The sequence below is a fragment of the Pelobates fuscus genome, chromosome 5 (assembly GCF_036172605.1).
Source record: "Pelobates fuscus isolate aPelFus1 chromosome 5, aPelFus1.pri, whole genome shotgun sequence".
NCBI lineage: Eukaryota > Metazoa > Chordata > Amphibia > Anura > Pelobatidae > Pelobates > Pelobates fuscus.
In genome coordinates, this window is record NC_086321.1 from 327,606,784 (window position 1) to 327,678,872 (window position 72,089).

Sequence of the window (72,089 nt, forward strand, 5' to 3'; positions counted from 1 at the left end):
CTGAATTCTAATGCGTAATTCACCACAGTATTGGTTCCTTGCCTGAGACGTAGCAACGCTTTAGCGGCGTTAGCCCTTCTTCCTGGAGGATCGAAAGTTCTCCTAAATGCTTTCACGAATGCATTATAGTTATACACTAGTGGGTTATCATTTTCCCATAATGGATTAGCCCATCTAAGCGCCCTATCTATCAGTAAGGTTATGACAAACCCGACCTTAGCTCTGTCAGTAGGATAGGCCCGTGGTTGTAATTCGAAATGAATGCTAATCTGGTTCAAAAAACCCCGACAAGTCTCTGGTGAACCTCCATAAAGTAGTGGTGAAGTAACCCGGGAGGAAGCCCCTACCGTAGCTACTTCTAGGCCTATGTTAACCGGAGCAATAAAAGAAGTACGAGTCTCCTCAGGCTGCAGATTTGGCCGAGATAATAGTGACTGTAAAGCCATAGCCATTTGGTCCATTCTATGGTCCATGGCTTCAAATCTAGAGTCCTGAGAGGAGCCCTGGGAATTAGTACCTGCAGGATCCATGGCCCTGTCGTAATGTCAGGATCAAGACAGATCAGATCCAACACGCAGTGTACTAAAACTATAAAGACGTATACCGGACCTTAGAGTGGCCGGACTAACGTCAAGCAAACAAGGAATGGTTAGGGACAAGCCGAGGTCGAGGGAACGAGAAGACAGGTAAGCGTAAGCCGGGCCGAGTAAGGATAGGAGAGGTAAGCAAAGTCAAGAAACATGCCAGAAACAAGTCAAAACCGTAGAACAATAGGAGAATATAAACGCACTGAAGGGACAGGCAAGCTGAAACCACGACAGGGCAATGACTCACAGTAAGTGAGTACCTTTTATACCCTGTCTCTTTAATTAATATCCACGCCCCCAGAACATCCTGGTTTGAGGTTTCCCGCGGGTCGTGACGTCATTGACGTCATGACGTCGGCAGAGTTGCGCCGCGTCATAAAAGGGGGTGGGGCTATCGCGGCCGGCGTCCAAAGTGCCGAAATTGCTGGAGGAGAAGGAGGTGTGAGTGGCAGGTACCATGACAATGTGTCCATGACGCTCCACATTTGAACATGTTTTCATGTTGCACAATGAGAAATTTCTGCCTTATGTCTCTTAAAAAGGTAAGAGCTTGCAGAATTTGCAAAAGCTAACAGTATCACCATTATCGCATGAAGATGTGTTTTATTTATGAATTTTGGGTATAGCCTTAAAATAGCTCACTCTGGTGGGTCATCTTTGTTAATTTCTTTACTAGTTCAAATGTCGCTTCCCATACCCCAGTTAGTTTTGGACAGCTCCACCATATATAAAGGTAAGAGCCCTCCAACAGAGCCTTGACATACCCACATACATATGGCTCAATTTGACCTAGGTTAAATGCTATCTATATAACACTTTCTGAAGTAATTCTGAACGATTAGTGCTCCTAGTAAGGACCTTTGTGTGTAGGACGATCTCATTCCACTTTGTGTCCTTTAGCGTCCTACCCAATTCTTTTTCCCATCCAGTCTGAAAGTTTAATCGACCACTAAGTCTGTAGTCAATAATATTTAGAAATGTATCCAAAGGTACCTGAAGTTGCTGGCGCTAATGCGTCACCAGGGATAAGGTTGATCGTATTTTTGCGGTCTTGTCAGAATATTTAACTTTTTTAGGATGAAGTTTTCACTTTGATAAAAATAATATTGTCTGCTTGACTTCTATTTGTCTAACTTTTTTCCCTGAACAAATTAACTGACATACATACATACATACAGAAATACATACATACATACATACATACATTCTGACATACAGAAATACATACATACATACTGACATGCATACATACAGACATATATACATACTGACAAACATACAAACATATATACATACTGACTGACACACATACTGACTGACACACATACTGACATACATACACACATAGCTAATTTTGCGTACCTTTTTTTGCAGGAGGGTGGCTGTGCTGATGGGAGTTGGCGTGGCTCCCGCGGCCTGGATCTCTTCCCTCCCACGCGGAGGTAGCTGGGAAGTGACCACCGGCCATCACTTCCCCTCAGCACTACTTGCGACTGCAATTTTTTTAAAGGGGCCCAGTCGCGCTATTGCATGGCCGCAGCGCTGACCTGGCCCCTGAAGATATAGGGCCCATCGGGTGACCCTGAGTGCTTCGGCTGGGTTCAGGACCCTGGCGGGCCGAATCCGGCCTGGGGTATATAGTTTGAGGACCCCTGCTTTAAAGCATACATTTTGCATGTATACTTATCATGCCAGAATGAATTTGCTTTACATTGGAGTTATCTTTGTAAAAGTAATTAGCCTCTTCCAATGTGGGTGCTACTTGGATCTAATGATTTCCCCTCCTATTTAGGAGACAAAGAAGAGTCGTTTTCTAGTTACACTTCCAATGTGCATAACAGTCTCCATTGGAATGAAACAGAAGTTAAAGGCCAGCATGATGGAGAATGTCCATCATATGTTCTTAAGAGGTTAATTACAGTGACTTGTTCTGCGCTGCTGTTTGCTTTGCTCTCTTAAACATTTAAACGCACACTAAAGGCACCCAATAAGTCTCTGCACTGCAGAAAGGTAATTCAAACTTTTTAAAAATACGTTTTCATTTAATTGTGAGGGCTGCATCTAATTAGTGAGGATAGCCAACCTTCGGCAATCCAGATTTTGTGAACTACATCCCCCATAATGCTGGCAAAGCATCATGGGAGGTGTAGTCCAAAACATCTGGAGTGCCGAGGGTTGCCTATGCCTGCTATAGTGTATGGATTACATGTTTGTATCCATAAACCTACTTTTGCTTTTGCTTTTTTTTTTTTTTTTTTTTTTTAAATAGTGCAAACGCGAGACAAGCAACGTCCTTTTTAATTATGCTATGGTTTGGTTTTAATTCACTTTGACTGATACCCAAATGGAGGTTGGTTGTTTTGTGCTGCAATACTACATTTGCTGCAACCATGTTTGCACATGTCCTCAGGGGAGGGCTGGCAGCCTTAGACCTGGGGGGCAAAACCAGTCAAGTGGCCCATTGCACCACCAAATCAGTTCACCATCCATGCCCACCTTTTCCTGGTTTTATAACGGATATTGATGTTATGCTAATCAGTAGCTCTTTGCCATGCCCGCTCCTTCACGGCTCTGACTTTCAATGTTGTCAGAGCGCTGTCTGAGAATCTCTGAATCACCAGTGGACCACCAGCGAATCGTTTAAATTGAATATGCTGGTGTCCCCAACTTGTGAGCTGTGTTGGCTACCGGGCAACTCTGTTGTCATGGCACCCTGCATGACCGCACAGCGTGCACACCCCAACGGGTGGCCCTGCTGACACACACTGACGTTACTACTTAGACATCCTTCAATATTAATACAGACATCAGAGTAAACACCAATTAACTGTGGAAACAGAGCTGATCCCCCCCAAATTTATAAAGATTTGCTTAGAGGATTTATTGTAAGATTAAATCATGCCTCCTCCTCTCTCTCTCCCATGCGCTGCTCTGTAGGCTGGGAGGAAGTGAAGAGTAATCACATTCTCCCAGCACAGCGCCACCTGTGGCCTGCATGGGGAACAGCTGTTTAATGTAATGCTTGCAGGACGGCCAGCTGCCGCAGAACCTCTTTGTTCCCGTCTCTGCAAAGGGCTCCAGGCACTGCTTGCTGTGAGTGTGAGCCACTGTAAATTAGGGGCAGAGGGCACTTGTACTGCGGTAAAAACGGATCTGGGCAGGAGGAGAGTGCTGTGCAATAAGTGCACTCCCCTCCTGTGGGTCACCAGTAGACTGATGCACCTGCCCAGGATCAGAGCTGGTGCAAGGATTTTTGCCACCCTAGGCAAAAGAAAAATTTTCCGCCCTTCCCCCCCCCCCATGTGACATCACAATGCCCCACCCATATGATCTGCCATATGAACTAATGCCAATGCTGCACACAGTGTGTGTTTACATTAAAAAGCCTGCAGGGACAGGCTATAGACACCAGAACCACTTCATTAAGCTGAAGTGGTTCTGAGGACTATAGTGTCCCTTTAATGTGTGGTAAATTATAGATTAGTGTCACTAATAATATCCTGGATTGCCTACTTACAATCAGATGAGGATGGTGATGGGCTGCAGTTTGGCTCCACTGGTCTGGTGTAGAACAGGATCTCTGGTGGCTGCTTGTAACTGTGGTCACAAAATTCAAAGTTCTAGTAGAATGGGAAGCAGCTCCATTTTTGGGGGGGCCCCTTACACAGCTCAAGGTCTGGACCCCAGGGCCTGACGGTGAGTATGCCCATAAGGCCCACCTAAAAGTCCACCTACATGTTCCACCCATGAGTTCGCTCACAGTGGAGTGGAGTGTGTAGGGGATGTGTTATTGTAGATGATCTAATGTGTGTGCTTATGGTAGGTAGTGTATAGGGATACCAGTTTGTGTAGGTAATGCAGTGTATTTGTTTGTAGTGGAAGCAGTGTGTGTTTGTGTATAAGGGATGTATTGTGTGAATCTGTGTTTGTATGCATAAGGGATGCAAGGTGTGTGTCTGTAAGTGTGTGCATTGAGTGTGTGTAAGAAATGCATTGTGTTTCTGTGTATATGTAAGAGAAGCAGTGTGTGTGTTTGCATGTGTGTGTAAGGGTTTGCATTGTGTGTTTCTGTGTATGTGTGCAAAGGATGCATTGTCTTTGTGTGTAATGGATGCATTGTGTGTTTCTCTGTGTGTAAGGGAAGCATGTTGTGTTTCTGTGTGTGTAGGGATGCATTGTGTGTTTCTGTGTATCAAACAAAATATACACAAGGTGTATAGTTGTGTAGGCGCTTCCAACTTAAAATAGACAATAAAAGTAAGTGTGACAGAAAGGTGTAATCCCTTAACACCTAATGGTAAAGTGAAACAATTAAAATAATTCACACCCACTTAGAAAAATATACAGAGTAAAAAGGATATACCACCTATTGCAGATATAAATATGGTGGTTACATCTGTAAAACAAATGAGACATACATAGTGTTTTCCATATAGGTAAAAACAAACAATTGTATCATATGAGGATTGAACTCACAAGGATGGAGCCTCTTAGGCTCTATGTACTTCGCTCTCGGGTGCCTATTCAGGCTTTCGATAATTTTCAGTTGAAGACCCAGACTCCACGAATTCAAGAGTAAATAAGGGTTTATTAATTGATAAAATATTATATTAAAATATTAATAATATAGGACAAAAATAGGCAGATATATGTATAAAATACAGCGTGGTATGGTACTGCAATAATGGCCAAAATTAAAAGCAGCAAAGCACCACAGCATATACACAAAATAACAATACCGCCAAATGAAAGTCCCAGTAAAAAGTCCAGTAAAGTGCAAACGCGTTTCAGCCCTAGATAGGGCCTTCCTCAGGCACTGAGGAAGGCCCTATCTAGGGCTGAAACGCGTTTGCACTTTACTGGACTTTTTACTGGGACTTTCATTTGGCGGTATTGTTATTTTGTGTATATGCTGTGGTGCTTTGCTGCTTTTAATTTTGGCCATTATTGCAGTACCATACCACGCTGTATTTTATACATATATCTGCCTATTTTTGTCCTATATTATTAATATTTTAATATAATATTTTATCAATTAATAAACCCTTATTTACTCTTGAATTCGTGGAGTCTGGGTCTTCAACTGAAAATTATCGAAAGCCTGAATAGGCACCCGAGAGCGAAGTACATAGAGCCTAAGAGGCTCCATCCTTGTGAGTTCAATCCTCATATGATACAATTGTTTGTTTTTACCTATATGGAAAACACTATGTATGTCTCATTTGTTTTACAGATGTAACCACCATATTTATATCTGCAATAGGTGGTATATCCTTTTTACTCTGTATATTTTTCTAAGTGGGTGTGAATTATTTTAATTGTTTCTGTGTATGTATAGGGATGCATTGTGTGTGTGTGTGCGCGTAGTGTGAAAGAGCTCCCTGTCCTGCCCCCTGTCCTATAGAGGTCTCCCCTGCCCCTTAGTGGTCTCTCCTCCCCCCCCCTCCTCTAGCAGTCACTTCTCACACCCACCCACCCTCCCTGTGCTCTTCTCATCCCCCTTCCCCCAAACTTCTGGTGTTCTTTTCACCCCCTCCCTCCCTGTGTTCTTCTCACTCCCCCCCTGCATGTGTTCTCCTCACTCCCCTCCCGTTCTCCCACTCCCCTCCGGTTCTCCTCACCTCCCCCCATGTGATCTCACTCACTCCCCCCCAGTTTTCTACTCACTCCCCCCACCCTCCCTGTGTTCTTCTCACTCCCCCACCCTCCCTGTGCTCCCTCCTACTCCCCCACCCTCCCTGTGTTCTTCTCACTCCCCCACCCTCCCTGTGTTCTTCTTACTCCCCCCCGTTCTTCTTAATCCCCCCGTTCTTCTTAATCCCCCCTTTTCTTCTTAACCCCCCACCCCCTGTTCTTCTTAATCCCCCACCCACTGTTCTTATTAATCTCCCCACTCCCCCGTTCTTCTTAATTCCCCCCTGTTCTTCTTAATCTCCCCACTCCCCCGTTCTTCTTAATCCCCCCCGTTCTTCTTAATTCCCCCCCTGTTCTTCTTAATCCCCCACCCCCTGTTCTTATTAAACTCCCCACTCCCCCGTTCTTCTTAATTCCCCCCTGTTCTTCTTAATCCCCCCACCCTCCCTGTGTTCTTCTTACTCTCCCCCCTCCTCTCTGTGTTCTTCTTACCCCCGTGTTCTTCTTACTCACCCCCGTTCTTCTTAATTCCCCCCTGTTCTTCTTAATCCCCCCACCCCCTGTTCTTCTTAATCCCCCACCCCGTGTTCTTCTTAATATCCCCACTACCCCTATTCTTCTTAATCTCCCACTCCCCCTGTTCTTCTTAATCACCCCTCCCTGTTCTTCTTAATCACCCCCCGTTCTTCTTGATCCCCCACCCCCATTCTTCTTAATCCCCCCACCCTCCTTCTTAATCCCACCCACCCCTCCTTCTTCTTAATCCCACCCACCACTCCTTCTTAATCACCCCTCTTCTTATTAATCTCCCACCCCTCCCCCTTCTTCTTAATTCCCCCCTTCTTCTTAATCCCCCACCCTCCCCCTTCTTCTTAATCCCTCACCTCTCCCCCTTCTTCTTAATTCCCTCCTCTTTGTATTAATGCCCCACCCTCCCCCTTCTTCTTAATCCCCCTTCTTCTTAATCCCCCACCCCTCCCCCTTCTTCTTAATTCCCCCCTTCTTCTTAATCCCCCACCCCTCCCCCTTCTTCTTAATTCCCCCCTCTTCTTATTAATCCCCCACCCTCCCTCCTTCTTCTTAATATCCCCACCTCTCCCCCCTTTCTTCTTAATCCCCCACCCTCCCCCTTTCTTCTTAATCCCCCACCCTCCCCCTTTCTTCTTAATCCCCCACCCCTCCCCCTTCTTCTTAATCCCCCACCCTCCCCCCTTCTTCTTAATCCCCCACCCCTCCCCCTTCTTCTTAATCCCCCACCCCTCCCCCCTTCTTCTTAATCCCCCACCCCTCCCCCCTTCTTCTTAATCCCCCACCCCTCCCCCTTCTTCTTAATCCCCCACCCTCCCCCCTTTCTTCTTAATCCCCCACCCCTCCCCCTTCTTCTTAATCCCCCACCCTCCCCCCTTCTTCTTAATCCCCCACCCCTCCCCCCTTCTTCTTAATCCCCCACCCCTCCCCCCTTCTTCTTAATCCCCCACCCCTCCCCCTTCTTCTTAATCCCCCACCCCTCCCCCTTCTTCTTAATCCCCCTTCTTCTTAATCCCCCACCCCTCCCCCTTCTTCTTAATTCCCCCCCTTCTTCTTAATCCCCCACCCCTCCCCCTTCTTCTTAATCCCCCTTCTTCTTAATCCCCCACCCCTCCCCCTTCTTCTTAATTCCCCCCCTTCTTCTTAATCCCCCACCCCTCCCCCTTCTTCTTAATCCCCCTTCTTCTTAATCCCCCACCCCTCCCCCTTCTTCTTAATCCCCCTTCTTCTTAATCCCCCACCCCTCCCCCTTCTTCTTAATTCCCCCCCTTCTTCTTAATCCCCCACCCCTCCCCCTTCTTCTTAATCCCCCTTCTTCTTAATCCCCCACCCCTCCCCCTTCTTCTTAATTCCCCCCCTTCTTCTTAATCCCCCACCCCTCCCCCTTCTTCTTAATTCCCCCCTCTTCTTATTAATCCCCCACCCTCCCTCCTTCTTCTTAATATCCCCACCTCTCCCCCCTTTCTTCTTAATCCCCCACCCTCCCCCCTTTCTTCTTAATCCCCCACCCTCCCCCCTTTCTTCTTAATCCCCCACCCTCCCCCTTTCTTCTTAATCCCCCACCCCTCCCCCTTCTTCTTAATCCCCCACCCCTCCCCCCTTCTTCTTAATCCCCCACCCCTCCCCCTTCTTCTTAATCCCCCACCCCTCCCCCTTCTTCTTAATCCCCCACCCCTCCCCCTTTCTTCTTAATCCCCCACCCCTCCCCCTTCTTCTTAATCCCCCACCCTCCCCCCTTCTTCTTAATCCCCCACCCTCCCCCCTTCTTCTTAATCCCCCACCCCTCCCCCCTTCTTCTTAATCCCCCACCCCTCCCCCCTTCTTCTTAATCCCCCACCCCTCCCCCTTCTTCTTAATCCCCCACCCCTCCCCCTTCTTCTTAATCCCCCACCCCTCCCCCCTTCTTCTTAATCCCCCACCCCTCCCCCCTTCTTCTTAATCCCCCACCCCTCCCCCTTCTTCTTAATCCCCCACCCCTCCCCCTTCTTCTTAATCCCCCACCCCTCCCCCCTTCTTCTTAATCCCCCACCCCTCCCCCCTTCTTCTTAATCCCCCACCCCTCCCCCCTTCTTCTTAATCCCCCACCCCTCCCCCTTCTACTTAATCTCTCCCCCTTCTTCTTATCCCCCCCTCACCTCTCCTCTCCTCCCCTGTAGCGTGGTCGAGCTCCTCTCCGGTCCGCGGTGGCTGGCCGGAGTGATAGGAAGGTGCACACTCAGTGTGCACTTCCTGTCAGTCCGGCCGGTTACAGGAAACAGAAACTCCTGTTCCGCGCGGAGTTTCTGTTTCCTGTAACGGGCCGGACTGACAGGAAGTGCACACTGCGTGTGCACCTTACTATTACTCTGGCCGGCCACCGCGGACCGGAGAGCAGCTCGGCCACGCTACAGGGGAGGGGAGAAGATGTGCTGCAGCCGCCTGAGGCTCTTAACAGAGCGCTCAGGCGGCTGCAGCATTTAAAGGGCCGGCCCTGCAGCGGCCGGTCTTAAAATGGTTTGGGGCGGCCTGGGGGGCAATGGCCTCCCTGCCCCCCGGCCCAGCCAGCCCCTGCATATCCTCAATCATTAGGGTAGGGGTATATTTATAAACTTTTGGTTAAAAGCAATGACCACCGATGGCCCAGCCGAGCAGTCGCAACAGAGGAGAGCTCCGGGCAAAATAGCCCAATTTAAGCCATAAACACCTCCACACACGACAAAGTACCTGACGAGAGGAAGGCCAAATCGAAGTATGGACCCCACAGCCGATGAATGGACCGGAGGCCTACATGGGAGGCGCGGGGGAGACGGCCGATCCCTCAGCCGCCCGAGGCCCACTATGCCGAAGGTCTCCAAGGACCATCCTCTCCCCCCCCCCCCCCCCGCCGGTGAGGGATATCCCGGCAATCGAAGCTTGCAGTCCAGCATGAAGGCACCGACCTCAAACGACCGACACACCGACATACACCACGGCGGATGCCACGTGGGCCTCAGCGCCAGAGTCTGATCTGCCCCCACTATCAGTGCGACTGGACCGCATCCTCGCCGATTTCTGGGCCAAGATCGCCGACCGTGGGAATACCCTGAATGGAAACCCGGGAACAACGACTAGACAGACACCCAAGCTAAAGTCTGCAGCACGGACGAACGCCCCAAGAGTGCCACAGAGAGCGGGGAAGATCCGACCGAAGCTCACTGACCAACGACCACGGAGGAGCCGTCTGGGTCTACGAGCAGCGGTGAGTCGCTGGGAGCCTCCACAGAGACTCACCCCAGGTTTGCCCCATCAGCGCCCTACACCCCACCGGCCACGGGCCAGGAGACCCCGGGCCCCACGGCGAGGGCCGACCCAGAGCAGTCCCTCCACAAAAGCCCAAAAGCATACCTATCAAGTCACAAGCACTGCAGGGTGCTCTCGGCGCCCACCCTGCCGGGGCGGCAGCTGGCCTCTCCCTAATAGCCCAACAGGAATACCTACCTGCTTCCTCCGCACTCCGACACACCAGGGCCCATTATGGCAAGAAGATAGCCTCAAACCTGGGACTCAAACGACACCGGAATGGGACTGTGGTATGCCTCCTGCGGGCGGGGGCTGACTGGAACGCTGGAAGCCATATAAGAGTCACCCACCCCTTGCCTCATATAGACTTTAACTGTATTTAAGGCAAATATAATGTTTCTTAAGACACCTGGTGATTCTTTTATACCCTTATGCTCCTGAATTAGACTCAACTTTAATGCTAAAAGTGTGCCCCTAGCCCATCATTATACACAGGGGATTATCCCCTCAACGCATAGCCTGTAGCTTGCTGCCAAGTATATATAATGTGTGGATAGCTTAAATTAACCAACTTAACTAACCTTTTACCACAATTAACCCTAGCCTGTTTTATTCAGTTAGAGTGCTACTTTGAAATGAACATAATGTTTAATCAGCCTGCTATCAAACCGCTTATTCTGATATACCCATTTGTTATTTAAAGCATAGCTCGCAGATCACCACCGGGACATCTCATCACACCTTGTATGTATAGGTGACTTGTTTAGCGACATTTAAACAGACGAGTTCCCATGTTGACAACTACACCTATAGCACACGTATAGTGTTAACTATTAAAATCTGTATTATCTCTTTAGTGGCATAATCTCACATACCGTACCCTCACTTACGTTATTGTTGCTACTAACCTAGTTCTTGCATGACCTAATCCTGTTTAAAGGACACACCTGCATCCAAAACTGAAGCTCCGACATAACAATAATTGAACATGACAACGTAACCACACATCTGTCGCTGGCCCGGTGAAATATAAATGCAAGATTTTTGTAATTTCACACAGCCCTAGACTTGAACACAGCCGTCACTATAGGCATTTTAAGAATAGCCACCTCATTACATTATACTACTGATGCATAACTTACGCTTGATTACCTTTGGTTAAGGGCATGTCCCCCTTATTGTCTTGCACCGTGCCTACATAAACACCATAAGCTTCTGTGTGTACAACTGTCAAACAAACATAAGACCCGACGTGTCCAATACTAACTGCGAATGTTCTAAAGCCTACGACCTTTATGTTATATTATTATTTTAAAAAAAAATGTGCTGTTTTCATGCCATACTGTATGATGCAATGAATACGCTTGCAGATGCTGTTGTGGCACTGCTAATCTGTTGTTACCTCTAGCACAAACAAAATAAAGAATTAAAAAAAAATAAAAAAGCAATGACCACCTATCTATATCTCTTTGAAATACAGGTAACCTTTGCATTAGGCTATAGCTATTGTTTGTTCATGGATGCGAATTACTGGCACAAATTCAAAAGTTAGCCTTTGGGGACATCTTGTGGCTTAACTCTGTATTACATCATTAATAAAGAGAAATCTCAAAATGACTTTCCCTAATTTCTCTCATCATTAGGAATATAGTGCTATGTGATTTTACTGTTTTAAAAAATATCTGGACCGTATACATAATTTAAAAGTAATCATGCCATGTAAACACATTCCTAATCAGGAGTAAAACCAGAACAGGGCAGAGTCAAATCCAAAGGGTCAAGTCTATCGCCAAATGTCATCAGATGCCAGTGCAGAACTTATCTAATAAAGAAGCCAAATAATAAACTAAAGATAGAGTAAACAGGAAATAATATTCCGTTCACATGTGTAGCTGCAACACCAAAATAACTCAGAAATGCCCAAAAATATTAGGTTGTACTTGTGAGTCATTCCATTGTTAAATTAACCGGATTCTTGCCACTGTGCTAGATTTTTCCAATTATGGTTAATGTGTTACAATGTTCGGAAAATATAAATTTGCCGTAGTACCTGCAACTGCCAGACAGGGGAGAGACCACCCAGAAAATTACCAGGAAAAAGAGTGTAAAAGACCTGGACGTGTTTCGCAACTTCCCTGGTGCTTTCTCAGCTGGAGTGGTAGAGGTTACACAGGAGTTTAAGCATGCGTGGGATAGGCATATCCTAGCTCTAGAAAATTGGGCAGACTAGATGGGTCAAATGGTTCTTACCTGCCGTCACATTCTATGTTTCTATGTTTCTTTTGCATCTATGAGGACTGCATAACTTTTTGATATGCATACTTTTATATCAATAAATGTGCACTCTTTTTGTATACATAATTTTTCCGAGGATCACTTGGGATTATCTATGTGTGCGGACCTACATGCACCTATTGGGACACATTACCAATAAAGAAGCTGCCATGGTAAAATAGGGAGTGTAGCTTGCATCACTGGATCATGCTGCAGTGTTAGGCTTTTATGAAGAAAATGCAAAAGTGGAACACAACTGCAGGTTCAACTCTTTAACCCCATAAGGACACATGACATGTGTGACATTTCATGATTCCCTTTTATTCCAGAAGTTTGGTCCTTAAGGGGTTAATGTGTTACTTAAAGAGAAATTTTAACAAAAACAGAATATACAAGTGAATTGTAGAGAATTGGTATCTGTATCTTTAAGATTTCTTCTTAAGATGTTTCTTCACTTTAAATAAATTAGATATGTATAATCTCACTTTACATTGCTTGAGGGGCTGTGCAGAACAAGTAACAATTTTGAATAGATAGATATACAAATTAGACAGCGTCAAAAAAGATGATTAGGAATTTGAAACTATTTGAATAATTGAACTGTCACTTTAAATTCTTTTAAGCAGTTGTACTTTCATTTGTTAGATTCTCAGTATGTTAACAGTGTCCAGTAACTTCTGACGTCAGACGCAGAGGTGGGGGCAATCAGCAGAACCCGGAAATACAGCAATGGGATTGCTGATCATGGTATGTGACCTGCTGAAATCTGCAAAATTCTCTTTTAGTTTAAAACAGATTTGAATAAGGATAAATCATCCGACTCATGATCCGAAGCATAGCACAACATTAGTGAAACACGATGGATGCCAATGTGAAGGCATTGGAATGCATGGCTTCCAATGGCACTGGGTCATTAGTGCTTATTGATGATATGACAGAAGACAGAAGCAGCTGGATGAATTCTGTAGTGTATAGGGATATATTGTCTGCTCAGATTCAGCCAATTTCAGGGAAGTTGATTGGACGGTACTTTATTATTATTATGTTATTTATATAGCGCCATCAAATTCCGCAGCGCTTTACAATGGGTGGACGAACAGACATGTAGTTGTAACCAGACAAGTTGGACACACATTCTCCATTCTCTGATCACTTTGCTGCTGGTTGCTAAACTTAGGTTGCTGGGGATATAGCAGCTATGCCTATTACACACCCCATCTAGCATTTTCTTTGTGAGGGCAGTTCCGTATACAGAGAATAATGTATATAATTATACTGCTTCAAAGTTAAGAGGCAGTGGGGTATAACAGGAAAATCAAACACCACCCGTTATAACAAAATAATGCCAGTTACACTGGGCTTGACGAGAGAGGGGAATGAAACCGCATTTGGAAAAGTCAACTTGAAGCCCCTCTATGGCCAAATAAATGGTTGTGTGACAAGCACTTGGAAGAAGTGTAGAATGAGTCCTAGTCTATTAAAATCTGAATAATAGGGGGGCGGAGCCTGACCTGCAAACGAGCAAGACGTGCTCTGCTTGAGCTCCCACCAAACGGCAACAAAACCGCCTGAAATCGGGGGGTGCAACCGTGAAAACCTCACATAACGAGGATACACTAATCGGGGAACCCAGTACGCACCCGCAGATACCCAACACGTCACCCGGAATACCCGGGACCCAAGGCGGAAGGCTGAGGCCTACGAGAATGAACGGGCTGGGAAGACGGCCGCTTCCCGCTCAACTCTCTGAGCCACAAGCAGGCACTAACCAAACCCTCCCCCCCCCCGGACCGGTGGGGGTTATCCTGGTCCCCGCCAACAAGAACTGGACCGGTCTCCGACCTGCTATTGAAGCCGGCTGCTAAAGCAGACGGGCCGGAGAGACAGGCCTCTAAGATGGCGGACACAAGCGACGACCTTACCCATGGCAATCAGCAGCAACCTGCACCACCCGAACCCAATATAAACATGAGAGACTCCCTGGACATGATCTTTGAGAGGTTCTGGGCTAAGCCGCAGCCAAACCTCTCCCTGACCCACTTACAGCACAATCCAGCAGCACCGAGGGGACTGGGAAGCCTCTAATGGGCGCCAACACTATTAAATCCTCTGTAATCCACATGAAATGCCCCCCCTGGACAGAGGGTAATGAGGGGACTCACCCACAGGTACCGGCCACACAGGCAGAGGGCCGTTGGAAGCTCACGGAGACGCAAGCCTGACACATGCAAGACCCAACGCACCCCCTCACCGGGGACGACCCTGGACCTGGAAGGACCCCAGGCTCGTGGCCTGAAGGTACCAGCCCTCGCATTAATCCGGGGCCAAGGAGGCACCACGTCCACAAGGGGCTGCACAGCCGACCAGCTGAACACTTCTGAACGCTCCCACACTCAGCAACGCTCAGGAATCAGATGACAAGTCTGGATAAGGGATGCAGTTGCAGTCTGGTGATGGAGCTTCACACAGTGGGACTAAAATGCTAAAAATATGCACTATCTTTCTCCTACCTATTGGGACTCTATGTAAAGTATTGCCACACCATACACCAGCTCCCATCACCAACTACACAACTACACTACACAACATGTTAGCATCTTACAGTAATGAGTGTGCACTTAGCTAGAAACACAGACGCGCTTGCTGCTTTTAGAACGCTCATTATCATCTTGCGCCTAGCTACTTTACCACATAAGGGTGTACCTGTCCTAAATATACTATAATCAATCTTTTAGTTCAAACCTGTACACCTTCACAGCAATAACCGTTATAGCTTTAATCTGTTTTAATGTAACTTGTTGTTATTCAGCGGTTCTTGAGATATAATTTGTTAACACAATTTACTCTTACAATAGTTAATGCCTGTTTACTAACCTTCAAAAAATGTGCACGTTATACCAATGTCCTAAAAATGTATGTATGCTTTGTAAACTCTGTAAACTGGCTTGTCACCTGCTTTTGGGGCGGAACAAGTATGTATGTAACACTATGCACAATAAAAATAAAGAATTAAAAAAAAAATTTAAAAAAAATCTGAATAATTGGGGGAATGGTAGAGAAAATTAAAAAAAAAAAAAAGGAGAGAGATAGTGTTGGGCAACAGGTCAGCATCTGCTGTGGTAGAGAGCAGGCAGATATACACATAAACCCTCTTACAGACTTAATTAGGTTTGCATTTGAGGTTTAGGTTTCTTGAGAAAGGGTGTTGAAGATATACAAACATAAGGAGTATAACGAAGATAAAATGAAGGCCTGTAAGAGCATGTATGTGAACGTTGATAAGGTAAGGTTATTTAATAAACTGGTACAGTACACATAATACAGGTTATAGTGTGAAAGCCTATTTAACTTGTGTTTAGTCTGAAATCTGTGGCAAAATTACTCCCAATAGTTCATAGGCTTGTACAATACACTCTGAATGAATATCTTAAGACTTGATGGATTATAACCCAAGTAAATTATGAAATCCTATTCCGTGGAAGTTGTAAAGGCTCAGGGTTAAAATTTTTTTTTAAAAACGATAAGAAGCTAGGAATATTGCACTATGTTTGAATGGAGAAGTGGTGAGAAATTCAGCGAGCTTTTGTAATGTGTCCAACCCTTGAACATAGCTCTAAAACAGTAGAACGTCAATTGTATCATATGAAGTTTGATACCTGCCATGTACAATTTGACAGTGCTATTCTAATGTTCATGGGTTAAATGGCAATAGGGGTGAGAGCTAGTATTTAGTTGCCATAGGGTTTACTGGTAAAAATATTGCGAAGAGCATACATAGTCTAATCAACCCTAGCCCTGTAGAGAGGGAGCAAAAACAAGTTTATTAGGCAATTAGCACAAGTGCAGATAAATTGAATAGATATCAAACAGTGTTCCGGTCTTGCGAAATTATGAGATGTGTCATACCTTTGGAGCTAAACAGTTGTTATTCAGCATTATACATTAATGGCTTACAAACTAGCAGAACAGTGACGTGACAGGGTTATGTCATAGAAAGCTGAAACTTTTTAGTTTTGCTTAAAGGGAAAATAAAGACTTTAAAGTGCAAAACCACAACATGGTCCAAAACATGGGGTGTGCACTTTAAAAAGGTACACTGTATCGGCTTCATCTCATTGAACCAGTTATAGTGTCTAGAGTCCCCTGCTGCCATTTTTTTTTCTCTTTTCAATCAGAGTTTGATATATTACCTAGAACCGGTAATATTTACAGGAATAATTATGACATGTGGCACGTTTGAATGCAACTTTTTTTTGCCCCTCAAGACTGAATGAAGATGGACGAAATGCCTCTAGTGACGAGTAATAGTGTGTACAGCAAAAAAATGTCAAGTGAAGCCCTGTTTCCAAGCAGCAAGAGGTGAGGTTTTATCAATACATTGTACTGGGGAAGAGGGGAACAAGTTGAGCAGTGGCCTTTGAAAGCAGAAGCAAAGTATTTACTAGAGGTAGTAATAGGGATCATTCAGTATGTTCCCATCGCCTAAACAGTAAGCTGTGAATAGAAATAATGAGTAAGCATAATAGTATAGTGTCAAATAAGTACTTAAAACATACAGGGCTTAAAGCAGAGTATTAGAACATACTCAAACCCACAAATCAGTAAGTACTTATAATAGCCTGTTCAGTACATAAAATGTGGTCGAGATATAGATATATAGAATTATTTTTTTTTTTTTTTAAATCTGATAATATACAACAAAGCAAATGATGTTAGAGTGACGGTCAAACATAAAATAAACTAATAAGAGGGAGCCTCATTAAAATTTAAATACAAACCATCAAAAACAATGATTTATAATTCAATGCAATATACAGTAAGAGAAAGCTATATTAATACAATAAATGGTTACAAGTTGTATGTGTAGCAAGGTTTTAAAATTTATTACAATAAAATGTTAATATGTAGTATGACAGTATTGTGATGGATGTGTATAACCAAATGGAAATAGAACTTTTGAGCATTCTTGAATTTTAATGCTGGGTTCATTTTGAAACTAACATATTTAGAAAGATGTTGAACACTATAAAAAGAATGGAGGGGTGATATAACCCCCATGCCAGACTACAAAGGCCAACATGAACAACTAGAGATTGAATTGCTAAAGCACCTCAACATAGTTCCCAGCAAACTTCACATTATGTATTGAGGCAGAAGCATCATCCAATAAATCTACGTCATGAGGAAGTCTATCACAAGACCTGGTTTTGGTCTAGGATGGTTCAGGTATAGGATGGTTCCTGGAATAATTAGATTTCAAACTACACAACACACACCTCATGGAAGAATAAGAGATCAAGGCACCATGAATAGCTTGTACCTTCCCTGTTCCATATTGGGCCTGTATAGCGGAGACAGCCACATGAGAGAGAGAGAGAGAGAGCACTAGTGGACTGGATATCTGTACAATAAATATTGACTGCAACAGGCAAGCAAGTATGGTAAGCAGGAGGAAAGAATAAAAACCCTCTGCCTCCACACAATTTTGGTTTAAAGGAACACTGCAGCTGTAATGACTATGTAGCCAGTAGTACCCTGGTACCAGTAAGCAGTCAAACCATTTTAGTATGGTTTGACAACTTGCCTGGGGCCCACCAGACATCTGCAGGAACTGCTCGTGGTCTTCTCCAGAGGAAAATATTGTTGGCGCTACTGCGCTAAGTAGGACAATACAGGACTACGCTCACTGGCCAAGAGTGGCAGCTAAACCATGCTTCAGTTTAGAGCAGTGGTTGCCAAACAATCCTCACGGTCCACCAATAATTGAGGATTTCTGTATTTCCTTTGTTAATTCCAATGGAGATACGGACAAGAACATGGACTGTTGCTGGGCAATGAGGACTGGTTTGAGAACCACTGCTCTAGAAACATCCTGCCTCTACTGCAGAAGATCAGAGGTGGTTTAGGTACTGAAGTAAGTAGGCGAATAATCAAACCATATTCAAGACGGCTTACTCTGGAATGACATCAAGTCACTCCTGGCACCATAGCCCCTACAGTGGGCTGTAATGTTCCTCTAATAAGCCATAATATGCACATTTGTATGAGAATATACACATTAAAAACCATGTATCATTCCAGTTTAAAAATAATTGAAAATAGACATTTGTAGATCAATATATTTAAAGGAACACTCTATGCAACATTGTAGGTAATCAAACTGTTTTCTGCCAGGGCAAAACTCCCCCAGTACACTACTTTTACCAGAGAGCCAGAATCTTTTAAGCATTTGCCAAATCGTACAAAAACAGTTGGACTACTTACTGTAGGATTGCACCATAGCCACTTTAGTGTTCCATTAATAAGTCATAAAATCCATGTGCATAATATCATACAGATTCCCATCTCGCTTTAAAAACGGCCTGTAAAAAGTAGTGCAAGCAGGTAGCCAGGGGGATCCCAGGTAAGAGGTCAAACCTTTAAAAAATGGTCCTGTGTGGGTGTGTTTGGAGGGAAGGCACTCACATACTGTAGTGATTATGGTGCATTGAATGCCCCTTTAATAGATATACAAAATTACTTAAGTAGATGCCACTTCTGAATTCGTTGACAGATGATATATTTTAAACCTCCTTACCCCTGTTATTAGACATTTAATCCAGGTAAATATCAACCACTTTCTTTACGTTCAGCCCTTTAATCCTGGGTTGTAGTGCATGATAAATCATGGACTGAAGATACACTGTGGAACAATACTGCTTAGAAATAAAGTTACAATACCTTGAAACCGTTATTTACAGTAAGATTCTACCCCTTCTACTCCAAAGGACACATGCGCAAAAAAAATAAAAAAAAAAGCACAAGCCTCAAGCCTTCTAGAAAACCAAGACCATAGGGATAAAATCAGGTGATGAAAATCACTGTTCCCGCTTAATGCAGCATAGAGATATACAATACAAAAAACAATCTCTATTGAAAAACAGGCTTCCATGTGCTTTGCCAGTAACACTCAAAACACAATATTAATTATGTATCTAAAGCAGCTCTGTTTACCAAAGATGAGCTTTCCGATTGGATAAGAACTGCGGAATGGTATGTAATTTAATGCAGGAAAGTTGATGGAACATGAGAGAATGGTCTCAGTTTTCAAAACTATGTATGGTACCTCCTCTCTTCTATTTAGACAGGTGACTGAAATATTTAGGTGTTACAAGAACTGCTGCCCCACCTTGAGGTTTATAGACACTTCTGAAAAAAACTATTACATTCTTGAAATAAGACACTGTCGAAAAGTGAAAACATAAAACAAGGTGGTCTGCATTCTTTCAAATAGAACCAAATACAGTGAATTGATAGTTATGAAACATCTGAACAATAAAAAGACTCATTAGAATTGAAACAGTTATGACATTCATTAGAAATGATAGACCGTGAAATGATAGCACACTTGCTTGAAAAGAAGTAAGGGGAAAAAAAAAGTTTAACAAAAACATTTGAATGAAACAGACTTCCTTGAAATTAGCAAGGCCTCTGTCCAGTGAGCAACCTTCATCCCACTGCAAAACACCCATCCAATGAGTGGAAGCAATTCCAAGCACTGCAGTTGCAGGTCTGGTTCAGCTCTTTGATCAAACGAGGAGAAGTGCACAGAGAGAAGTGAAGGATAAACAGGAGTGTTCTTCAGCATAATCCCGAGTTGGGTGCGTGTGGTCAAGTCACAGATTCTGACAGCACTGCAGTTTACTGGATTTCTGCCCATCCGTGGTGGGAGGTACACTGATGTCCACCACATTGTTACCAGGGGATTCATCATGAGCTGACCTGTCTGCAATCTGCTTCTGTGAAACTATGCGATATATTTCTGCAAAAAAAATTAAAAAGAAATTTCATTCAGAAGATAAACCAAATTTCACAAAGGTTATTAATGCAGAGTGAAAAAATAAGTAACCTCCATCACTTCCAACCCCATGCGAACATAACTACATTTACTTATCAAACAGAATTCAGCCAGTTGCCCTTCTCCAGCAACATCTTTCAAGTTTCTCTGCTAGAGTTCTGGTCATTCCCTCTGCATCGAGGGACTAAAAATGCCAGTTACATTCTCCTCGTTAACTGTGTAAGAACCCATGAGACTGCTATTTACAGGGCAGTATTTCACACAGGTAGGCCTCTGCACACACGGTAAGGCAGGGGTGCTCAAACGGTAGACCCCCAGACTGCCTTTAGAATGGCAAAGCATCATGGAAGCTGTAGTTTGTAAAAAGACAAGAAGGTTGCCTACAAATAATAATAATAAGCTAGGAGTTTGACCATTTTTCACATCTACTAAAGATTGATTTCCTGCTGATATAGTATAATTTCAGCTCCATCCATGTTTTTCATCAATGAAGCTAGGCACTAGTTCTAGCACAGCATGCTATAAAAAAAAAAAGTTATCAATCAAAAGAGAAGGGGACTTGTACTCAGTTTGTAGACACACAAAAACTGTGCATACAGCCTTAGGAAAGCATATTTTCTCTTTGACTTATTTGAGTTGAGAGTGACACTATACATGCAGTGAGTACTGCAAATGGCTGCAATTGTAATCAAGTTGTGTTGCAGGAAACTTGGACAGGAGGTCTTATTGTTTAACATAAACATGTGGTTACTGCATTATAGAGCGAAGGGTTACACATTTTACTCAAACTTAACATAAACCACTTATACGAACAATGAACCTATGATTAGGATAAATGTGTATTATCGGATAAGATGGCATTTTTAACACAGTACATGTTACTTTTTAACTTTGCCTTTCATTTTGTTCCACAGCAGCAGAATATCACCCTCAGCCGGTCCCTCCCCTTACATCCTTTCCTCAGCAATTAGGAGGAGTTGAGCTGAAAGGAGAACTTTGTCTTGAACAGAGGCAAGTTTATGCTTTATTTTAAACCCCGCCACCCCCCCCCCCCCCCCCCCGTTTTTTTTTTTTTTTTAAAGTTATGGGGAGAACCCAGTTAGGAATGGTTACTTCAAATAGTTTTCTTAAAACGCTTGAAACTCTTAAGGACACTGCTTCAGTAGTAAAAGGCCAGAATTATGAAAAACTCTGTCATGTGTCATTAAAGGGTTAAGTGCATTTAGTAGGTTCCACAACACAATGCAAGTTCCAGAAAATACCTGTAAGAATGTTTTTGAAGGCTTCTTCCACATTTGTTGAATCGAGAGCAGAGGTTTCTATGAATGACAGATTATTCTTTTCTGAAAGGGAAACTCAAAACCATTAAACCTAATGGCAGCTACATCCTCTTGAAGTTGTATTTAATTCCCCACCATCAACAAAAAAAAAAAGAAGTATTTTTTATACCCATAACAAATATGGGTAAATAGATGTAAAATTAACTTTTTTTATATACATATAAAATGCTTGAATATCTCACGTGAACAGAAATTTAAAAATTAAAAACGTCTAAAATAAAAAAAAAACATGTTAAGAGTAGAGCAGACTGTAAAAATTGACACCTATATAGTGCTTATTTTCAGTTACTGTAATTCTTCCATACTAAACTGGCTTTTAGTAACCATTTATTCCACTAAGCTTTCCATGACTCTTCACAACACCCACCCATTTTAACAATAACATACAAAGTGTACGGTAAACACTTATCCACATTTATTAAAGGAACAAACATGTATTCCTCTAGTGTTAAAATTACTATCTAGGCTTCCTGGCCTCAGTAAATATGGTAAAATCTTACCTAATTTTCAGCACTGGATTGGCTGAGATGGTCAATTCTGATGAGCTCAGCCAAGGACGCAGGCCAGAGATTGAGCCAAATGCCACTCTGGCCCATCAGCATCTCCTCATAGATGCATTAAACCAATGAATCTCTATGGGGAAAGTTCAGTGTCTCCATGCAGAATGTGCAGCACGGACACAGTAAGCACCTCTAGTAGCCATCTGAGGAGTGGCCACTAGAGGTGTTGCTAGGCTGCAATTTAAACACATTTTCTCTAAAAAGGCAGTGTTTACAACAAAAAGCCTGCAGGGACAGGCTATAGACATCAGAACAACTAAGATTTGGATCAAAACATTGAAATTCTATTTACAGAACGTTTCTGATAGAATAAACTATAATTTCAAATAGCAAAGGAAAACTACATGTAAAGAAAAGAAAATCAAAAACAAACCCACACAACTCAATGTGGAGAACAAGAAAATGATTGCAAAGAAAATCAGATGTTAAAAAGTAACCAATTTTTCTCAAAGCAATAGTTATTTATTAACCAGTCCCAGGAAACCATAATGAAGCATTAACTGGGATGAGAAGTGCAGTCAAGGCAAGTACATTCCACGCGTACTTTAGTGGAGCTTATGCATGCTGCCACCACGTTTTCTTGATACAACCAGTACATATTGCGCTCACATATCTCCCAGAATGCAGTAGGAGTACACTTTTAGCTCTAAGTTAGCATTCTGGTTGAGAGTGAAGAGACTTACAATACATAGTATAAAAAGTGTCCACTTTTACCTACTACATAAATACTGTATTTATTGAGGAACTTCAGAGGCAGTGTGCATCTGCGTACTATATTGGTGCTTTGTGTCAGTCAATTAAAACAATACAAGTATGCTGGATTGATCAATGCACTGGATCAGCAGAGTGATACACAACAAAGATACAGCACTCAAGAATGAAAGGGGTGCATAGGGAAACCTATATCTGACTCCAACCCAAGGGAACAAAGAAAACACGGAACATGTATATTCAAGTGGTGGTGCGGAGGTAAAGACCAAAATATATACAAAAATAGATTACAGGGGGGCGGGGCCGGGCCGCCGAGCCGAGCGGTCGCACCTCACACCGGCTCCGGCGGCGAAGAGCCTAAAAACAACATAAAATCAACATGAACCGTATGGAAAAACTCACGGCACCTGCAGAACACAGAAATCGAAGAGGAGAGCGGGTGGAAAGGAACCGGGGAGTGAAACCCTCAACGCACACAGCGACCCCTGAGGCCTGAACCACGCTGCCTGAGCGGGACACATGGCGCGCAAGTAAGGCGCGGATGATCTGGCCCGGCCCCGCTACCCCCCCCACCCGGCCGGGGGGGTGATCCCGGCCCAAAAGTCAGAACTTCAGAGGCTGGAGGAGGAGGTGGCACACCCGGTGCATGACGCTCCAATACACGGGGCTAAACAGGCCGACAGATGCACAGCATTCACGCACGAAACTGAACCCCATGCTGGGTTACCTGGACCCCCGGGGCGGTGGAACTCACATTTGGACTCCCCCGGGCGGCGGACAGGTCGATGGAGAGCCAGCCCTGTACCCCGGACTTGGTGGTGATCCGGGAGGTACTAGCCCCCAACTCTGCGAGCCCGGTGGGGCTGTGAAGCGCTGGCCCTCTGGCGGACCGGTGGCTAGAGGGCACGAGCCGGCAACATGTCAGTGGCCGGAGGAGGGTGAGGCGAGACAGGGCTGGAGCCCCAGGTAGGCCCTGCTGACGCTGGGGAGGTGCAGGAGGCGAGCACACAGCGGACTCTAAGGATGGGGAGGCCGCCGGACAGCTCCGGTCACCGAGTGCCCACAACGGGGTGGGGCCCCCTAAAGACACGGTAACCTGCCTGGAGGGGAAAGGGAGGGGAACTGCCATACCCGGGGGAACCGGGGAGACTCAGGGGGGTACAACAGACTCACCACGTGCACTACCATTCCGAGGTAGCTATGGGAAGGTCACACCAGAGGGAAGCCCCGAAGTAAAGCCATGAAGAATGCCACCAAATGCACATCGGACGGTTTCACCATGCCGGGCGCCATTACGCCCCCTCCAGTGAAGTGACTTGTCTGTTAAAATTTAGACCCTGCTCCGCAAGGGCCTACCATGTTAATGTTCCTTCGTACATGAGCTCATATACACGGGACATGCTCTTAAATGTGTGTACGTTTAAGTTAAGGCCACACTGCTAACAGCTAAGCTTTATTATAGCCTCATGATACCAGATGGAGGCACCGCTTTTACCATAAAGGGATTTACAGTTCTTCCGTTTGAAACAGCAATCACCTGTTTATACATTCCTTCACTTACTTTGCATATTATTATCAGCTCAGCTTTTATTATGTTCCTACATTTGATGTTCATCTCCCCTGCGTAGATTGTTGTCCCAGGCCTACGCCATAGTTCGCTGGCCGTGACCTACCACAGCCTTGTGATGCTTCTATGACACATATACTTAGATATATTAAGTCAGGTCGCCGTACATTAACTGACATGATAGACGTGCTTATGCACGGGTGACAACTGGTCTAGGACAAGTGTTTACACCGCGCTCATGCAACCATGCTACTAGATATAAAAAGAGCTTTTGAGCCAGGCGCAATATTATCAGGCGCAGTACTGACATAAATTAGGTGGTATCTGGGAAAAAAAACAAAAACTGTTATGAAGTTTATATACCCTTGATTTACTTATTTGCATGTTTATTAAATTACATATGTGGCTACACACGCTGAAAGCGCCATCACACAAGTAGTTAGACATGGGTATTGCCCAGATGACTAATAAGCCAGTAAAATGCATTAATATACCTGTCTAATGCCTTTGATATACCATATGATGCAAAGTCAATGTACAGCCAAATTATTCTTTTGCTTGATTACTCCGATTTATATGCCTCTGCGCAGGCAACCATTTGTTATTTTCAGATTCATAAAATGTCTGCTCACGCCTTTTTATTTGCGACATCAATAAACATATTTAAAACAAAAATAGATTACAAACAAGAATACTACACTTACATTTTATAAGGCTACTTAAGATCACATATCTTAGCAAACAAATACGGGGATTCAGTTACACCATATGGGCATATTGTGTCAAGAGACTCTGGGGTAGTTTCAGCAGTACATTTTGCAGTTAGCATGTTAACCACCAATGTTGAAATTAGTGTAGGACTCACCGATATTGGGGTATTGTGACGTAGTGGTGAGCTTACAGGGAAACTCCAGTGCCAGGAAAACAATCCGTTTTCCTGGCACTGCAGGTCCTCTCTCCCTCCCACCTCCCCTCTCAGGTAGCTAAGGGGTGAAAACCCCTTCGGGTCACTTACCTGAGACCCCGCCAATGGTTTCGGGTCGGCGACGCTCCTCTCTGTAATCACGTCAGCCGGTGTGCGAGACTGATCCTGCCCGCCGAGGAAACCAACTGCACATGCGCGGCAATGCCGCGCACGCGCATTAGGTCTCCCCATAGGAAAACATTGAAAAAGATTTTCAATGCTTTCCTATGGGGAATTGAGCGACGCTGGAGGTCCTCACACAGCGTGAGGACGTCCAGCGACGCTCTAGCAAAGAAAATCTTTGCTGTAAACACGGAAGTACACGGAAGGAGGCTTCGTATTTGCTTAAGTCTCTCTTTACTAGAACTCCACAGCAGCACAGAAAAAAACAATCAGAAAAAAGTTAGGTACTATAAAACTCCCCTTCCCATGCATCATTTCCTCTTTCTTTGCTGCTCCGCAGACAGTACAGGTCAGAGTACCACTGCCTCCTGCTATTAGTTGGTGGCTTTGGAATTTATTACTTATTTACACTTGTTTTTAGAGGTTTTTTGGAGGGATTTTCTGTGCAGCTTATGATTTCCTATATTTGTGTTAGACTGTCTTTGGATTCATAGGGGGTCTTGTGGGCCTTACTGTGCCTTTATATATCCCAGTGCCTGTTATATACCTTGCAGTATATTATATATATATATACACACACACACACACACACACACATACATATACACACACACACACACACACACACACATATATATACATACACACACACATATATACCTTTTAGTGCCTGTTAAAAACCTTGCAGTATTTATGTACCTTTCAGTGCCTGTATTTATACCTTACTGTGCCCTTTTTGTATTCCTTCGGTGCCTTTATGTACTTTACTGCACCGCCATTTTCCTTCGGTGACTGCTTATATCCCCCCAAGTCTCCCTGTCACATTCACATTCCTGGGTCCCTTGGCCTGGGGCCTTATTGGGGAGATACGTGCCCGGACAGTCAGGGATACAGGGGCCTAAGGTCTCACCATATTGTACCCTGTCTTGAAAGTGGCGTGCTGACCATGAGTCCCTCCACGAACTTTGGCAGGTTGGACATGGAACAGGATCGTACAGACTATTTATCGGATTATTCACTCTCCCCCTAATCAGTCGCCAGTCTCGCACACGGAAGTCCAACTCCAGACCCGCTCACCAGGGCCATTTTGTTTTTCGTCAGCAGGCCTACACTTCGAATCGATTTAGAAGAATTTGCGGTTCCCCACACAATAAGTACGGAGGACTCTTCTTCGTCTATGCAGGGCCCCATTTCCCTTGGATCCGGACCATCTGTCACTCCCCGACAAGGATATATTTGGAAGGAAATCTCATACTCTAGTTTTGATTCCCCTTTTGGTTATATCTAGGATGCACAGTTCCCCAGAGTAGCTGATCATAGTTTTGCTACGCTAGTTCAGTGTTGGGACTCGGATTGGACGTCCCTGGGGAGTATTATTTTTATTTATTTATTATTGCTATTTATATAGCGCCAACAGATTCCGTAGCGCTTTACAATATTATGAGAGGGGGATTTAACTATAAATAGGACAATTACAAATAAACTTACAGGAACAATAGGTTGAAGAGGACCCTGCTCAAACGAGCTTACATTCTATAGGAGGTGGGGTGTAAAACACATTAGGACAGGAATTTACAATCAAATAAGGTGGGCTGCCCTTTAGGAGAGGGCAAGAGACAGGTATGTGAGGTAAGGGTTAGTCTTGGAGGCCATAAGCTTTCCTAAAGAGATGGGTTTTAAGGCACTTCTTAAAAGATGCAAGACTAGGGGAGAGTCTGATGGCGGTAGGCAGGCTATTAGGAAGGGAGCCGCCCGTGAGAAGTCCTGCAAGCGCGAGTTGGCCGTACGAGTGCGGACAACGGACAGGAGGTGGTCACGGGCAGAGCGGAGAGACTGAGAAGGGACATACCTATGGATCTGTGAGGAGATATAAGAGGGGCTAGAGTTGTTCAGTGCTTTATAGGTGTGAGTTAGTACCTTGAATTGACTCCTATAGCATACAGGAAGCCAATGTAAGGACTGGCAGAGGGGTGAGGTGTGAGAGAAACGACTAGAGAGGAAAATCAATCTAGCAGCAGCATTCATTACAGACTGTAAGGGTGCAGTACGGCTATTGGGAAGACCAATCAGGAGAGGGTTACAATAATCCATGCGGGAAATTACTAGAGCATGGACAAGCTCCTTGGTAGTATCTGGTGCAAGAAAGGGGCGGATGCGGGCTATGTTTTTAAGATGGAATCTACAGGATTTGGCAACATGCTGGATGTGAGGCTCAAAGGTGAGACCAGAGTCAAGTATGACGCCAAGACAGCGCGCTTGCAAGGATGGACTGATGTTGGTACCACAAACTTGGAGGGAGAGGGAAAGAGGAGGATCAGTATTAGGAGGAGGAAAGACAAGGAGCTCAGTTTTTGAGAGATTGAGTTTCAGAAAGCGGGATGACATCCAGTCAGAGATGGAAGAAAGGCAAGCAGTGACACGTTGCAGGACGGCAGGGGAGAGGTCCGGGGAGGAGAGATATAGCTGGGTGTCATCAGCGTACAGGTGGTAGTGAAATCCAAAAGAGGTAATAAGTTTGCCAAGAGAGGCAGTATAAAGAGAAAATAGAAGGGGACCAAGGACGGAGCCTTGGGGAACTCCAACCGAGACAGGGCAAGGGGAGGAGGTATCATTAGAAAAAGAGACACTGAATGAGCGTTGAGAGAGATAAGAGGAAAACCACGAGAGGACAAAGTCACAGAGACCAAGCGATTGAAGAGTTTAAAGAAGGAGAGCATGATCAACGGTGTCAAAGGCCGCTGAGAGGTCAAGAAGAATTAGTATGGAGTACCTTATTCTACCACGGTTGCTGTTTACGCAGTCCATTTGGAGTACTGGCAGCACTCTTGCCGGCATAGTAGGTTCATTCTCGGACGAGACCACCAGCCGGGTGGATCATGAGAGAACGATAAGACTCTATTCAGTTCGGTTACGGAAATGATGGTAGACTCAGACGCATTACCTGAGGTTGGAATTTTGTCTACAAGACCACTTTACCTGGTGATCCCGACACGATCGAAGGAGCCATCTCCCACATCAAAGGTCGAGAACTAATGACAGTTTTTCTGGCAATCCTAAGTCCACGTAGGACCCTCTGTGTTTTACAATTACAGGGAAAAGGCTACTAGGTTAGCTTTGCAGTTCAGGGTCGCCTACTAGGAAACGGGTCGTATCCCATGTACAGTGGATCCAACAACGGATGGAGTTTTTCCCGTATTTGAGATACATCGACAGCTAGCATCTTCATTTATCCGTCTGTCACTTCTCACTGTTGGAGGGCCCATTGAGGATTGCTCTGGTTATCTCCCGGAATAGGTACCAGCGAAACAAATGGCGTTGGATTTGTTGTCTGAGCGTTAAAACAGCAAATACGAAGCCTCCTGTCATGTTATAAAATTGTAGATTTTGCTAGCTTTAGTGTACCTATAATCTTTTTATTAATGACAGGAGGCGAGTATTTCCCACCCATTCTTATCCCTCCCTTGTTTAATTTTAATAGTTTGGGTTCATCAGGTACGTATGCAACTCTGCTTGTTGTTTCTGCTACCTGTCCTTTGTTCTTATGTCTACATTTCATAAGTCGGGTTGGGATCTCTACATACTAGGGTATTTTGGTTGCTACAGTAAGTACCTACATGCTTGTTAAGGGTACATTTCATTGACTAATCAATCTGTTCGATTCTGTTTTTTCTCGTTTCAGTTTACAGTCTATCAACACTATCTGGTTTGGCAGTTCTCCTCGGATGGTGGACATTGTCGTATTCATTGTATCTAGGACTTTGTTTCTTACCATTATATTTTTGCCTTTTGTTCTGTTTTGTCGCAGCTTGAAAGAGGAAATGATGCATGGGAAGGGGAGTTTTATAGTACCTAACTTTTTTCTGATTGGTTGTTTTTTCTGTGCTGCTGTGGAGTTCTAGTAAAGAGGAGACTTAAGCAAATACGAAGCCTCCTGTCATTAATAAAATTAAGATTATAGGTACACTAAAGCTAGCATAATCTACAATTATTGCAGTTTATAAAAAACTGCAATAATTACACTTGCAGGGTTAAGAGTAGTGGGAGTTGGCACACAGACCACTCTAATGAGCAGAAGTGGTCTGGGTGCCTGGAGTGTCCCTTTAACATAATACGGCCATATGTTGTAACAAAATATCTCATCAGCAAACAAGTATGGGAATTCAAAGTAGCCTTGTCAATTTTTTTTTTTTTTTTTTTTTTTTTTTTTTTAAAGGTGTCTGCACTGTGTCCTAATCTGCATTTTGTATCATCCCACAGAAACAGACAGCTTACACATTAGATTATAGGGACAGAGGTATTGAATGGTCCCTTTACTTCTCACTCTTGATAAGAGCAAGGGAAGTGGTAATAGACAAGGTGTTCTGGTTTGCGGTGTGGTGGAAAATAGTTCCTTCATGACCCTGGAGCATGAATATATCTACTTAATAATGTCAAATATGTCAATATTAGGACTGCATTTACTGGCTGAGCATGTCAGCTGGCACACTGCAAATCCTGGAATCCTAATTTAGGCAAAATTGATATTGATAATGCATAAGTCTAAGTTACATAATAGAAATATGCTGCAGTGGTCATGGTGCTTAGCATCGGAAGTCTCCAAGTCAAATTTAGAGGCCGATAAAAGTTTTTAGTAAACTAGGGGAAAAAAAAAAAAAAAAGGGGAGTGGCTTAAAGCCCTAAAGTCGCACCGGTGTACTTCATGTAATTCATTTTTTACGTCACAATTACAAATTCTGACGGTGTTTTAAATTCTATTGCAATCTGTACGTGTTATGTGTGTTAACATACCAACTGAAATAACACTCAAAACAGAGCATAGAGAGTGAATAGAGTAATATTATAATTTACATCCACTGAAAAGAGAAGCTGTATAGTATGGGTTTTTTACCCCCACATCAAGGCTTTTCTTTTACGAACGGCACTATCCAAGCTGTGGCTTCCAACCCACGTATCGGGGTGTGAAGGCAGGTGTGATTTTTTTTCTCTTTCCATCATTTAAGTGTAGCCTTTATCTGTTACAGACAATTACTGTATCAATCATATAATCAATTTTCTTAACACAACTACGCAAACCAAAGCAAGAATGGTCAATATCTATAGATGTCAAAGAGGAACTATCATTTCTCTGAAAATTACACCACAGTACAAAGAAGAACAGAAAGGGGGGGGGGGGGGGGGTTTATATTGTATTGTATAAAAAATTGATAACATGCTGGAAGAGGGGTTCTCTTAAAGAACATTTACTAAAATAAGGAACCAGTTAACATTATAAGCATAACTATTAACAAATGAATAAGCCAAGTTTAAAGACTGACTAACATAATTTTTGTTGTAAGCCCAGATATTTTATTATTGCATATGCATAGGAATTGAGACTTTGGGCATTATAGTGTATTAATTCTAGATCTGTTACTAGCAGCAAGTGCCTATCCCACGCATGCTTAAACACTTCTACTGAGTTAACCTCTACCACTCCAGTTGGAAGGCTATTCCATGTATCCACTACCCTCTCAGTAATGTAATACTTCCTGATACTATTTTTAAACCTTTGTCCCTCTATTTTTGAGACTATGTCCTCTTGTTATGGTAGTTTTCCTTCTTTTTAAATATAGTCTCCACTTTTACTGTGTTGTTTCCCTTTATGTATTTAAAATGCTTTTATCATATTTCCCCTGTCTCGTTTTTTTTACCAAGCTATTCCTGTCAAGATCCTTTAACCTTTCCTGGTGAATTTTACCCTGCAATCCATGAACCAGTTTAGTAGCCCTTCTTTGAACTCTCTCTAAGGTATCTATATCCTTCTGAAGATATGGTCTCCAGTACTCTAAGTGAGGTCTCACCAGTGTTCTGTACAATGGCATGAGCATTTCTCTCTTCCTACTGCTAATACCTCTCCCTATGCAACCAAGCATTCTGCTAGCATTTTCTGCTGCTCTATTACATTGTACATTGCCATTAACAGCCAGGAACTGGAGAACAAGAAATGTGGATTAATGTATAGCCATTTATAAGCTTAACAAAATCTCCATTATCTTTTCCATTTATTTTGCAGGAAACAATGTTATTTGTCTATTTTGTATGTTTTAAAAATACATTATCAGTAAAGAGTAGAATAAATTTTATCCCGTTTGCGAGACATAAAAATTGTGATAATGTATATTTGTGATATAAGTAGGAATTACATTTTGGGATGTTAGATATAAATTAATAAAATAAAGAACGAGAGTCAGGGATAGCGTCTGTCTCCACGGGCACAAGTCTGGTGTGGGAGATGTGGTGGGCTAGCCGCTGCGGGACACCCACGGAGTGAAACGTTCGAGGCTTGTGGAGACAAGATGAGCATGTTAGCCTTTTATTATTTTTCTCTAGGGAAAGCATAGGGCCAGTTAATAGTTGTTGTACATGGGCTATTTGCAGCCTCCATTGCATTTCTACCTAGTCTTGATTTCAGATGTATCCTCCATTGCTACATCACCTGTCTGCTCCCTTACCTGCCCACCCCCGCCTACTCCTCCCACCGATCCCTCCCCTTCATCTACAGTCCCCCACTTTCTCCTACTACTCCTCCCTCTACTCCACCTTCTCCTCTCTCCTCCTACTTCTCCTCCTCCTACTCCTCCCTCTACTCCACCTTCTCCTCCTCCTACTCCTCCCTTTACTCCACCTTCTCCTCCTCCTTCCTGCTCTTACTCCCCCCCTCTTCTTCCTACTCCTCCCTCTACTCCACTTTCTCCTCCTACTCCTCCCTCTACTCCACCTTCTCCTCTCTCCTCCTACTTCTCCTCTACTCCTCCTCCTCCCTCTACTCCACCTTCTCCTCTTTCCTCCTACTTCTCCTCTACTCCTCCTACTCCTTCCTCCTCCCTCTATTTCTCCTTCTCCTCCTCCCTCTACTCCACTTTCTCCTTCTACTCCACCTTCTCCTCTCTCCCCCTACTTCTCCTCTATTCCTCCTTCTCCTCCTCCTACTCCTCCCTCTACTCCACCTTCTCCTCCTCCTACTCCTCCCTCTACTCCACCTTCTCCTCCTCCTACTCCTCCCTCTACTCCACCTTCTCCTCCTCCTACTCCTTCCTGCTCTTACTCCTCTCTCCTCTTTCTACTCCTCCCTCTACTCCACCTTCTCCTTCTCCTCCTCCTACTCCACCTTCTCCTTCTCCTCCTCCTACTCCACCTTCTCCTTCTCCTCCTCCTACTCCACCTTCTTCCCCTCTCACTCTATCCACTTCTCATTCTTCCATCTCCCCACCACCATATCTATATCCTTTATATGCTTCCTCCCTTCTTATTCCTTACCAATTTCCTCCGCTCATAGACAACTCTGCCTCTACCTGACAACATTATATTTTGAAGAAAAGTTGCTCTGGCCACTCTTCCGCCACTTCCCAGGGGGGAATACCACACTAACGAAAAATTATTCAGACATGAAAGAACGGTTTTGGGCACTCTCAAGGAAATAGTGCGGTCCTGACCCAGATTCCCATGGAAGTAAGACACCTGTAAGGGAGGTGGCTGTCCCTCATGTTTTTTCTTCACTAAGTCCCCAGAAATCTCCTGAAAGGAACCTGACTCATTAGAACAAAACATGAACAATCAATTCACAACTCTCTACAGAGGGGGGTCAGCAAGAGAACTGTAAATAGAAAGACAAATACCCCCCAATCTCACACAGAAATAGGTGAGGAAACCTCTTCTACTACTCCTCATGGTTGTTTTGAACAGATGAAAGAAGAAACAAGACACCTTTCAACAGAGCATGCAGTAGCTTTACCAGATCCTGACTCCACTCTGTTTGCGGATAAAGAGGAAAGGTACCATACTGGATTTGCTGTTGCTACAGAAGATCAGGTAAGTCAAGTATCTTCACTTTCCTCACCCACATCTGCTCAAGACGCTGAATTGACAGCCTTCTCAGTGGCATACAAAATGCCTGAAGGAAGACATGCCAATACCTACACTGACTCAAGATATGCCCTGGGTGCAGCACATTATTTTGGATCAATCTGGAAAATAAGAAGCACCACTCAGCTGACCAAAAGCTGCCAACCAAGCCACAAGTGCACCAAGGGAAGTGGACAGAATGGTGTCCGCTAAAGAAACTTCTATACTCACCATGTAGATCCTACCTACAGATCTCAAGCTTCTGAAAGAATGACAAGCAGCTGCTGACCCTGAAGAAATACAAAGCTGGAAAAACAGAAAGGGGCAACCCTTGAAGACGGGCTGTACTCCAACACTCTCAAGCTCTGTTTACCCAAAAACATGTACTGGGCAGTGAGCCCATGGAACTTTATACCCATCCAAGACCCACATGAACTCTCTGATCTCTAAATACTATAAAGTACCTAGAATTACTCCTCTAATCATCAGTTACTACCGATCCTGTGTTATTTGTGCCAAGGACAGCTCAGGCAGAAGAGGAGGAGAATCCTAAGCACCTAGCTAACTCTCAAATATCCCTTTCAAGAATCCAGGTGACAAAGAGCTGCTGGGTCAAATATGCACTAGTTATAATAGACATTTTGTCAGGATGGCCAGAAGCCTAGCCGGTCATCAATGTGACAACCAAGACCATATACCCAATAGTGCATTGTGAAAGTTGCAGAGATCACTCAGTGGATTCATTGTTCCAGATTCAAGACTCTCTCTCTCTCTGCAACATGAGAAGTAACATTTGTTGACTTTGACACACTTTTGACTCTAAAGAAAAAAGGACTTGTTAAAATAAAAAAAAAATAAAAAATAAAAAGATACCAACAAGTAGGTGTTTGATGGCCATAATAATGCCTGACCACCTGCCATCGATGGAAAGCCGAGGACCCCAAAAGGAGACCTCGTGAAGCTAAAGAGATCCAAACGCCAAGCTTCCTCAGGATTATTTGCCCATCCTGAGTTTGTGGTGATATTAATATTGACTAAATGATCCGAGTCCACCTACGCTAGCGTGGGACAGGTTTAATACTACAATGCATAAGCAAATGTGCCCTAGCCAAGGTTATTATGTCCATACACATAATACATGACAAGGTACTCTTGACACACCACATTCATGCTTCAGAACATAAAGAGGAGCACCCCTCTAAAGGGAAAGTTTGACATATATATATATTGATGCCATAGGTGTGCCAAGGGGGGTACCAGATGATTTTGCAGTAAAAGGAAAAGTTTGAGTCCATTTTTCCCAACCGTCACTGCTAATAATAATATTTTGATTCGCATTTATTATATCTATTGCAACCAATAACGTTTACCTGTCACCATGACTTGTTGTGCCTATACTCCAGATAACACAGGTCCATATGGTAATGTAAGCTTGTCTAGTTATGATGTCCCTCTGAAGAACTAAGAAGACTTTAAGAACCGTTACTTCATAGGGTTTTGTGCCTTTGGGCTAACCTGTCTTCTGAGACTAACCAATAAAGTTTATCTTTTAGAATTTAACATTTCATAGGGGGGACTGATGTAGAATTATTAAAAATCTTTATTGAACTTGTACTGAATTATTGTACTAACTCCATTTTAACCTCACACTGTGACAAACCCTCCATTTTGTCCTCATTACCTGACAGATCCTCCATTTTAATCCATCTTAAACTACATTACATGACAGAATTTCCCAGCAACATTTAATACAATGAACAGAGACTGTATTTTCTATAAAGACATAGCTGACTCCGGAATTATTGAATCTCCTGTAACATGCAACAAAGTATAACCAAGGCCAGAGCCAAGGCCATGAGAACACTGTACTAATGAAATGTTCTATTCATAAAAGAACCTTGCACCTGACCAAAAGACCTGACATCACTGACTGTGTAAAATGACGCTCAAGCCCCCCTTTCCACCGAGTAAACCTCATGCTGGGAAAGATGGCGCCTGAGCCTTCTGTCCACACCCGTGTCCAGAACAATACCACCTCCCGGTGGGAGGACACCTAGCTAGTCACTCAAATCCCTGAGCCAATTAATAATATTGATGGGTGGACACTGATATAGTCACATAACATTTAATCCAATTAATGTTTATTTGTTATTATCTGATATTCAATGATGATGTCATTTTGCCTTTAAAAAGGTCTGCATAACCGTTTTCCAACTAGATGCCATTAAATTTTCTGAAGTGCTTTTAACCTGAACTCCATGTGTCAGTGTGAGCTTACTTCTGCGTATACGCAATTTAATCATCTCAGATTTGGACAGGAACAGATAGACATTTAAACATATTTGTTTATTTCTAAATTAATCTACATCAGTGTTAACCTTTTTTCTTTCACGGTTTTATTCTATATGTACTGTATATTAAAAGGTTTAGCACACATTGGATTAGAAGAGGGGAAACAAGCGTTAGGGCATAAAAAAAAGTCTGTTTGGAAACATGTACAAACCGGAAAAAGAGGCAATATGCCAATTGGGTCCACTGTTATGCATGTGATCACTTAAAGGAGCACTATAGTGCCAGGAAAACAAACTTGTTTTCCTGGCACTATAGGGTCATTAGGTCCCCCCCCCCCCACCCTCAGGGTCCCCCTCCCGCTGGGCTAAAGAGGTTAAAACCCCTTCAGCCACTTAGCTTTCTCCAGGTCCGGGCTCCTCTCCTCCCCCTGCCGACGTCAGACCCGAATGCGCATGTGCGACAAGAGCCATGCGCGCATTCAAACCGCCCATAGGAAAGCATTTCTCAATGCTTTCCTATGGATGTCAGCGCCTTCTCACGGATTTTCACAGTGAGAATCGCGGAAGTATCTCTAGCTGCTGACAGTGAGACAGCCACTAGAGGCTGGATTAAACCTCAGTGAAACATAGCAGTTTCTCTGAAACTGCTATGTTTTCAGCTGCAGAGTTAACACTAGAGGGACCAGGCACCCAGACTACTTCATTGAGCTGAAGTGGTCTGGGTGCCTATAATGGTCCTTTAAGAACAGAACACTTGGTTATGTATAACTTCACAGTGTCTGAGATGGAGGCACTCTGTTCCATAACAAAGATAAATACAGCCACATAGATAATACATTTACATTTTATTCCTAAAAAACACATTTAATTTTTTTTTAGATTTCATGTTAAATATAAGGCATGACACCAGATTTCCAAGCAGTCTCACATTTCATAGTGGAGATTAAGCCCTGATTATGTGTCCGAAACGGAGATTATTGCATGCTACAGAGAGAACCCAGCTATGGCTCCTGGACCAGAGCCTCTACCAGCCTCAAGGAGATATACAGGTCAGTGCTTCATGGAGCACACTGGTGCCACTTCTCACACAGCAATAAAACAAGGATGATGACTCCCCACCAGCAGTGCTAAGGAAAAATGGAGGACTAAACCTTTATTCTATAGGAAAGAATTGTGATTGGCTGAGTTCATCGTCCCTTCTGATTATTACACTAGATAGCTGAACAGCAACAAAATGGAAGAGTAATTTATTTTGAAAAGAAAAAAAAAAAAATTCTAAATGTTTTACATTCAGTTACAGACAGACAAAATGTGACAATCGAAATTCAGTTGCCACTCTGCATTTAGTGACCACTTTTTGCATAAAATGTTTCTGAAGCCAACAGCATGGATCATCTGCAGTTGTTGAATTAAACCTCCCAATTGGATTGCCAACTCTAGGCATCAATGTATCCTTTTAGAGGGCACCAAATTACAAAACGTATGTATACATTATATTTTTCCAACCCAAGAAACAAAGGAAATGTAACATTTTCACACGCTTTATGATCTTTTGATTTGTATACAAATTGGGTTATTAATTTCCATCTGATGCTATGCAGTTTCCCCTTTTGATGTGATCTTATTCATGCACATGTAGTTTCAGTTAACTGGAAATAACCCCCACACAGCAAGTTATATTTACACACATACATTAAAGAAATTATAGTGTTAGGAATACAGCATTGTATTCCTAACACTATAGTGTCTCTCCACCCCCCTCCCCCCCCCCCCCCATCCATGTAAAGATTTGAAAACCCTTTAAACAAACACTTACCTGATTTCAGCGCAGGTCGCAGTCGCATTAGGCCTTCCCCCACAGGAAAGTAAAGAACCAATTAATTCCTATGGGGATTTTCAACAAAATGAACAACATCCAGTGTAGTTTCACGTGGTCAAACGCTGTGAAACTGCAGGAAGCGCCTCTAGGCCACTAGAGTCAGTCTTAACCCTACAATGTAAACATTGCAGTTTCTCTAAAACTGTCTAGAGGGTCCATTTAACTATACAGTTAATTCTCCACACCGATTAAATGGGATACATTTTACCTATCACGAAGGATCTTTTCTATTCATATCTAAACTTGTGTCATACAAAAGCATACCTACCAAAATTGTGAAATGAGCAAATGGGAAGAGTATGGGTGTAGGTAGTCAAGAAGGTGTGATGCAAATTATATAACAAATGACAAACAAACCTCAAAAGAGGATGTGTCCGAGTGGCATGCGCATATTCACCAGGCTGACTGGTAACACTTCCTCCTCGACTTGGTGTTCTAATAAAACGTCCACAGTTAGTGTTTGATGCTGGAATGGTGCTACACTTTCTGCAGTTGTTTCTGGTGTTCCCAGAAGCAAGAGAATAAAAACCAGGCCAGAGCAAAACTGGTGCTGACACAAACTAAAGACTTGTAATATTTTTCTAAAAAGGATAGTACCTGCAAAAGCCCGTGCTTCATCTGTTGGGACCGCTCTGAGATGACGCAAGTCGCTCTTGTTCCCAACCAGCATTATAACTATGTTGTTATCTGCATGATCTCTCAGTTCTTTAAGCCAGCGCTCCACATTTTCATATGTCAGATGTTTGGCAATATCATAAACCAGGAGAGCACCCACAGCACCCCTGTAATAACTAGGAGACGGAATTAATAATATTTAGTTTGGACATTTAGAATTGCTCGCTTTGGACAAACTACATAATAAAGAGGAGTATCTGCGTCTTCAAATAAATACTTTTGCCTTAAATAAAAAAGGTCATAACCACAAAATCCCATGCAATGCAACCTTGTAATATCAGAGAGCAGAAAAGGAAAATTAATATATAAAACAGAATAAAAAAAAGGTGTGAGTGAATGGAATCTTGCCAAATACCACTTTAAATAATAAGATAATGAAATGCTCTGGATGACTTTAGTGGTCCTATAAATAATCTGGGACACTAGCAGGGATATTTACTAAAGAGAGAATTCAAAGTGAATTTCAAATTTAAAGGACCACTGTAGGCACCCAGTCCAGCTCAGCTCAATAAAGTGTCTGGGTGCCAGGTCCCCCTAGTGTTAACCCTGCAGCTGTAAACAGAGAAACTGCTATGTTTACACTAGGGTTAATCCAGCCTCTAGTGGCCCACACTGAGAGCCGCTAGAGGCGCTTCAGCGCTTCTCACTGTGAAAAAAATCACAGTGAGAAGACGATGGACGTCCATATGAAAGAATTGAGAAATGCTTTCCTATGGACTGTTTAAATGCTCTTGTCGCGTAAGCGGCACTGACCTCGGCAAGAGGAGGAGAGTTACCCAGTGCCGAGGGAGCCCAGTGCAGGGGAAAGGCAAGTGTTTTAACCCCTTCAGCCCAGTGGGTTAGGGAGGGTGGGGGAGACTTAACCCCTTAAGGACACATGCCATGTGTGACATGTCATGATTCCCTTTTATTCCAGAAGTTTGGTCCTTAAGGGGTTAAAGACCCTATAGTGCCAGGAAAACAAGTTTGTTTTCCTGGCACTATAGTGGTCATTTAAGGACAGGAGTAATCTGAAAGTACAGCTCACTTGCAGAATTTTTCTAGTTTGGCTAATTTTACTTTTTTCACTTTGAATTCACTTTCAATACTCACTCAATGAATAACCTTTCAGGTGTGCACTCACTGAAAAGTCTTGAATTCAAAGTATCAATGTATCTTCAGGAGGCCAACGACTGAACAATATTTTTGAACAGCTGAATGAAGCAGCTATAATTTCCCAAATGACAATAACTCAATGGGGTGATGACTGGTTCATCCACGCAACATTAGTGCTACAACAACTTATTAGGTAAGGTGATAATGATGGTTGTATTGTCCCTTGAATTAAAAGGAGAAACTCACGCAGATGTGATGGCTCTGTATCTTTCCTGTCCTGCTGTGTCCCAAATTTGTGCCTTTATGGTCTTGCCATCAACTTGGATGCTCCGAGTTGCAAATTCCACCCCAATGGTACTTTTGCTCTCCAGGTTGAACTCATTGCGAGTGAAACGAGACAGCAAGTTACTCTTCCCCACTCCAGAGTCTCCAATCAGAACCACTACAAGAAAATAAATGTTAACAAAGTTGTAAGCTTTTTGGAGATCATGTACATTTTGCATTGCAATCGAAGATAGGGTTGTGAACATGCAAATAGAATTGTCAGAACCCATTCCCAGAGTAAGATGCAAGGACCTGCCATGCCGTCCAATAAAACGATATCAGGCCCTCTTCCCTGCAGCCCGTATACTATTTACTTACCCTCCTTGCCGGATCTGATAGGGAGGGGAGAAACGACACTGACTGTGACCGAGGATGTCCCCCTGCATGCAATCTCAGCGACCCAAGTCATGTGATCGGGATGACACCTCAATTGCCGGCAGGGGGACAGCCGGGCCTGTCAGGCAGAGATTATATATATATATACACACACACACACACACACACCTTATATGAAAATGTAATTCTACGTGTATATTTATGTATTAGTTTAGCATAATTTTGTGATTTTACTAATTATTTGGGGGACATACCCAACAACCAAGGAAAAAAAAAAAAAAAAGTCCAGTGAATTTAATTTGTAAACCCCATATTTGGGGGGAGAGAAGGGGGATAACTAGAGTTGTTTTATTGCAGTAAAAACTAAAAGTATGACAGTTAAAATGCCATGCAGAACTAAGAAAATAACATTAAAAAAAGCTTTACTGCTCACATTTTCTTGGATTTTATTCATTTTAAAATTAGGTTTCATATATTTGATGTGAAATGAAAGCCCTGTTTCTCCTGAATCAATTTATATATAATAAGTGTGGGCACTTAATATGAAATAGGTAAATTATGGATTAATGGACACATCTCAAAACCCGGGTTTTGTTTTGATTCAGAAATTGTACAATTGCCTCCAACCCTTGAGGGATTAAGACTTCTTGCCAATATTTATGTCTTTTAGTCACCGTATACCATTCATCAGTGATGGCAAAACTGGGGGGACTGCATCTCTCGTGACACAGACAGCCATATAGCAATCTTATTTTTAATTTAATCTTACATTTCATCTAATGCAACAGATATGATACAGCACTACTTGTCATAACATGTATTGTAAGACTGCTTATGGCATCTGTGGTTATTACATTGCCAATGTACCCTAAGTAATAACCCCCCCCCCCAAAAAATAAAAACACAAAGAAAACATGGTAGGGCAGTGTAAAACACACAGTACAAATAATCCCCTACTCTAAAAGATGTTTCCAAAGATTCCTCCAAATCCGTAAATGGCTTAAATGTACAATAGAGCAAAAACTGCAAATAGGACAATAGGTAGATTTTTTTTTTTGCAGTTTCGTTCCCCTTATGCATTTAAAAGATTTACAGGGATATTCATATCAACGTGAATTAAAATGTAATTACTAATTTAACACAGAATTTCCAGTTTGGCATTTCAACTTTAAAAGTAACACTATAGAGACAGAAATCCCAATGTATTACGGTCACTATAGTGTTAAAAACTCAGTTTAGGTGTGGAGCTGAACAGTCGCACATGCTTTGAGCTTCTAGGCCCTAATCTGAACAACGTCTGAAATCGGGGGCAATTTGCCTGATCTTGTACCCCTACTCGCCCTAATTTGCCCCGCAGCAACTGATGACCCGAGGGACACCCTTCGACGCCCAACTTACCGCCGGAATGACCGAGCCGGGGTCTGGAGCTCATACCAAGCAGGGCAAAGGAGAGGCGGCCGCTCTCCCAGCCCGCAATCACAAGCAACACTCGCAGCACATGGTTGCTTCCCCCCCCCCAGGACCAGTGGGGGTTATTCCGGTCCACACACCCTCGACCAGCGCACCTCTGTGGCCCTTCCATGCTGACTACGGCACAAACCACGCACCAGGTATGCAAGCAGCTCGCCTCACTAAAATGGCGGACGCACAGCCATGCGGAGGAGACATGCCGCCAGCCTGCAACCCCATACCAAGCGACTCACTCACCACCCGCCTGAACGAGCTGTTCAAGACCTTCTGGGCACGAATCGAGGCCCGACAAGCGGCGGAGCAGCAACGGAAACAGGAGAACGGGAGTGAGAGGGTTCAACGTGGCGGTGTCGACCGGAGTGGGCCTGTGCCACCCCGGGGCAAAACAATGATACAGCAGCCTACGCCTCACCTCGCTAGCCCATCTGGGCCGCAGGCCACCAGGGACCCAACCCTGGCGCATCAACCACACAGGCGGAAGCCGGCCCGCCATAGGCGGCGTTACACCAACATCCAGGCCTCCAAACCTACCCCGACAGGGAAGGATCCGGCCCCCAGAGGTACCCGAATCCGTGGACAATGGATGCCGGCCATGCTACAGGCCCGGAGCTGGAGGGCGCAACCGGCCGACTCCTGGCTGACTGCCTGCCACCGCGAACCCCCAATGCCGCAGATACGGTTCCCACCTGAAGGAATGGGGTGATTATCCAGCAAGAGGGCAGCTTCCCCCATGATCACTTTTGAACGCTGCCCAGACGCTCACAGACACTGGCTATGCATACCAGGGACTCTAACACATTTCTGTTTGTAGCTGTGACTATGCTATATTCCTCTTCCACATAATGCCACGAGAAGCACATTCAACACTTATAAACACACACTCGTATTACCCTCAGAGGTCTATTACTCATAACCGCTACCATTTAAACTTACACATACGCATGTTTTCTAATCTTGTGTTTTAATTTCTGCTCTATGTGACATAATGAAGCTTTAAGCATGTTCCTGAACCACTGATATATACTGTTTTCCATGTCACTGTCCCATCAGTATGTCGGTACACCTGACTACCTTTAAGCTTGCCTATATTATAAAATTGTGCATGCCATTCACATGTCCCGTATGTAAAACGAAGTAAAGCCTGAGGACTGCTTTCGGGCACCTCAAGCCTGTATGTATCAAATATGCACTGCAAAAATAAAAAATTTTAAAAAAAAATTAAAAAAAAATAAAAAAAAATAAAAAAAAATAAAAAAAAAAAACTCAGTTTAGGCCCCAACCCCCTTGGTACTTTTTAAAAAGGTAACACACTTACCTTTATTACAGTGCCGCCGGGTCCGTCACGGCAGGCTCCGCCCACTTCCTTGCCGGAGATCATCAAAAATTGATGATCTCAGCCAATCCAATGCTCCCCCACAGGAAAGCAATGGGAGACTATTGAGTATGTGAGTCAAAATGCCAGGCTGTGCCAATCAGCATCTCTTCATAGGTATGCATTGAATCACTGCATCTCTACGAAAAACGTTCAACACCTCCATGCAAAGCGTGGAGACCCTGAACGTCAGTGCTGCACATTGTGCAGGACTGACCCAAGAAGCACCTCTAGTGGCCATATGAGTGACTGCCACTAGGTGTTTATAGGCAGTAATGTAAACACTGCAATTTCTCTGAAAAGGCAGTGTGTACATAAAAAATAAAATAAAAACAACCTTTAGGGACAGGTTAGACACTGCAACAAGTTGTAGCTGTTCTGGTAACTATAGTGCCCCTTTAAATTTGAAATTCACTTTAAATTCTTATTTTAGTGTATAACCCCACTTGTTATTCTAGTGTTTGTTGGTTTGAGAAAAAAAAACAACCAAAATAAAAAAACCTACAACAACCTCCAGCACTCTCCGCTTGGTGCCCAGATTGGATAAAACGGATCTTAATGCAGAAATTTGAATTTCCACATTATCAATGTGGCTTAGGAAGGGGCAATCGCTGCCAAATGATTTGACAAATTGTGGAAAGCACCCATAAATTATTGGCAATACAATCACTATACTGAGCTGTTTACACAAAAAAAAAAACAGAATTTTTGACTGAGGAGTGGCATGCACGTAAGAAAAGCTTTGAGGGAACATAACATTTTTTTTCTCTCCAAAATTGCAGTTTCCAGCTTAGTGGAAGTGGAGGGAAAGCATGAAAGCTCACTCAGCAGTCTGCAAAAAAAAAAAAAAAAAATTATATATATATATATTTTTCTTTTTTTTGTTACTGGATCATTTTAGAATTTAAAGCATAAAACAGCATTTTTGTAAGTTCAACAATAGCAATGCTTATTTAGGGCATGCTTTCAAGATAGTCAAATTTAGAAATTTAGTGTCATTATTTGGCAATAACTAGAGAACCAAGTATTACATATCAGCTGGATTCCATTAATGTCCTACCAAAGTTCTTTGAAAAAAGTTAATCCTAAATCAAACAGTGGCTCACACCAGAGTCGCTGTCGTCTGAAGGACTTGCAGGAATTTCTGGTCAGGAACGCACACCTGCAAGTGTACTTTATAGTGTTATGTGTACCTCCGTGCCCGAGCACAGCCCTAGCTATAAAAGAAAAAATAAACTAGATAAAACCCAGTTAAGAATCAGAAGTGTAGTACTGATGGGGTAAATGAGTATAATATGACTGCAGTCCAAGCAATAGTGGGTATACAAATGTGCATGCAGAATATCTTAAAAGAGCACTATAGGGTCAGGAACACAAACATGTATTTCTGACCCTATATACCACTAAAATCAGTAATTTACTGAATAAGGATTAAAAACACTCCTAAAGTGAAGTAAAAACGGGCATATAGTGGATAGTCAGGAAAGAATCTTGAAGTGGATCGGCAATTGTCCTCACTCCGGCGGGCTTGGAGATGATGATGTAAAGAGGCTTGATAAGCGCTTTCCGCGTGCATTCCACTTCGTTCTGTACCTGCGTTCCACTGAGACTTGATAACGGAATGATCGTGCGACAGATGCCGTAAAACCTTACGCGTTTCGTGAACTATTGTTTCACTTCAGAGGCTGGCATCCGAGATCTGTCTGTGTGAATAGATAGCCATAGGGAAGTTCGCAGCTGAGAATCTTAACCCTTAATAGTCCATGTTTTGTATACATACTTAATAATCAGTAAATAAATCAATCATATGTATAAAAAACAATAATCAATGTTGATGAAAGACCAATGCTAGAATATTGAAAGTAGAGAGAATAGCTGAACTTACGGACCTTTCCGAATCCAGAGCTGAATGAATAAATAATTGAGGAGGAAATCCATATAAAATTACAATAATCATTAAGTGAAACATAAAAGAAAAATCCACAATATATACTTAGTGAAAACATTGATATAAGTTAAAATATGTATTGCTGCATTAACACATAAATATATGAAATAAAGATAAGTTGATCCTTATAGGAGAATAAAAATAGAATAGGATGCAGAGAATACATAATCAATTAAGGGCTAGTATAATGGTTACACTAGCCCTCAATTATTATCCCCTTGCTCTTATACTATTTAATATTTATCACTTGTTAATTTTTGCTCATTAAAAAAAAAAATTGATATGTATTCTCTGCATCCTATTCTATTTTTATGTTGTTTCTTCTTTTATGTTTCACTTAAAAGGGACACTATAGTCACCCAGACCACTTCAGCTCAATGAAGTGATCTGGGTGCCAGGTCCCTCTAGGGTTAACCCTGTCTGCTGTAAACATAGTTTCTGAGAAACATAGTTTCTGTTTACATTTGGGGTTAAGCCAGCCTCTAGTGGCTGTCTTCCGGACAGCCACTAGAGGCGCATCTGCGACGCTGGAGGTATATTATTCCTCCATCACGCAGAGCGTCCATAGGAAAGCATTGAGAAATGCTTTCCTATGGACACTTTGAATGTGCGCGCGGCACTGCCGCACATGCGCATTCCGCTCTGCTGGCGTCAGACAGGGGAGCTGACGTCGGCGGGGGAGAAGAGCTAAGGGAGCCCGGCAGTGGAATAAGGTGAGTAACTGAAGGGGTTTTAACCCCTTGAGCACCACGGGAGGGGGACCCTGAGGGTGGGGGCACCCTCAAGGTACTATAGTGTCAGGAAAACCGATTTGTTTTCCCTGACACTATAGTGATCCGTTAATGATTATTGTAATTTTATATGGATTTTCTCCTAAATTATTTATTCATTCAGCACTGGACTCTAAGAGGTCCATAAGTTCAGCTATTAATTCTCTATATTTTCAATATTCTAGCATTGGTCTTTCATCAACATTTATTATTATTGGTTTTCATACATATAGGATTTATTTACTGATTCTAAAGTATGTATAAAAGATTGCCAATTAGTCGCGGTTTTTCAAAACATGGACTTTTATGGGTTAAGATTCTCAGCCGCGGCTATTTATTCACACAGACAGATCTCAGATGAAGTGAACAGATAGTTCACGAGACGCGTAAGGCTTTACGGCAAGCATGTCAAACTCAAAGGCTAGCACGGGCCACATAAACAAGGTTTAAGTTTTTGTGGGCAGCAAAAAAACAAACAAGCCTTAAATTTACATAGAAACTTAGGTTTGTTTTGAAAAGTACAGTATATAAAAACAAAAAAAACAACACCCCCATCTATACTAAATCCCAGCCTTTGTTGAAAACCTGTGAAGGTGGAGCACGTTGAAGTCATGTCATAATGTGACGTGGCGTTGCATGCCTCCCATGCACCTCCAGGTCCTCCACTATCTGGCAGCAACCATCGCAACACTAACAGAAAACACAGACAATTTTATTTATTGCTCCCTACCTTTGGGAGCTGGTGTGGGGCCTTTCACTGGTCTTCTCTAGGGAGCCGTCTTCCTGCTCCCGCACGCACACAGTTTAGTGATGCCGGAATGACGTCATATTTCGGCACCACTACAGAGGTGCGTGCGAGGAGCAGGAAGTCTGAGCTCCCTCACTGCCGCCAGGGAGTTCTCAGGTCAGGTACTTTTGGCAGAGTAGGAACCTGCAATGTGGGGAGAGCAGGTGCCTACTCTGCTTTAGTAAGCATGGCAAACGCACTGCTCGCAAAAATATTCATTATGGGCCACATGCGGCCTGCGAGTTTGACATGCTTGCTTTACGGCATCTGTCGCACAACCATTCTGTTATCGGTCTCAGTGGAACGCAGGTACAGAACAGAGTGGAACGCACACGGAAAGCTCTTATCAAACCTCCTTACATCACCATCTCCAAGCCGGCCAGAATGAGGACAATTACCGATCCACTTCAAGATTCTATCCCGACTATCCTCTCTATGCCCGTTTTTACTCTTTATTTCGGTAAATTACTGATTTTACAGAGAGCACGATGGCTGTTTATTCTGTATTTCAGATCGCAGTGAGGATCCTGTCACTATAGATCTTTCACGGTGATCTATCAGTGTTTCTTTTTGTACTTTTACATCAAGGACTTTCTGCTAGTACTATATCAAATCAGCCTGCTAGAGTCATCACAGCTATATTTCTAGCTGAGATCCTCTCACTCAGGTGGACAGACTACATGGTTTCTACTATGGTGCATTATTATTTGTTTACACAGTTACATTTATGCACTTATCCATTACAGGACTGTATTCACTTAATTGCATTGCCAATTGGTGGTTTCATTTTAATATTCACATTGTTGGCTGGATTTTAATATACAATTTTTTTTTAAATATTCTGCATGCACATTTGTATACCCACTATTGCTTGTACTGCATTCATATTATACTCATTTACCCCATCAGTACTACACTCCTGATTCTTAACTGGATTCTCTCTCGTTTATTCTCACTTATTTTGCATATGGGCTTTTAAGTGGAAGCTCATAAGATTTCAGTAGAGTGTTGTCAGACTATTCCATTAGTTTCTTGTACATCTGAGGAATTTTTAATAGATTTTCTATTAGACGTTCCCATATTTCTTTTGCACATCCTAGCTATAACTGTAGCATCGTCTCTGCCTTTGCACTATGGCTTTCAGACAATGTGCTGCTGGTTTAGGATAGGAAATGAGAGGTAAGCTAAGCAGTCACTCAGCTAGCTGCTCGTGAAAGCATACATTATGGTGTATTGCGTTCAGTGCAGATTATTGGTGAGCAAAGTCTCCCGGGTGCCATCTTAGGTTGTGATAACTGCAGCGGCCTGTCAAATATATCGGGCAGATTGGTGCCTTCAAGGTGGGATAACTTGCGTTTTTTGTGCCCCATCTCTCTAGTGGGCGATTCAGCAGTGAGTATTATCCATCTGTTGGGTTGCATCAACTTGATATTGTGGAGATTTCTGCAATTTAGTGGTATGCTTAAGCGGAGCTCCACTCCAACACGTCTTGTCAGATTCTTAGCTAGCCACCAACATTTCATATTTTTTTTATTCAGAATTTTGAAAGTGAATATGTAAAAAATGGAAAAACATATAATATATATATTTTAACATTTGACTGTTATGGCACATAAGTTCCAAATGTAAAAGAAACAAGTTAAAACAAAACAAAAATTACAAGGAACTGAAACTTTAGCCTATTTCTATAAAGAGTGCTTAATTTGCATAAACATTTTTCACCTCGCTAAATAAAATAAAAATAGAAGAAAAAAAAAAATACAACATGCTGGCATTAACACTTTCTTCACAGTTTAAAATACTTCACCCCTTTTACTCAGTCAGTAGTCAGTGCAAGGGAGGGGGCAGAAGGTTCCTATAGTGTTAGGAATACAGTTTTGTATTCCCAACACTATAGTGTTCCTTTAAGGTGCAATGCTTGCCCCTGCACCATCCCAGTGTAAGGAGTCTAAACTTGTACCTGCAATGAGTTTCTTAGCCAACCTAAGGCAAGTCCTGCAATGAGGGATCTCAATATATACCTCCCTGGAGGTGGCCAGTGGGACCCTGAGAAGTTAATTGTCCCCCAAAACAAGGACAGAAGGTGCCTGTAGCAAGTGTGTTAAAAAATTATAAGCTTAGAGTCATGTCTACAAATGCTCGCAGTTTAGGGAATAAGATCCATGAACTTGTGGCAATAATGGCAACTGATGTGTAGATTTAGTCGCTGTTACTGAGACATGGTATGAGAAAAATGACTGGGACATAGGAATACCAGGGTACTCTTTATATAGAAAAGACAGGGAAGGCAAGAAAGGGGGAGGGGTTGCTCTGTATGTGAAGGATAGCATAAAATAAAGCCTAATAAAGGTTAGTGAGGCGAACATAGAGTCCGTTTGGGTTACGTTAGAATTTGGTAATCACACAGTAACTCGTGTAGGTGTGATTTATAGGCCCCCAGGACAAATTGAAGAGTTAGATCATCTACTAGTTGAAGAAATAGCTAAAATGACAATGAAGGGGGAAGTTATCATCATGGGTGACTTTAATCTTCCTGATGTGAATTGAGAAACCAAAATAGCTACTTGTGCCAGGAGCACACATTTTCTAAACTCCCTACTGGAATTGTCTCTAAAACAAGTCGTTGAGGAGCCAACTCGTAAAGAGGCCATTCTAGATTTAGTGTTAACAAATGGAGATTTGGTATCAGATATTACTGTAAGTGAAAGTTTAGGATCCAGTGATCATCAGTCAGAAAACAGACTTTTCTAAAATTAGAATATGTGTTAAGGAGTCATTATCAGACTGGAGCAATTTAAATGGAGTCCAAGAGAAATGGGATTATTTAAAAGTTGCACTACGGAAGGCAACAGAAAATTGCATTAGGCTTGTCAGTAAACGCAAAAAATTCAAGAAACCACTGTGGCCAAAATAGTAAAAAACAAAAAGTTAGCATTTAGCAATTATAAAAAAAAAAACAGAATGACCTATAAGATTAGGCAGAAAGAGGCTAAGCAAGTTATAAGAGCTTCCAAATCACACACAGAAGAGAAAATAGCACAGTCAGTAAAAAATGGGGACAAAACTTTTTTTAGATACATAAATGAGAAAAGAAAAGTAAAACAAGGATTAGTTACCGTATATACACTCGAGTATAAGCCGACCCGAATATAAGCCGAGGCCCCTAATTTTACCCCCAAAAACTGGGAAAACGTATTGACTCGAGTATAAGACTAGGGTGGGAAATGCAGCAGCTACTGGTAAATTTCTAAATAAAATTAGATCCTACAAAAATAATATTATTTGAATATTTATTTGCAGTGTGCGCGCGTATGAGTGCAGTGTGCGCGCGTATGAGTGCAGTGTGCGCGCGTATGAGTGCAGTGTGCGCGCGTATGAGTGCAGTGTGCGCGCGTATGAGTGCAGTGTGCGCGCGTATGAGTGCAGTGTGCGCGCGTATGAGTGCAGTGTGCGCGCGTATGAGTGCAGTGTGCGCGCGTATGAGTGCAGTGTGCGCGCGTATGAGTGCAGTGTGCGCGCGTATGAGTGCAGTGTGCGCGCGTATGAGTGCAGTGTGCGCGCGTATGAGTGCAGTGTGCGCGCGTATGAGTGCAGTGTGCGCGCGTATGAGTGCAGTGTGCGCGCGTATGAGTGCAGTGTGCGCGCGTATGAGTGCAGTGTGCGCGCGTATGAGTGCAGTGTGCGCGCGTATGAGTGCAGTGTGCGCGCGTATGAGTGCAGTGTGCGCGCGTATGAGTGCAGTGTGCGCGCGTATGAGTGCAGTGTGCGCGCGTATGAGTGCAGTGTGCGCGCGTATGAGTGCAGTGTGTGCGCGTATATATTAATTGAATATTTATTTCCAGTGTGTGTATATAATGAATGCAGTGTGTGTGTATGAGTGCAGTGCGTGTATGTATGAGTGCGTGTGTATGAGTGCAGTGCGTGTGTATATGAATGAAGTGTGAGTGAGTGTGTGTGATGCAGTGTGTGTTTGTGTATGTGTTGGTGGGGGTGGGCATTTTGATATATTATTAATTATTTTATTATTTTATTTTTTAATATTATATTTTTTTATTATTATTATTTATTATTTAACTGAATTATTAATTTTTATTATATTTTTTTTTCGCCCCCCCTCCCTGCTTGATACATAGCAGGGAGGGGGGCTCCTTCCCTGGTGGTCCAGTGTCATTGGCAGTTCAGTGGGGGGGAGGGGGGGCTGGCAGAGCTGTAACTTACCTGTCCTGCAGCTCCTTTCAGCTCTCTCCTCCTCCGCGCGGTCTGTGCAGCTCCCTCTGTCAGCTCCCAGTGTAAGTCTTGCGAGAGCCGCGGCTCTCGCGAGACTTACACTGGGAGCTGACAGAGGTGCTGAACGGACGGCGCGGAGGAGGAGGGAGCTGACAGGAGCTGCAGGACAAGTAAGTTACAGCTCTGCCAGCCCCCCTCTCCCCCGGTCTGTATTATGGCAATGCAAATTGCCATAATACAGACTATTGACTCGAGTATAAGCCAAGTTGGGGTTTATACTCGAGTATATACGGTAGATTAAAAACAAAAGATGGAAGGTATGTAGATGAGGATACCGGTCTAGCTGACTGTCTCAATGAATATTTTTGTTCGGTATTTACAGATGAAAATGAAGGAAAGGGACCTCAGTTAAGAAAAAGGATAAATGAGTAATTTATTACACATGAATTTACAGAGGAAGAGGTTCTATTTCAACTGTCAAAAGTAAAGACAAATAAGTCAATGGGACCTGATGGATTACACCCAAAGCTATTAAAAGAGCTTAGTGGTGTACAAGCAAAACCATTAACAGATTTATTTAACCAATCAGTGATAACAGGAGTAGTCCCAAACGTTTGGAAGTTAGCGAATGTTGTGCCCATTCAAAAGAAAGGTAATAGGGAGGAGTCGGGCAACTATAGGCCAGTAAGCCTTACTTCAGTAGTGGGGAAAGTGATGGAAACCATGTTAAAGGATAGGATTGTTGAACATCTAAAAAAACACATGGATTTCAAGATCAGAGACAACATGGGTTTACTTCAGGGAGATCATGCCAAACTAATCTTATTGATTTTTTTTGATTGGATAACTAAAATTATAGATCAGGGTGGTGCAGTAGACATTACTTACCTAGATTTCAGTAAGGCTTTTGACACTGTTGCACATAGAAGGCTTATCAATAAACTGCAATCTTTAAGTTTATATTCCAATATTGTTGAATGGGTAAGGCAGTGGCTGAGTGACAGGCAACAGAGGGTTGTAGTCAATGAAGTATATTGGAAGCTTGGGCTTGTCACCAGTGGGGTACCTCAGGGATCTGTACTTGGACCCATTCTCTTTAATATTTTTATTAGTGATATTGCAGAAGGTCTTGATGGTAGGGTGTGTCTTTTTGCGGATGATACTAAGATATGTAACAGGGTTGATGTTCCAGGAGGGATAAGCCAAATGGCAAATGATTTAGGTAAACTAGAAAAAATGGTCAGAGTTGTGGCAACTGACATTTAATATGGATAAGTGCAAGATAATGCATCTTGGACGTAAAAACCCAAGGGCAGAGTACAGAATATTTGATAGAGTCCTAACCTCAACATCTGAGGAAAGGGATTTAGGGGTGATTATTTCTGATGACTTAAAGGTAGGCAGACAATGTAATAGAGCAGCAGGAAATGCTAGCAGAATGCTTGGTTGTATAGGGAGAGGTATTAGCAGTAGAAAGAGGGAAGTGCTCATGCCATTGTACAGAACACTGGTGAGACCTCACTTGGAGTACTGTACACAGTACTGTACACCATATCTTCAGAAGGATATTGATACCTTAGAGAGAGTTCAAAGAAGGGCTACTAAACTGGTTCATGGACTGCAGGATAAAGCTTACAAGGAAAGGTTAAAGGATCTTAACATGTATAGCTTGGAGGAAAGAAGAGACGGGGGGGTATGAGAGAAACATTTAAATACATAAAGGGAATCAACACAGTAAAGGAGGAGACTATATTTAAAAGAAGAAAAACTACCACAACAAGAGGACTTAAATTAGAGGGACAAAGGTTCAAAAATAATATCAGGAAGTATTACTTTACTGAGAGGGTAGTGGATGCATGGAATAGCCTTCCAGCTGAAGTGGTAGAGGTTAACACAGTAAAGGAGTTTAAGCATGCGTGGGATAGGCATAAGGCTATCCTAACTATAAGATAAGGCCAGAGACTAATGAAAGTATTTAGAAAACTGGGCAGACTAGATGGGCCAAATGGTTCTTATCTGCCGTCACATTCTATGTTTTTATGTTGACAAACTATTCTTAAATAGTTGCACGCATTGCACCATAACCACTTTGGTGAGCTGTAGTGGTTTTGGTGCTTGGAAAGTTCCTTTAACAAAATTCATTATTTGCCCTGGCCCAGTTGGTTTCCCCATCGTCTGAGTCTCTCCTCTCTTTTAACCCCTTAAGGACCACATTTCTGGAATAAAAGGGAATCATGACATGTCACACATGTCATGTGTCCTTAAGGGGTTAAATCTCTCAGATTTTTCTCACTTTATGCATATAACTATCGATTTGCCAGCCCACTTTATCTCAGTTGCTCAACTGATTTCTATTTATCTTCATTTATGTGTATTTTAACATATACCTTGGACTTAACCTCGGTCTGTTCTCTCTCAGTCCTACCCACTCTCCTGCGTATTATGTATGCCTCTCACCTTTTTTTTCCCCATGGGTCTCAGCCATCACCCAACTGTAACGCTCAGTGTGGGATACCATTTCAGAGCACCCCACCGATGTACACTTGGTACAACATCCCTTCCCATTTTCCTATATTAGTTTGTAATGAGGATGGGAGTATAGGGGGTGAGAGCTATTTGTCCTGGGTGTTCGGTCACTGTCAGGTTCACCCCCACCCCCTTTTAACCTTGTAAGTAAAAACACTGCCGTTCTGCGTGAATGGCAAGGTTTTCTTTGCAGGGTTATTAAATGTCTCTAGTGGCTGTCACCCAGACAGTCACTAGAGGCATTTATGCAGGAGCAGACGAGTGAAACTGATATTTCTATCAGAATGCCTCACAGACACCATCTGATTAGCAAATTACAGAATTTTGCCATACATACACTCTAGCCTCTTATGGGAAAACATTGAACTGGTTGAGGTAATCGATCTGGCCGTGGGAGGCAGCTAAATTGTCAGTTTATTTTACTGTAACTTATTTGAAATCTTACGGAGGAATGGCACTAAGGAATACCTGTAGTGGTTGCAGTGCTTGGAGTGTATTTCTTTAATAGATAAATATTTGTGTACAGTCAATTATGATGGTTACATTATATATATTTTGGATTCAAAACAAAAACGGCAATTAATAATTTAGGTATACGAACAATCTTTCTAAAAGGTATAATAGAGTGCTGTAATCAACCAAGGTCAATAATCTGCAAGTGTAACAAGTAGTTTGACATTATGGCAGACAAGAGGCAACAGATTATTATGCCTTTAAGTTTGTTATCACAAAACTGATCAAAGGCCACATCAGAAGATACATAGAGTTTGTGATAAACTCTAGGCATTGCCACAATACTTTACTCAGAAACTGCATATCAACACCACAGTACGAATGTCATGCAACAGAAAATAATGCAAATGTTGTCACAAACATTTTTGCTATTGAATACTTTTCCAAGAAGAGTCTGCAACAGGATGAGGTTTCCCTAATCAGGAGCCTCCTATTCTGGTCCATATACTCTTGTCTATCGGTGGTGTTTTTATATGTAATTAAAACCATTTCCAATTACCAGAGTGGAACTTTTGAATATGCTGACAGCCATACTATAGCTACTATCAAAGAAGACCAAGGGCAGGGTAGTGTCTTGGCCATCTCCTGCTACACTTTTAAGTCACAGGGGGAGGGAGACTAACCGTTTGCTATATAGTTAGGTACGCTTCAGCGTGTATAGAGTGACCCTTTAAAAAGGTAACTCCAAGCACCATGACCACTTCACTTATTTCAAGTAGTCATGAACAGCATTAAACTATGACGAGTTGCAGATACAAAGTTTAAGCACCATAACAACATCATCTAAATTAAGCTGTTAAGGTGCAAGAAGGCCCTAGGCGCACCCTTATCTTTAGGGGTTCAACCGTTCTCACAGAACCTCAGGTCCACCAGGAAGCATCCAGCTTCTTAATCTTAGTTTCAGAAAGCGCTGAGTGCCACCACACAGGGTCACCGTCGATTGGCCGAGAACGGTCAGCTGATCAGTGACTCCCTATTTATAAAACTAGCTTGAAAATAAATTTAGTTGTTTTCTTTATTTTGGGGTGAGTCAAATTAAAAGTAAAGTACTGACAAAAATAGCCATGTAGTTTTAATGCATTATATAGCATATTAAAAATAATGTGCAATAAATAAAATAAAAATGATTTACCTTTAAAATACTACTAATTGGAACAAGTGTCCGATTGAGGCAGATCCCTTTTTTCAGAAGGAAGAGGACCAAACTATTATAATACTTTCATTCTGGTCTATGATGTGTATAGGTTAAGTGGTATAACATTAATAGAACCGTTCTATAAAATGGATTTCAGCAATACTACAGCAGCTAGGCCAGTTCAAAGTTACAAACCAGGATGTGTGCAGCACTCCGAAGCTATTTGGCTCTGTGTCCAGGAAGGAAAGAGAGCTCACTCTGCGTGCACAGTTCAAATTGTGCATACAGTGTGCAAATTTAACAAACAATGCCCTGACCTAAGAGTTACTGACTGACAGCTCTGAGGTACTATGGTGTAGCTGCAGTGATCATTACAAATTACTGCAGTTATAAGCCACTCTGAGAGCTGAAACTGTGTGCTGGCTACTCTCTGCACTATACAACTTTACTTCCATGCAAAATATATAGTTACTGTGCTCAGACTGACCCTTTTAATGACCACATCAAATATGAAAATGTTTAGAAGTATACGTAACTTAAACACATAAAAGGATTGCTTTACACTTTGGTGTGCGCCACCTATGTAAAATATCTTATGGAACAAAAAAAAAAATTGAAGCACCTTAGTGTATATATATATATATTATTATTAGAGTGACAGCCCATCTTTTGGCACTTCAAATGCTGCAGACCACAATCCCCATAGCATGACTGCCAAGTACTAGAAGCAGGGGTCCTCAAACTCCGGCCCCCCAGATGTTGCTGAACTACAACTCCCATGATTATTTGATTCGTTAGCCAGAGAATCATGGGAGTTGTAGTTCAACATCATCTGGGGGGGTGAGGGGGCTGGAGTTTGAGGACCCCTGTAACTAGAGGAACTATAGTGAAGAATATCGGAGAAGCCCAATGTGAACCAATTATGTGCTGACCATAGACCAGGAATGGAAAGCCCCCCCCCCCCCCCCCAGCTGATACATATCCCCCCAGCTGATACATATCCCCCCATCTAACACCCCCACTTTAAGCTGCTGAGCCTTGCTGCACTCTATCTCGCTGGAGCCCTTGTGTTTAGAACACAGCCATTCCAGATATAAACACCCCGGGGAGCTATGTGTGCTGCCAGCCCAGGCCAGGTCTGTCCATGTCACAGGGTTTCCCTCAGGTGACATCCCAGGAAGCTGTGAGCAGCTCACCTCCTGCAGCCTACTGGGGGCCCAGGAAGGAGAGCTCCCCGCCCCTCCACGGCGCTCGCGCCCCCTGACAAACCTCCTCACCTTTAAACAGGTAGTCATACTCGTCGTCCCTGGCGCCCATTTTTAATCACGTCGACCTTGTCCCGATACCGAGCGAGCGACTCTCCGAGCCAGGGGAAGCGCTACTGACACACACACAGAGGGCCCGAGGGCGGGGCCGAGACTTGTGAGCGGCGGGCGTGGCATCCAATCACGGGGCAGCTCACTGCTGCATGCGCCAACAAGCAAAAGGCGCTGCGGGACTCGCCGTGACCTCCTCCTGGTGAGAATCCTGTGTGACAGGCGAGCCGACCAATCAGAGAGCAGCATAAACAAGGCAGAGGAGGCTTGTGATTGGTTGACAGTGGGAAGTGAAGCCCTATCAGTAAATAAATATAGAGGAAAAGTCATAGGCAGCAGCCAGGGATCCAGGCAGTAACTGGGGTCACATGTTGCTGGTGTAATTATTATGAATTTTTTATTTTTTTGCCTGGTTTTACATTTGATATACGAGGCAATAGCTGTGGAAGAAACTTAAGTTCGTACAGCGCTACGGAATTTTTTGTTGCTTTATAAATAATAATAATAATTACTGGCATTGATAAAGCATTAACCCCTTAAGGACGGGTGACGGACGAGGTCCGTCATCCAGGGGATACCCTTAACGACGGGTCACGTGGTAAAATTAACCCCAGATCGCCGCAATGGGGTTAATGGTGCTCCGGTCTGCCTCTGTATTAGAGGCAGACCGGGAGCACCGAATTGGGCTGTCCCAGTACATGTGCTGTCAGAGCGGGCACATGTGCTCAGTATACTTACCTCCGCCTCCCTGCACTTACGGGTTCACAGACATCATAGGTCTATTTACCTAAGGTTGTTTTGACACTTTCTACGTAGCCATTTCACCGCCAAACTCTGCTAAATATTGGAGTAAAATTGTGTTTTTTGGGGGTTTTGGCACACAAACTTAAAACAAAGAAATTCTCGTGTGTATTTTGTAAAGTTGGTGTGTGCTATTCCTGTACAAAGTTTTATTTTGTGTTCAGTTACATCTGCTGAGTAAAATGGCACCCCCATTGTATGTCTTTGGCACTATTTCGTGAAGTTACAGTGCCATATAGGAGACCTGTCTTTTTCAGTATTCACAGTAGAATTTTGAGAGACGGATTTAATGAGCCTATGCTTCCATTTGGGGTATTATAGTAGTTTGACTGTTCAAAAAAAACCCACAAAGGTCTACCATTTGTAAAAAGTAGACACTCCAGGGTATCTCATAAGGTGCATATTGTGCCTTAGCATGCCCCCATTTTTTCACCAATATATGCCAAAGTATGTGGTAAAAAATAATTTTGGACATTTTTTACATACAGATTGCATTTTTGCTGGGCATTTTGTATATTTCATATGTGCCACTAAGTTCAAAACCCCCACATTATGCTCAGCTAAGTCTTCTGAGTAAAAATACACCCCCAATGAATGTCTTTGGCACTATTTCGTGAAGCTACAGTGCCATATAGGAGACCAAGCCATATCAGTTTTTACCGAACTTTGAATTTTGAGGCTGGGCCTATGTGCAGTTTCCAAGCATCTTCGCAGGTTTTAAATTCAAACTACCCCACAAAGGCCTACCATTTCTTAAAGTAGACACCCCAGGGTATATCAAAAGGTATATTTTGAACCTTAGCATGGGATCATTTTTCCGCTAGCTTGTACCAGGTGTAGTGGTAATAAGCGTTTTTTCTGCCTTTTTGACACACAAAGTGAGTTTGCACAGTATATTTTACAAAACTTATGTGTGCTACCACTGTATAATACTTCATATGTTGCTCAGCTATGTCGGCTGAGTACAGCAATACCCCCGTATGTACCTTTGACAGGTATATGTGGACATCGGAGGGGCACATTTGGGACACAGCCATTCCAGTTTTTTTCAAACTTTAAATTTTTACACTGTGCCCATGTCCCATTCTAGAGTATTTTACCAAGCTATATAATCAAAATACCCCATAAAGCCATACCATTTCTTAAAGAAGACATGCCAGGGTATTTCAAAAGGCATATTTTGTACCTTAGCGTGGGATCATCTTTCCGCTAGCTTGTACCAAGTGTAGTGGTAATAAGCGTTTTTTCTGCCTTTTTGACACACAAAGTGAATTTGCACAGTATATTTTGCAAACCTTATGTGTGCTATGACTGTATAATACTTCATATGTTGCTCAGCTATGTGGTCTGAGTACCGCAATACTCCCGTATGTACCTTTGCCAAGTATATGTAGATGTTAAAGGGGCACATTTGAGACGCAGCCATTCAGTTTTTAGGGGTTTCAGTTTCACGCTGTGTCCATGTTCCAATTTGGAGTTGTTTAGATGGTTGGTTATTGAAACTTCCCCACAAACACATACTATTTATAGTGATGTCCCGAACGGTTCGCTGGCGAATAGTTCCTGGCGAACATAGCTTGTTCGCGTTCGCCACCCCCTATTCGTCATCATTGAGTAAACTTTGACCCTGTACCTCACAGTCAGCAGACACATTCCAGCCAATCAGCAGCAGACCCTCCCTCCTAGACAGCATACAATTTAGATTAATTCTGAAGCTGCATTCTTTTTTTTTTGTATTTTTTTTTGTGTTTGTGTTTATTATACATTATCCTCCATAGCCAGTAACCTGTGTTTATTATACATTATCCTCCATAGCCAGTAACCTGTGTTTATTATACATTATCCCCCCATAGCCAGTAACCTGTGTTTATTATACATTATCCCCCATAGCCAGTAACCTGTGTTTATTATACATTATCCCCCATAGCCAGTAACCTGTGTTTATTATACATTATCCCCCCCATAGCCAGTAAACTGTGTTTATTATACATTATCCCCCATAGTCATTTATCGTTGGACCTAGGCAGCATGATGTCTTAGGCCGGCCCAGAGAGTGAGTGAGTGAGTGAATAATATAATATATATGTTCAGAAACATATTAGTAATATATGTAAATCGGGTTCATGCAAAGAGGGTGAAAAGGTATTAGAGAAAAACACACTTATTGCATCAAATTTACAAAGCCAAACTTTTAAAAGCTTTCCTCATTTCTTTCTCGGGATGAGGAATATATCGGTTGTAGACTGAGGATTTCCATCTGCCCAATCTTTTAATAATATGCACTGGAGTGTCAGTGTTGAATGAGACCGAAGCTGCCCCTATTCTAAATGAAAGACCCGAGACATGGATACAACCCAATCTTAGGAGTAGTGTTCTGATGTAGAATATTCGTCTCAGATCGGCATTCCGAAATTCGGGACTTCATCAATTCGGGACTTCATCAATTCGGGACTTCATCAATTCGGGACTTCATCAATTCGGGACTTCATCAATTCGGGACTTCGGCATTTCGGCACTTCGACACTTCGGAACTTCGGCAACTTCGGCACTTGACCACTTCGGCACTTCAGAACTTCGCCTCTTCAGAACTTCGGCAACTTCAGAACTTCGGATTTTAGACACTTCGGAACTTCAGCAACTTCAGCACTTCGGAACTTCGGCAACTTCGGAACTCCGGCATTTCGGGACTTTTGTTGCAGCCGCTTGGTAGATAACTCCCTAATTCCCACGGTATTAGGGAGTTATCTACCAAAAGGTTGAAAGACCTAAATTGGTCTTTCAGCCAAATTTACTAATACTAAGTAAAAATTACTTAGTATTAGTAAATTGTGCCCCTACTCACAATACCGCGAGTAGGGGCATGTCTATTAAACAGTGAGCAGCCTGTGGCTGCTCACTGTTAAAAATAAATAAATAAAGAAAATAAATAAGGGTCCCCCCTCCCTGAGCGGGTGGGGGCCCTAAAGTAAAAAAAGGGGGGAGGACCTATTGTCCTCCCCACCAGCCCCCACCCCTGAGCGGCGGTGGGGGCCCTAAATAAAAATTGTGGGGGGGGACACCTAATGTCCTCCCCCCTGGCCCCCACCCCTGAGCGGTGGGTGGGGGCCTAAACAAGAATAAGGGGGGGACACCTAATGTCCTCCCCCCTGGCCCCCATCCCTGAGCGACGGGTGGAGGCCCTAAATACAAATGGGGGGACCTAATGTCCTCCCCCCTGGCACCCACCCCTGAGCGGCGGGTGGGTGCCCTAAATACAAATGGGGGGGACCTAATGTCCTCCCCACTGGCCCCCACCCCTGAGCGGTGGGTGGGGGCCTAAACAGGAATAAGGGGGGGGACCTACTGTCCTCCCCCCCGGCCCCCACCCCTGAGCGGCGGGTGGGTGCCCTAAATACAAATGGGGGGGACCTAATGTCCTCCCCACTGGCCCCCACCCCTGAGCGGTGGGTGGGGGCCTAAACAGGAATAAGGGGGGGGACCTACTGTCCTCCCCCCCGGCCCCCACCCCTGAGCGGTGGGTGGGGGCCCTAAATACAAATTGGGGGGGACCTAATGTCCTCCCCCCTGGCCACCACCCCTGAGCGGTGGGTGGGGGCACTAAATACAAACCTAATGTCCTCCCCCCTGGCCCCCACCCTTGAGCGGCGGGTGTGGGCCCTAAACCAGAATAAGGGGGGGGGGGACCTAATGTCCTCCCCCCTGGCCCCCACCCCTGAGTGGTGGGTGGGGGCCCTAAATGAAAATTTAACCCCCTCCCCCCTGGTGACTAGGGGTCCCCAAACCCCTAGTCACCCCCTCTCCCCAAAAAATAAACTCCTACCTACCCCCCTCACCCCAAAAATAATGAGGGGGGACCCATCCAACATTGAGGAAGTGTGTTATTTAAAAAATGTTGAACCTGCAGGTGCCAATGTGGCGGTTCTGCGTCTTGCTGAAAAATGAAGTAATCTGAACATTAATTAAGTTGTGGAAAGTGCCAGATCTGCAGCATTTCGAGATACGTTTGTTCGTAACTGTGTTCTCTTGAAACATTTATGAGCAATGGCACAAAACATGTACACATTCTGGGAATTACACTCATTCTCTACAGTACATGTGGATGTCTCCGAGACAGCCTCTGGAGGCGCTTCCAAACAGACATTTGATCCGGTAACTCGTGCTGAACGTCCTCACGTACTGTGTCAGATTTTTCCCAGACGACATCCAGCGTCAGATTTTCCCAAAAGGAAAGCATTGTTTCAATGCTTTCTTATAGGGAGTTCTAATGCGTGTGCCTCATTTACCGTGCATGAACATTAGCGCCTGCTTGTCGCTGGACGGAGAGGGAGGCGAAGCCATGATCCAGCGCCAAGGAACATCGGTGCTAGGATAAGGTAAGTAAATAAAGAGTTTTGAACCATTTATTCACCCGGGCAAGGGTGGGCGCGAGGGAAGTGGGAGGCAGAGGGAGCTATAGTGCCAGGAATACAGCTTTGTATACTGGCACTGATAGTATCCTTTTAACTGGTCATGGTGGGTGACTTTGTTAGAAACAGAAAGAAAGCTACCACAGGCCTACTGTAAAATTCTAGTGTAGGTTCTATGTTTTGTTTTAAATCACATATTTTTTTTTTCCTCATCTCACACTTGTATCCCATGCTTCCCCACACTTGTGTCCCTCTGTGAATGCCGCATGATGTGTTCGGGTACCGAGGATCATTCGAGTACAGAGACATTTTTTACGTGAAATTTCAGTCCGACTTCCGAATTGTTTGGGAACGTTCGAGTTCCGAGGTTCCACTGTATTCACATTGCAATACAATAAGAGAAAACTGGGAAATGTCGACATAACCGCCCTGTATATAAGAAAAGAATGAAGGAATTTCAGAAATACAACTCTAGTATTTTAACAAAGAGAGTGTAGGACAAGCTATATAGAACTGCAGAACTTTAAACTGTTGAAGATTTTAAGAAACTTATACTACTGGCAGAGTAGTAAAACCCACAGCAATTGAGCGAATAAAGCGTAATAGGAACATTGAAGACACCAGGTTTTGCCCACTTGCCACCTAACCTATGCCTAGTGATGTAGTAACTAGGGGTCAAGTCCTGGGAAAAAAAAATTGGGAACTCAGCCAAGATCCACCCTCCCCCCCCTCCAAAAAAGTTTTTGTTTTTGTTTTTAACAATTCATCTTTATTGAATATTTTAAATTATATAAACAGTCAAATTCTCATCATACAGTCAAGTGCATATAGTCAGCATAATCTACATTGTTTTTATACAATCATATAGTAGATAGAGTTCAATCAGTATGTATTGACAAATATAATCTTACAACAAACCAGACAGAAATTTTTTTACGGATACTGGGTCTATCTAGAGCAAAGAAAATAATATAACGTCAGTTCAACGTATAACATGGAGAGAAAAAAAGGAGAAAAAACAAAAACTCCGTCTTCCAATAATTATTGCAGTTATGTAATTAAAAGATTTCTCCCTTTCCTCTTCCCTTACTGTCTCTCAAGGCTCGGTATAGGGGGGAAATCTTGGGGGGTAGATCATTCACAGGGTAAGTTAGTTCAAAAGATCACTGGCCTGGTTTGAAAATTTCATAGTATAAAATCCATGGATCCCATATTTTTTTGTATTCATATAGAGTCTTTATATCTTTATTGAAGTATAGTTTTTCGGCATCTCTCTGGAAATGTATTTGAGTTTTTATTTCGATCCCTGTTGGAATGGTTGTATTTCTCCAATGTCTAGCTAAACACATTTTCGTTGCAGCCAAGATGTTAACACATAGATATCTATTGTCTCTTCCTGTAACAGGTAAATTGAAATGAAACAGGAAAGCTTGTGGCGTAAGGCTATCTTCTAATGAGAAGAGTGTTACTAGTTTTTCTTCAACAAATTTTTTGATAGGAGCCAGTCTCATGCATTCTCACCAGATGTGAAGTTGTGTGCCCGGATGGTTTTGGCAACGCCAACAAAAATTATATAAATTTGTATCAAACTTTGCAAGGCATGTAGGAACCATATACCATCTCTGTATTAGCTTGCAGTATTGTTCTTGTAGACTGATACAATGCATGGCAGTTCTCGTGACTCGCCAGGCATTGTTCCAAATATCTAAAGAAACCATAAAAGCACAGTCTCTCTCCCAACTGGAAACAGCTTTTGATTTATTTAAGACAGTTCTCTTATTTAGAATTTTGCCAATTATAGCAATTGTTTTAGAATTAAGTTGTGTAGTATGAAGTGTGTCTGTTAATCCTGGATGACTTGTTAGATCTGAAGTAAAAAAATGTTTAATCCTAATATATGTAAAGGATCACTATAGTGTCATGAAAACAAACTCGTTTTCCTGACACTATATAACCCTTAGGTCGCCCACACCCTCAGGGCCCCCCTTCCGCTGTGCTGAAGGGGTTAAAACACCATCAGCTACTTACTTTAATCCAGCACCGGACTCCTTCGGCGCTGGTGACCTCTCCTCCCTCTTCGACGTCAGCTCCCGAGTGGAGCGGAATGCGCATGCGCGCGCATTAAAAGCGCCTATAGGAAAGCATTTCTCAATGCTTTCCTATGGACGTTCTGCACGCTGAATGCGATTTTCGTTGGGGAGGCGCCTCTAGCGGCTGTCAGAAACTCTGTTTCTCTGAAACTGCTATGTTTACATCTGAAGGGTTAAAACTTGGTGGACCTGGCTGGCACCCAGACCACTTCATTGAGCTGAAGTGGTTTGGGTGACTATGGTGGTACTTTAAATATTTCTCGTGATGGAAAAGCATACCTTTCCTGCAAGTTGGAAAAAGATCTTAAGGATTCTCTATCATAAAGATCTAAATTTATTTTTATCTTTGCCATTGTAAAATATCTAGATCTTCTATATACAGTTGAAGAGACAAAATAGGACAAGCTCTAGTAATAGGATTTAAAGGACCACTATAGGCACCCAGACCACTTCAGCTTAATAAAGTGGTCTGGGTGCCAGGTTGTGGGGATATTTATGGGATAATAATAGTAAACAGTTGAGAATTGCCCACTATTTCAATTCTCAGATCCCAAAGATCGTTATCGTGTAAGTGAAATGTATACCATATAAATAAAATCACAATTTGTTATAAAAATAGATAAATTTATTGTGACAAATTAAATAATAATAATATGTAATATGCGTGATAATAATCAATGAATATTCAGTATAACATGAGTATGCAATACAATGGTTAACATAGCAATTGTCAAACAAGATTTATGATAGGCTTCACTGAGAAACTTTCTTTCACACAGCTTGCAGCATAAGGCCATAAAACTTTAACTAACAGTTAAAATAACCCTTTCAATGCTGGCTAGACCTCCTAGGTAATTAAGACCTATTCTCATGTAATTTTAAATAAAATAACATTTAAACCAGCTCATTAGTCTTTTCCTGGAACCATCCAATAAGAGTAATCTACCATGTTCTATAAGCAGAATTTTAACTTGCCTAGACAGATATTTTATCTTATTTTAGAGCAAATCAATACACTTGGATAAATATCACGATATGCTAACATGTGATATGTCACATTAATACATAATTATTCTTTTCCCATCTGCAGAATGGGATGTTATAACTATATATTCTTTAGTAACTAAGATTTCTAAATATCGAAATCTGACCGTGATTTATCCAGTCATATATCATGCTATTAGAAAATTTAAATTAATTTTGATTAATTAAATGAAACCAGTATAATTACCAGTTGAGTAGACATTTTCATCAGATTAGTAGGTACTCTCAGGAACTGAATGGATGTGTGATTGGTGTGTAAGATATTCTGAGTGCCCTGGAGTGGATATCTGTCATGGATTTCTCTGCATTGCCCCCGACTGCTCACCTCTTTGCTTCTTTGCTTCCTTTGCATCCTCTCTCTTCCCTTTGTCTTAACTTTTTAAAGGGAAAATTCACTAGGTGATAGACCAATAGAAAACTGGAGGTGTGGTTACCTTCCAGATAGCAATTTAAGTATTTGGTCTATAGAGGGCAGTCTCATCCCACTAAACATTCCTATCCAGGAAAGAGTTAACTTTTCCTGGTGGCTATTTTGACGTCATTTAGCTTATCTTTATGGTTATTTATAATTTAAATTTACTGTCAGTTCAAAGAGTTTCTTTGGGCTTTCTTCAGACAGTGTGTCTCCAATTCCTGTTGTACTTTCTAATATGACAGTTCGTAAACTAAGTTTCACCTTTCTCTTACAATGGGAATCTTATACAATATCGGAAGTAAAATTAAATTATTTAATCTTCTCTGTCACAAATGTCTGGGTTTAGAGTTTATTCTATTCCATTAGCATTTAGACAGTCTGTCCATCCCCCGTTCTCATTTCTTATCACTTGATTTGTATATACAAACATTCCTTAGCTCTGGCATAGTGGTTAGTTTTACAGAAGGGATAGAAATCTTGTGTCTTTTGTTAGCTTGAGAATAACAAAATGGAGTCTGCTCTGTTCAGAGTGACTCTGACAATATACATTTTCATTTCTATCATAGCACAAAATGTCTGCCGATATAAATACCCTGACAAGGTCCAGCTAGGAATAACCCTTTCTTCTATAAACATAGCAGTTTCAGATAAACTGCTATGTTTATAATAGGGTTATTCCAGCCTCGAGTGGCTGTCTCATTGACAGCCGCTAGAGGCGCTTACGCGCTTCTCACTGTGATTTTCACAGTGAGAAGATGCCAGCGTCCATAGGAAAGCATTGAGAATGCTTTCCTATGAACTGTCTGAAAGCGCACACGGCTCCTGCCGCGCATGCGCAATCAGCCGATGACGTCGATATGGAGGAGGAGAGTTCCACGCCCGGCGCTGGAGAAAGAGGTAAGTTTAACCCCTTCCACCCCCTAGAGCCGGGAGGGGGACCCTGAGGGTGGGGGCACCCTCAGGGCACTATAGTGCCCGGAAAACAAGTGTTTTCCTGGCACTATAGTGGTCCTTTAAGGTTTGTCCCTTTTCATTTCTCTTTCTGAATCTAAAAAAACAGGTCATCAATGTCGATACTATTTAATTCGATATTTTAAGTTGTCCAGAGAAAAAAGACGTCTAGAGCCATAATAATAGATAGGGTTTTCTTATGGTGGATTTCATCTATGATGTTAATGACTCTGCAGATGTTATCTTCTCCTGATCTGCCCACTATAAAGCCCACTTGATCAGGATGTATCAAATCTAAGTTTAATCACTGTGCCAGGATTTTAGAATATATTTTTATGTCTATGTTAATTAAAGGACCACTATAGTGCCAGGAAAACAAACTCATTTTCCTGGCACTATAGTACCCTGAGGGTACCTTTTTTCCAGCGCCGGGCTCCCTCTGCACTGGGACTCTCCTCCCTCTTCTTCCGTCATCGGCTGAATGCACATGCGCGGCAAGAGCCGCGCGTGCATTCACCCAGTCCATAGGAAAGCATCCTCAATGCTTTCCTATGGACGCAAGCGTCTTCTCACTGTGAAAATCACAGTGAGAAGGGCAGAAGCGCCTCTAGCGGCTGTCAATGAGACAGCCACTAGAGGCTGGATTAACCCTATTATAAACATAGCAGTTTCTCTGAAACTGCTATGTTTACAGCAAAAAGGGTTAAACCTAGCTGGACCAGGCACCCAGACAACTTAATTAAGCTAAAGTGGTCTGGGTGCCTATAGTGGTCCTTTAATGAGATTGTTCTATAATTAGTTACATTAGTAGGGTCTTTGCCTGTTTTTAAAATAGGTGAAATAGTGACTTTGAGCATTTCTTGAGGAAATCCATTTGATCCAACTATGGCACCATACATGTGTTCCAACAGAGGAGTAATCTTAGGTTATAAGACCTGGTAAAGAAGAGCTGTGAAGCCATCAGGACCTGGCGCCCCTTTATATCATTAATTGCATTCCTGATTTCTATCTGAGAAAAAGGTTTATTAAGTATATTTCTTTTTTCTAAAGATAGTACTGGGAGGTCTAGAGATCTTAAGATATCTTTCATATCTCAGTCGGTTTTATTGGGTTCGGGTAGATTATATATAGATTCATAATATGCTCTAAAAGCCTCAGCGATATGGAGAGGAGAAAGACAAGCCACTCCCTCATTTGTTATTTGTTTAATTCTATTTCTTTGATCCTGGGCTTTTAATTTATTTGTTAAAGCTCTACCTGCTCTATTATTAGAATAATACCTTCTTTGTTTAAGACTTGTTAATGTTTAGTTAGTTTGTTCCTTTAGTTTGTTCTTAATCAGAGGTCAGGGATACAGAACGAGACCCAACGATGAGGGAAAGCCAAAAGTCGAGGATACCAGAAATCAGGGAAGTCAAACGAAGCCAAAGTCAAATACCAGAAATACAAAGATCAGGAACACTCTCTCGGATAACCAGCTAAGGGAAACCACAACAGGGCACTGATGAAAAGGTTATTTGGGTTTAGATAACCCACTGATCAAAAGGTAATTTGGGTATAGATAACCCTCCTTAAGACTTGTTAATGTATAGTTAGTTTGTTCCTTTAGTTTGTTCTTAATCTCTTGTTGGATGATTATTATTTCTCTACATATTTCAGGAGAAGGATGTAGCTGGTTTGTTCTACCCAGACCGGCAAGGCAAATATGGAGATCAGCCAGTGATTTACCTTGTTTCTGTTTCATATAGATTTCCTGTTTAATCAAATAGCCCCTAAGAAAACATTTCAACAAGCACCATAGGGTGAAATTTGAGATAGCTTCATTATCATTCTCTTGAAGAAAAGGTTCAGCAGCCTTCAATAACTCTTTCTTACAGGGTCAGTGCGTCCATAAGGCGGCACAAGTGCCGCCTTAGGGCACACCGGCCCAGGGGGTGCTAGAATCGAGAGACCGGCAGGAGGTGGGCGCACAGTGCTCCCTCCTGCCAGGCACTCTGTGTAGCATGGCTGAGCATAGCAGTGCGCACCGTGGTACAGGAACTTATGTTTCTTGTACCTGGCCGGACTAAAAGGAAGTGCTCACTGAGCAAGCACTTGTCAGTCCGGTCGGGTACAGGAAACGGAAGTTCCTGGACCACGGTCTGCTCCGCTCAGTCATGCTACAATAAAGGTAGTAGACTTGGGGGGGGGGAGGGGAGAGTGGGGCACTAAGAGATGGGGGGGAGGGTAGTAAGGAACACTATCGGACAGGGGAGGGAGGGGGAAGGAAAGAACACTATGGGACGGGGGTGGGGGGTGGTAAGGAACACTATGGGACGGGGGTGGGGGGTGGTAAGGAACACTATGGGAGGGAGGGGCGAGAGAACACTATGGGACGAGGGGGACACTGTGGGACAGGGGGGAGAACACTACAGGACAGGGGAGGGGGTAAAAGAACACTATCGGACAGGGGAGGGGGTTGTAAGGAACACTATGGGGACAGGGGAGGGGGGTTGTAAGGAACAGTATGCGACAGGGGAGGGAGGGTGTTAAGGAACACTATGGGACAGGGGGAGAGGGGGTGTTAAAGAACACTATGGGACATAGGAGGGAGGGGGAAGGAAAGAACACTATGGGTCAGGGGAGGGGGTGGTAAGGAACGCTATGGGATAGGGAGGGGGAACAGTACACTATGGGACGGGGGGAACACTATGGGACAGGAGTAGGGAGAACACTATAGGACAGTGGAGAGGGTAGAAGAACACTATAGGACAGTGGAGGGAGGTAAAAAAATGGGACAGGTTAGGGTGGGTTGTAAGGAACACTATGGAACAGGGGAGGGGGGGTTGTAAGGAACACTATGGGACAGGGGAGGGGGGTTGTAAGGAACAGTATCTGACAGGGGAGAGGGGGGATGTTAAGGAACACTATAGGCCAGGGGAGGGGAAGTGTTAAGGAACACTATGGACAGGGGAGGGGGGTGGAAGAACACTATGGGACAGGGAGGGGGTGAAAGAACACTATGGGACAGGGGAGGGGGAGTGGAAGAACACTATAGGGGAGGGGGGAACATAACACTATGAGACAGGGGAGGGGGGAAATAACACTATGAGACAGGGGAGGGGGGAAATAACACTATGGGACAGGGGAGGGGGGGAAAGAACACTATGGGACAGGGGAGGGGGGGAAAGAACACTATGGGACAGGGGAGGGGGTTGTAATGAACACTATGGGACAAGGGAGGGGGGACACTATGGGACAGGGGAGGGGGTAATAATACTATGGGACGGGGGAAGAACACAATGGGACAGGGGAGGGGGGAAAGAATACTATGGGACGGGGGAATAACACTCTGGGATGGGGGGGCAAAGAACACTGTGGGGGAAAGAACACTAAAAAAAGAGGGAGAGGAACATTAAGGGGGATGGTTGGGCACTAAGAGACAGGTTGGGGGGGGCACTAATGGACATGGAGGGGAGGAGAGAGGAACACAGATGGGCCTGGTGGTCAGAAAGTTCACAGAGGGGCTGGGGATGAAAGTGCCACACAGAAGGGCCTGGGTGTGGAAATGCAAAGGGACTGGGGGTGAAAGAGACACAGAGGGGCTGGAAAAGAGGAACAAGAGAGACCGAGGGTCTGGTGGTGAAAGAGAAACACAGAAAGGACCTGGTAAGAGTAAAAGACACAAAGGGGCTGGGAGAAAAGGAGACACACAAAGGGGATGGGGAGAGTAAGACACACAAAGGGGGCTTGTATGAGATACACAAGGGAGGTGTAAGACAATGGGGAAAAATAGGGGATAAGATACACTAAAGGGGGTAAGACATTTAAAAAAGGGGATAAGAAACAAAAGGTGGGCTAAGGGGCGCACAGGTGAAGATGCTTGTGCGTTGGGGGGGCGCCAAAATCATCTTCGCCTGTGTTCAAAAATCCTTGCACCGGCCCTGCTTTCTTATTATACTCAGAAGTTAATATAAAATCTTTTAATCTCTATTTTGAACGATTCTTTTCATAAGGATAATTTTTTAAAGACATAAATACAGGGGCGTGGTCTGACCAACTTCTATTCCCTATTTGTGAGTTGATACAAAGGTCTAAAGATATTGCTTAATAAAGAAATCTATTCGGGAGTATGAATCATGAGAAATCTCTTTCCTCTGTGTATTGTGTTCGCCATATATCATATAAATTGTATCTATATATGAACTTTGCTGCAGCCATCGATTAAGTCAAATCTCTCTGTTAATTTTAATATTTTTAATTAATCTCATTCTGTCTAACTGAGAGCAAGCTATACAATTTAAGTCTCCTGACAAAACAAGAGTACCCTTAGAAATTTGTTCTACTATTTGCATAGTAGTATCTAAAAAAATAGTTGGATGATCCAAAGATGCATAAAAGTTCACTAGGGTAAATGTGATATCATTGATCTTACAAATTAAAATTAGATATCTCCCCATATCAACAGAAACATGGTGAATATATTCAAACCTGACCCCTGAGGATATTATTATGGCCATCCCACATTCTTTCCTACCCAAAAAGCTAGATGTATAAATATTTGGATATTTACAGTAATTCCATAATCCATTCTCTGTATCTTTCCAATTTGTCTCTTGAGTGAAAGCAATGTCTATATGGTGTCTAATCAGGAGATCTAACAGACATGTTCTTTTAAAAGGTGAATTCAATCCCTGTGAATTTATAGTAACACATTTTAATGACACTTATCCCCAATTTCTGACCTTCGAGAGCATCCTTTGCACATGGAACGCAAAACACATATACTCTATTTTGACCAGTATCCGTCTAAAAACATTAACATTCATTACGTTATGGTGTCTACAACAAGAGACACCAACTACATATATTCTCATAGCACGTAGGTGGAATTGATAATTTTCCATCTCGTGCTATAAAAAGTCCCAATAAGCCATCAGGGACATTGCGTGGCACTATGTCCTTGAGGGATGTTAAGTATATTATATGTAAATATTAAATCAATCCGACTGCTGCAGTATAGTAGGCCTAGCATGTATAAAAAAAGGGAGAAGAGGAACAAAAAAAAATTCAATGTTTATGGATCTCCATAGAGCAGTCCACGTTCCGGTTTAATACGGCCCCACAGTTAATTTGGTAAATCTGTTGTGGCCCACAGTGAATCCCCGAGCGCCGCTCAGGACCCCTGGGATCTCTGAATCTTTGAACGCTGCGGTCCTGAGCGGCACTTGGGGATTCCCTGGGGCCAAGAGAACGCAGACGGATTTGCAGTGACCTCAGTCGCGGGATTTAATGTGCGTGATCGCAGGATTTAGTTCCTTCTCCCTGCTGGCACAGAAAGAAAGAATGGACAGAATAAAAAGGAACAGAATAAAGAGGGACAGAATAAAAAGGTACAGAATAGGGATGTGCATGGGTAAAATATTCGGTTCGGTCCGACATTCCGAAATTCAGGACTTCGGTTCGATTCGGCGGGTGGGGGCCCTAAATACCAATAAGGAGGGGGGACCTATTGTCTTCCCTCCCAGCCCCCACCCCTGAGCAGCGGGTCGGGGACCTATTGTTCTCCCCCTGGCCCCCACCCCTGAGCGGCGGGTGGGAGCCCCAAATACCAATAAGGGGGCGACCTATTGTCTTCCCCCCCAGCCCCCACCCTCACCCCTGAGCAGCAGGTGGGGGCCCTAAATTAGAATAAGAAGGGGGGGACCTATTGTCCTCCCCCCTGGCCCCGACCCCTGAAGAGCAGGTGTGGGCCCTAAATTAGAATAAGAAGGGGGGGACCTATTGTCCTCCCCCCAGCCCCGATCCCTGAGCAGCGGGTGTCAGGACCCTAAAGTTAATAAGGGATGGACGACCTATTGTCCTCCCTCCCAGCCCCCACCCCTGAGAGGCAGGTGGGGGGCTCTAAAGTAGAATAAGGGGGGAACCTATTGTCCTCCCCCCATCTGTCCCCACGCCTGGGGGTGGGAGCCGGGGACGACGACAATAGTTCCCCCCCCCCCTTATTCTGATTTAGGGCCCCCACCCGCTGCTCAGGGGTGGGGGCTGGGGGAAAGGGCAATAGGTCCCCCCCCTTTAAAGTTAATTAGGGCCCCCACCCGCCACTCAAGGTGTGTCCCCCCTTATTCTACTTTAGGGACCCCACCCGCCGCTAAGGCCAATTCAGGTCTTTCAGCCTTTTGGTATATAGCTCCCTAATACCATGAGAATTAAGGAGTTATCTACTTACTCATTCCCATCCATTGACTGGCTAAGTAACTTACATTCTATATGAAAGTGTTACTTGATTGTTGTAAGTGTTGCAAATGCTTACAGCTGAATCCTGACTATGTGTGTATACTTTTTATTTAAACTGGTATACAGTGTAACATTCTTTTTTTTTTTGTTGTAAATCTGTTTTATTGGTATGATAAGAGAGCATATGAAAGTACATACCAAAGAATCAAGAAATAGTCATTGGGGCACGCAGGTCCCC

At 43.2% G+C, this 72,089-nt stretch overlaps 1 protein-coding gene across 1 annotated transcript; it reads right to left on the minus strand.

Annotated features, from left to right (window-relative positions):
• Nucleotides 1–17,136: 17,136 nt before the first annotated feature.
• On the minus strand, nucleotides 17,137–56,073 carry RAB11B (RAB11B, member RAS oncogene family). Its single transcript, XM_063455657.1, has 5 exons — nucleotides 55,890–56,073; nucleotides 39,451–39,646; nucleotides 38,032–38,225; nucleotides 21,381–21,461; nucleotides 17,137–20,082 (listed from the first exon to the last, which is right to left on the minus strand). The coding sequence occupies exons 1-5, from the start codon at nucleotides 55,927–55,929 to the stop codon at nucleotides 19,937–19,939; spliced, it is 657 nt and encodes a 218-aa protein (XP_063311727.1). The 5' UTR covers nucleotides 55,930–56,073; the 3' UTR covers nucleotides 17,137–19,936.
• Between the last annotated feature and the right edge of the window lie 16,016 nt (nucleotides 56,074–72,089).

Coding starts and splice junctions, on each gene's coding strand:
- RAB11B (XM_063455657.1), bottom strand. CDS start 55,929: ATGGGCGCCAGGGACGACGAGTATGACTACCTGTTTAAAG. Junction 39,647..55,889: donor GTATGACTACCTGTTTAAAG/GTGAGGAGGTTT, acceptor ATTTTCTTGTAG/TGGTTCTGATTGGAGACTCT. Junction 38,226..39,450: donor TACAGAGCCATCACATCTGC/GTGAGTTTCTCC, acceptor TCCGTCTCCTAG/TTATTACAGGGGTGCTGTGG.